General features: G+C 33.4%; 3 protein-coding genes across 4 annotated transcripts; 1 reads left to right on the plus strand and 2 right to left on the minus strand.

Moving 5' to 3' along the window:
• Window positions 1-9,424: 9,424 nt before the first annotated feature.
• LOC114732731 (uncharacterized) lies at window positions 9,425-10,557 on the minus strand. Its single transcript, XM_028920067.1, has 2 exons — window positions 10,480-10,557; window positions 9,425-10,355 (listed from the first exon to the last, which is right to left on the minus strand). Exons 1-2 carry the CDS (start codon window positions 10,555-10,557, stop codon window positions 9,441-9,443), a joined length of 993 nt encoding a protein of 330 aa, XP_028775900.1. The 3' UTR covers window positions 9,425-9,440.
• A 1,098-nt stretch (window positions 10,558-11,655) lies between these two features.
• On the plus strand, window positions 11,656-19,721 carry LOC114732732 (thylakoid membrane protein slr0575). Its single transcript, XM_028920068.1, has 9 exons — window positions 11,656-11,964; window positions 12,635-12,681; window positions 12,766-12,868; window positions 13,159-13,245; window positions 14,333-14,416; window positions 16,780-16,833; window positions 17,569-17,649; window positions 18,806-18,851; window positions 19,337-19,721. The coding sequence occupies exons 1-9, from the start codon at window positions 11,656-11,658 to the stop codon at window positions 19,414-19,416; spliced, it is 891 nt and encodes a 296-aa protein (XP_028775901.1). The 3' UTR covers window positions 19,417-19,721.
• A 1,028-nt stretch (window positions 19,722-20,749) lies between these two features.
• Window positions 20,750-24,080, minus strand: LOC114732740 (uncharacterized). 2 transcript variants are annotated; one of them, XM_028920075.1, is made up of 5 exons: window positions 23,636-24,080; window positions 23,483-23,527; window positions 22,957-23,241; window positions 22,429-22,595; window positions 20,750-21,175 (listed from the first exon to the last, which is right to left on the minus strand). In XM_028920075.1, exons 1-5 carry the CDS (start codon window positions 23,862-23,864, stop codon window positions 20,981-20,983), a joined length of 921 nt encoding a protein of 306 aa, XP_028775908.1. In that variant the 5' UTR covers window positions 23,865-24,080; the 3' UTR covers window positions 20,750-20,980. The 2 variants fall into 2 exon arrangements, with proteins under 2 accessions (XP_028775908.1, XP_028775909.1); XM_028920076.1 differs by having other exon boundaries at window positions 21,051-21,278.
• Between the last annotated feature and the right edge of the window lie 48,009 nt (window positions 24,081-72,089).

Here is a 72,089-nt window from a genome sequence, read left to right on the forward strand (position 1 = left end):
AAAAGTATTTCTAGCATTCAAATAGATCATAAATTTATAAATATCTTTCTAACATAACTTAACAAAATAAAGCATTGAAATCCTATAGTCATGATAAATAAAAATATAACATAACATGTACTTGAGAAGCACAAAGCCTTCATGGCTCATTCCATTAGCACCTTCCCTTCATTCCTACTAGATCCTTACCTAAAAATGTTAATATAAAGGATGTGATCTAACGTTTCAATAACTAATGAAATTCTAATCTATATAGACAAACTATATGACAAACGAGTTTATATTTGTATATCTATATTTGAATGCTTATGTATGAAAATCATAGATTTATATATTCAACTTAATTTCACTTTCAATTCAACAATATACTAATATCATTTTGCATATATCAAAAAATAATATGCAATATGCAGCCTCCCTTATATCACCATCTATCCTTATATCACTAACTAGAGCCATAAGCTAACACAAAGTCTAATAGAAATTAATCCATTTTACTGGATTATTCCAAACTCACCAAAATTGAAGATATATCCGACTAAAGATATAGAGCTCAAGTTTGGACTATGGCTTCCCTCTTTGCAAACAAAAATAAAGGGGTGTCATATGTCCCATAGCTCCAATAAATTCCCAATCAAAGAAGAATATGGAAGAAGGGGTCTTAACAAGTGCCATCCATATGCACCGAGTGATGACATACCAGGTGGTAATATTATATCCGTGTAAATTTTCTTCTATCCTTAACCCAACAATGCATATGCCATATGCAAATAATGTTACATTAGAAGTATGTCCTCAATATATTATAAATAAAATAGCAATAAAAGTTATGTTTCAATAACTATCAATATATTTAAATATTGAATATAATTAATAACAATAAATCTTAACAAAATAAAGTAATATATTAAAACATTTATTTGAAAACTTATAATATATACAATATTTCAGGATGATATAATAAAAACTAGTAAGTCCACAACATAATCATACACAATTCACATATACATGAAAGAACTTTCTAAGTTACCTGCGACTCTTTAGCTTACAAATAACTATACAATAATTACTCCAAAATTCTCAAGAATCTACAAAATTGTACATAAATATTTATTATATATAAATCAAAACTATTCTAAAATTCTAAGACTACCCTCTAAACTAAAAAACATAAACAAATAAACTCTCATAGATCGAACTATTTACAATAGATACAATATTATTTGGGAATAAAATTTTCATATAATACAATATTTAAATTTAATAACTTAAATAAATATATATATTTTTATTACCAAAATCTAAATATTTCACATTAAAATCTTAACTATTTAATCTATTTACTTAACCCAAACAACTCCTTTGGATTATAAATAAATTTTAAAATTATTTGAACAATATATCTTTAACCTATTTAACATTCAAACTAATAAAAACCTCAATAATATTTTAAATAACCCAAATAATTTATTTAAATTCAATTTAATCAATAAAAACATTCCATATGCCTTGAATAATAAATTTTTCAACTAAAATCTTAATTAACATTCTCAAAATAATCATAGAACAAATATAAAGCAATTAAAATGCATTAATAATGTATCTTTTAAATTTCTACAATCATATATCGTCAAAAGTCACTACTTACTCCATACCTAAATCACAAATTTTTTTCTAAATATTATAATAATATTATCAATATAAAGCTATAAATGTGTAGAAAATATTCATGAAGAAAATTTGATTAAAAAAATATATTTATGTACTTAAATAATCCTCAAAACCTACCACATATTCTGCAACTCAGCTAGCTTGTTCTCTCTTTTCCTCTCTACCTCACGTTCTCTGTTCTCTACTTTTCGCACAAAATGAAGGGAAAACAAAAATTGCACGTATTTAATATCCTCGTGTTAATTCTCTTCTTTGATTTTCTTATGCCTACATTACATCCTATTCCCTTCCTCAGCCACCCGTCCCTTTTTTTCTTTCTTCATTAATAACCCCCTCCCTTTTCTGCTGTCAGTGGAAAAAGGTTGGTGGGTTTTTTAAAAAAATATTATTTAATCAATAATTTTCAATTAACTAATAAATTTACATATATATGCGTGTGTGTGTGTGTTTCAAATAGTATGTTACACTTAGATTTTGCTAGAACTTGATTGAATCTATCAAGAATATAATGGGAAATCTCAAGTGAAGAGTTTATGATTAGACGTAGGCTTAAGTAGTGGATGACGTGCGAAATTGTTGCATGAGTTGGGAAATCTCACCGGGCAGAAGGCGTCAAAAAATGATAAATTTCACTTTTTAATTAATATAATTGTTAAATATGATAAGGTGATGTGAGTAGAGAGGAGGAAGATTGAAGTTAAAGTAAATGTTTGAATGTAGGCCTTTGAATATTGATTTGTCAAATTGTAAGATGCTACATCTTCTGGTACACCAAACTCTATTTACGTGTTTTGTCTTTGTGTGTTCTTGTTAGTGTTGTCCTTTTCTAGTTCTGGGCTTGTTTCTTTCCTGCTTTCTGATGTTCGTTTCTTTTTGGGACTGATGCCTTCTGATGTTAATGGGCTCCTGGAATGGGCTATGAGTTTAGTCCACTTTCTGAGCCTTTTTTTATATTTCTTTTCATTTTTGGATTATATAATTTAGCTTTATGTATAAAAATTGTACCAAAAAAAAAAAAGAAATACTTGCCATTGTCATGAACCATCATTCATGTCTAATTTGAAACGGTTTGATTTAACAATTTTTAACCTATAATTTTTCAGAACAAAAAAAACTACTTTCTTTTTGACAAGAATGACCATCTTTTTAAATGCTATATGCTTTGAGAAAACATCAATCGCTGTACACTTTGTTTTTTTTTATAAATAAAATATCAATTTATTACTCAAACAAAAATATTGTGCAAAGAGGCTAATCAATCACATTCGGTCGATTTGAACAAAGCCCAAATAAATCAAAGAAAAATGCTGGCCCATCAAGACAGAAATAAGAAAGTATAACAAACCTTCAAGTCAACAATACTAGCATGACGAGAACATAAAAGTGAAGGCAACAATACATAAATTAAAGCAGGCTCGGATATGAATGTAGTCCATGTCGTCCGGTTTTAGTAGGTGCACCCAAACTCATTCCAAGGTCGCCCAGGCCCCAGGCAGCGGAACAGGTTATGGAGAGAGAGTTGGGACTTATGGACTTCTGTAAGGAAACTGGTGAGGATGATCACCTTTGACTTGACTATGTTAATAAACAGGCTATAAGTTATTTTTATCCTCAAACTACTTGTAAAAGAGCTATGAGCATTCAAAAATTTTTTTGGCTCAATATTGTCTTAAAAGTATTCGGAAAAAAGCAATATCATCCTAATCGTTAAATTAATGTCAATATTCTCTTAAAAGAACTAATGGTTAGGATTACATTGTTCCATTTTTAAAAGTTTTGAGGCAATATAGAACAAAAATATTTTCGAACATCCACAACTTCTTTACAAATACTTTCAAGATAAAAATAACTCCTGACCTTGATAAATCAAAATTTACTCATAGTCAAAAATCAAAATTCACAGAGTCGCAAGGTTGAGGGATGGCTGGATGCGATAGTGACTTTTTAGAGAGCCCTTATTCCTTTCTATCCGAACCACCTTCCCGCACAGCTAGACCCACACACTATATTTATAAATCCAAATCCAAGATGAAACAATAGGCTTTCAAAAGAAATAGAGAGTCACTTTCAAAAGAATAGGGAATGCTTTGAAATTTCCTCTCACAATCATCTCCTCAAATTCAACATGAAACAATAGAGGGTCACTTTCAAAACAAACAACAAAGAGTCTTTCAAAAGAATAGTGAATGTTTTGTAGTTTCCCTCACAATCCTGTCCTCAAATTCAACACGACGAAGCAAGAGAGAGTCACTTTCAAAGCAAACAATAGAGAGTCACTTTCGAAAGAATAGCGAATGTTTTGTAGTTTCCTCTCCCAATCCTATCCTCAAATTCAAACACGAAGCAAGAGAGAGTCACTTTCAAAGCAAACAATAGAGAGTCACTTTCAAAGCAAACCGTGATGAGTCTTGGTGATTTACTCTCACAATCCTCTCCTCAAATTCAACATGAATCAATAGAGAGTCACTTTCAAAGCAAAATGTAGTGAGTCTTTGTGATTTACTCTCACAATCCTCTCCTCAAATTCAACATGAATCAATAGAGAGTCGCTTTCAAAACAAAGAGTCACCTTCAAAAGAATAGTGAGTGTTTCGTGATTTCCTTCCTTTGACCACCCCTCTTCATTCTTTAGGTTTCTCTCCTTATCTGTGCTACAAGTCTCTTCAAATCCAGGGAACTTTGCCTCAACGCCCATCATCCTCACCATTATCTTTACACCAATCTCAACATCTTCTCTTCTCTCTCTCTCTCTCTCTCTCTCTCACTTACCCTTCGCATTTTCCATCTGCCAATGGCTGATCCTGCGAGGTTAGTATACTCTCTCTCTCTCTCTCTGAATCCCATACTCTGTTTCTCTGTTTTTTTTTCCTTCATTTTTCATTTATTCACTCTTTAGATCTTTATATCTATACTTGCATCTTCAAGCTTCTTTGCTGTATGTAATATAAGTTCATAATAATAGTGAGTTTGCTGGTTTTCTGCAGTTCAAAGCCCTGGCATTCCATCTTTGTATTCTTGATTACAACGATAGCCATGGTTGTTCAAATGCACTTCCCCAACTCGTCCCCTGCAGATAAATACTCAGCAAACGTGTGGATTTTCATAGTATGCTTGTTCGTCTATGCATTTTCATCCGCCTACCACAAGTCTCATGCCTCCACCTCAAATAGTGATACCCCATATTTCAATCTCTCCTCTCACATAGCTGTAATCTCAGGAAGCATGGCTTGTGCTGTACTCATATCAGTGCTGGGTTCTAAGCCTGTTATAGCGCTCATCTCATCATCATTCTTCATTTGCCTCCTTGTATATTTTTCCCCCAACCCAGTGACGGAAATATGCAAGAAGATGGCTGCATATGTGCACCGCAAGTGCAAAGGAGCTGATCATGACGATGACCCAGCAGACAACATGGAACTTGGAAGGAAATAATAAAAAACAAAGGTTGGGCAATCATCAGACAGGTGTAGAGTATTCCGAAACTGCGCGTGTTATAATGCTGTTGTACTGTTGACTGTTGTTCTTCCCTTAGAAATACGTTTTTCAATATATTATATGGAAGGCTTTCTCAATTATATTTGGGGAATTTAATTTAATCATGATTACATATATCTGACTACTCAGTCACTTAGTTCTTTTAACAAAATGAAAGGCATCTGTTGTATACTTGTGTTGTTTTCATCGGGCCAGGGCACAGGACTTTTTAATAGTTTAAACCTGAAGTATACACTATATAGCTTCTTTTAGAAAATAGGAATGAACTGGCCATCAACATATAAAGGAAATCGACATGAACGAATATCATATTTAAAGCCAAAATATTCATGTTATGGAATTGAAAATTGAAAATGCAAGCTAATCATTAGAACCAAAAATATGTTATTCTTTTTGGTGTGACCTTCTAGCTCTCGGTCACTTAATGTTAGTATAATACTTGATAGAAGAGTTCATCCAAAACCGTTTAAATTGGATTATACATTAAGTCAAATCAAATGACAAATTGATAAAAAAAAAAAAAAAAAGGAACAAATTCGATTATAATTGAAGTTGGCTTTTGTAAGACGTAAAGTTTGTTACTACAACAGCAGGGCTTGCAGATCAAAATTTAAGTCAATGTCCAGTGGGAGTAAAGATCAATGATGAGATGAGATGGTAAACTCGAAGCTGAGTGCGGGTGATGTCTAGCTTACATGAACAGAGTCATAAAATGCTAAGGGTATTTTGGTCAGGATAAATTGCCTCCGAGGAAATTTTGGATTTTCCATGAGGCAGTTGTTAATATTTGGTCTCCCAAGAAAAGGGGTTGAGACCTCAGACAAACCAAAAGAAGGAAAATCCGACACCCCTCTTCATTTCTCCTTCCTATTTCAGTTTCCATTGCCAAACAGCTTGGAGAAGTTGTCCAAGAAACAGAAGGGGTAAAATTTGGAAGAATTCAAAGACGAAGTTTAGATGTCACCATCTGTTTACCTTTGAAACAGAAGTACACATTCTCGACAATCAAACAACCCTCGGTATTTCCCAGTTAGAGACAACAAAATCCAATGTCAAACGAGAGAGGCTAGGATGTTAAGTATGATTACAAATACTGGCGAGAAATTCAAAAGTCAGTGGGATCGCCAGCACCTAAAATGTAGCAGACTTCACTCTTTTAGATATATATGTTGTTCTTTACATGGTTCCGTATCCTCTAAATAGTCAATCTGAACAAAAATTCGTTATCACCCTGTTTGGAAGCACTAAGCTCGTTTCACATATGTTTCTCGTACTTCATAAGTTATGACCCGAAACCTACTTATAAGCCATCTCGTTTAGAATATTTTCTGCTATACACTGCATACCAAAATTACAGCATCTAAACCGTGGACAACAATCAAGTTCACGAAACAGCATGTAGATCAGAAGACTAGGATGTCACGCTTGACAACATACGTGAAATAGTTGTTTTTATTAAGATACAGAAGTACTTGTGTTCATATTTTAAATATTGATATTACAAACACCAACACAGGCAAAAATAGGCATAACACTGTAGGAAGGGGGAAAAACTTTTCTGACTACCGGAACTAATTTATCCCGCAAGTACAACTGGACACTGCATATCCCAAATCAGTATTTCAGTACTGAGGCTATTTACTGCTAAAGTTGCATGTAAATGCATATCAAGAGAGGGCAATAAGGTCAATAAGTTGCGGAATGAGTGGATGGCTACTCAATAGAAAAATATGCCACACTGACTCAACTAAGACACAATCACATCAATATCAAAGTAGACATCAACAATGTAGAGTAAAATTCATGGCGAAAGCAGACTAGCTCGTAAAGATCAGAATAAAACAGGAGAAAATCCTTTTTCACGCAAGGATAAGTGTAATTAACACAGAGCGAACCCAGTAAAATGAAAGATTAGAATGAACAAATAAACTGGAGATTTACTGAATCATATATGTCTGCAGCAAAACCAGAGCGAAGAACACTAAAAAGAAGAAACTCATCATAGGATACAAAGAAATCGCCATACTAAGATCATTGTATGTAGCATGGAATGATGGATAGGATCAGATGGATGCTCAATATTATGTTCAGTGAGATTCCTTAGGTAAGATGGACAGCTCTTGGGAAGGGAAGGAAAAAAAGAAGTCATATCAACGGAAAGGATTCCACACTAATGCAAGCTCTCTGAATTCATATTAATTAGTTAAATAACTGTGTGCACATCACACAAAACAAAGCATTTGAAGGCAGATAACCCTCACGAGGCTACACCATCTGGTGCATCGAGCTGAAAGGTGTCCACAATCAATTCTTCAAGTGATGTATGGTGCAGAAACATGGAGGTGACGAAAGATAAGGATAAACTATCAACAACTGAATTTTAGCTATTATAATTTTACAGTTGTCAAATAAATTTTGGTTCAAACATAGAACTCATACAAAGTAACATATTCAAGATAAGTTACTGCGTTATAGGAGCATTCAAATACCGAGAAGAAACAATTCGCATTTATTAAAGTCTCAATTAACAATTTATAATTGCAGGTTCTCTCTTTCAAAGTCCAGCTACAGTGGCAGCAAGATGAAAAACTATAAACATAAAGTAACTCAAGTAGCTTGGCTAAATAGAGATAAGGTTGTTGCATTTTAGTAAAAAAACGAGAAAGACAGAGAGCTCAGAACAGCACTTTCTAGTCTCAGATCAAGCAGGCGAGGCCAAAGCAATCGTTCCATTACCTCATTGCCCCCAAATGGTTTACAAGCTAGAATTACCTAACTCAGCAGGACAGCACTTTCTAATGTACTACCTAAAGACATTCACGTGAAGGAAGACAAGCATGAAGGTTACACTTAAATAGCAATGGCAAGAACTTCATTTCACTCCAAAAGGCACCAAAGTTGTGCACTGAAGGAGCATCACCAGATTTATCAAGTAGGAGAGGACCCCTAGAGGCAACTTGCCTCTGCACCCCAGGCGTGCCTTTTGGTACCTTAACTGCTTCAAACAAAATCACAAACACAGCATGTAGCACTTTGGTACTCAACTCATAGTTTGAGCTTAACTTCACATTCCTCTTAACAGTTTGAAAATTCGAATCAGCTGGAACTAAATTATAAAAGACATTGGCATATAGGGATGTATAATACAAAGAAGAAGGAGAATGCATAGGTATCCATCAACCAAGCCGGTTAAACTAAACATATAGGTACCTGCCAAACAGTTCAAGTAAAATTTCTAACTCCCTAACAAACAGAATTTACATTCCACTTCATTGATATTTCATGTACGAACTAATGAAATGCACTATTAAATTTAAAAAATAACAAAAATCTGATAGATACCAATGCCCTTTACTAGTTTATTCTCGGAAAAGGCGTGGCAGTCCCACTACAGATGAAGACTCAGTCTAGGATTAGATATTATAATAATTGTTTTATGTTTTACGTCTATATATGTCTACATGTGACCATGTTATGTGTCTCATCTTACCCATTATAAGTGTCTTGTGTCAGTTACTACATGTTGTCATCAGTTTCATGTATCTAAGGCATGGTAGTTACTCAGTTATTTTGTCACAAGATAAACCCCATATTATGTATTCTGCCAAGGACATGAATGAAATACCATTCAGAAAACTGTAGAGATTCTCCTACTTCTACTTCTAGGATTAGATTTTGCTTCTAGAAGACTCCCACACCTTCTACCCCTTATTCCATCTCTCTCTCTCTATCAAGTTTCTACCAAAATCTCAATAAAAATTATAAACGATTTTCTTCAACTATTACTGAGCAATCACAGATTCAGCCGAGATTGTTAGTACTCTGAGATTTTGAATAACAATATTAAAGAGAGAAAATAAAACGAAGATATTAAGAAGATCACCCCCTATAAACCGCACATCATGCTTGCTCCTACAGTACAATTTTCGATAAAACATCAGTAAATACAAATGATTTGCTTGTTCACCGATCACCGCATTATGACAACATAAATTATTTTGTCACAGTAATGGTATGAAAGAGAACAAAGGGGTTACTGACTGAAGCTTGACGAAAACAACAATGTGGTGGAATTAAGCAGCACCCGGACTGGAATATAATTCAAGAGACCAACGCGCAAAAGCATTCCACATTGCAATAAAGGATCATATCATGACTAGAAACGAACTATTAAGTTTCAAAATAATTTCGATGTTAGACAGATTAGCAAATGTACAATTACTGAACATGTAAATAACAAAATGGGGGAAGAAACGTATATACAACTGTGGGGATTAATTAATCTTCTTGTCCATTTTGGTCACAAGCTGGCGCATCTGAAACCTCCAAAACAAGAAATAAGCCAAGCCTAACCCAATCAAGATGAACATCCAAATATTATCGTCTTCATCCTCCTTCTTTGATCTCATTTCTTGTATACTAAAACTCTCCCTCCCTGAATTCTCCACTGCCCCCTCGTTCACATTTCCATATAACACATACACTCTATCCCTTTCCCCCACGGCAACCGACGTAGGAAACCTCTCCAAATCAAGATCAATCTTATCGTACACTACTCCCTCCGCCCAACTATCTTGGCTTTTCAAAAGCCATAGCTTATTCACGGGGGAGACAACAACAACGACGCCGTCACTCCGGATGGCTATGTCGTCCGCACCAGTCAAATCCTCGTTCAACAACACCAGCTTCACCCTCCCATCATCCTCACCTACCTTGAACATCTTGCCCGTACTGGATTGCACCACCAGCAGATACCCCTTGGAGACATAAGCAATCCCATTCAGCCCAACGGAACTATACGGTGTATCCCGGTCCACAGGATGAGCTGTGTACTGTGGCGCTCTCGAGAAGATCGAGGCCTCTCCTTTCTCGTTGACCTTCCAGATGTAGTTACCGGCGGAGTTGGTGACATAGGCATTACCCTTGTAATCCACCGCGACGTCGTTTGCAATTGGAGGGGTGGACTCATCGTCGTCGATGGCTGCGTTGAGAGTAGACAGGAAAAGACGTTGACGAGAACGGAGGTCGTAGGCGGCTAGGGCGTTGAAAGGTGGGAGAGGCTCCCGAGCATGGACGACAACTAGGAGGCGTTTCTTAAGGGAATCGACGGCGAGACCAGAAAAGGTAACATTTTCAGGGAATGAAGGGTCAGAGATAAAGGTTTCAAACAACGCCGGCGTCAGAGACGGCTGAGATGACCCGTTGATTGAGTGATCCAACGAGAAAGTGCTGACCCAATCGGTCCCAAGCTAGGCCTTCCGGGTAGAGATTCAGCGACCTGAAATTGATGCTGTGGGGTGATCCAGCGATAACTGAACTAGGCCTTGAGATGAGAAAGGTGATGGAGAACACGAAGAAGAACAAGGCGTGCTCGGACGAAACCATTGACATTGTGATGGCTCCTTCAGGAAAAATTGAGGGCAAGAAGGGAACCATAATTAGTATGGTACTCACCCCTCCAAGTGTTCTAAGAGAATTTGGCAAGTAATTTTGTATTTGTAATCACCTAAAATATCTATTGGGGGCCCACATATATCACTGTTTTCATCGTTATAATAAAATTTACATTATTCAAAATATACCGGTTTAGATTTAAAATTATTAATCTATAATTTTTAATAATAAATTTACTTCTTAAGAGGTGTAAATTATAATGGGACAATACCTAAGTTAAAGTTAAGTTCTTCCCATCAATTATGTCAAATTCTCCTATTAGATATATTCATGTACTCTATTTTTGAAATATTAACATTTAGTATTATTTAATTATAAGCTTATACATAAAAAAATAAAATACATGACCATATATACTTAAAAAAATTTGACACGAATATAAGTAACTTGACTTAGGTATTTTTTTATTATAATGTTATCCTTTTCTTAATTTTATATCTATTAAAATAACAAAACAGTTAAGATATAAAACTATTTAAATTGAATACGAACTATTTAATCAATCTGAATGTTACAAATTAAAATCACCATCCCAGGCTTATCTTTTTATGGCTATGGAATGTGCTAATGCTTATGCATGCTTTTTTTTAAAAGCATATGAACATCAGTTTACTTGTCTTTTTTTTTGACGTTTTTGAATAATTTTGTTGAAAAAGTACTATTTTTCTTTTAATAATAAGATCTTATTTATAATTTATAAATAAAATTTATAATTAGAATAGGAGAGTATGTACTAAAATAATCAAATTCTGATAACTTTTATTTTTAAATTAAGTACCTGACAATTCAATTGAACTTGCAATCTCCTCTAATGAATTGAATTCTAATATATTTTGACATATTATTGTATATTAAGCTTTGTTTTATCTTTAAAAAAGGAAGATAAATTCTGTTGAACCTAATGTCGACACGTAATCCCCCAAATTTGGCGGTAGAGAGCAACGAACAGTTTCTCTTCGAACCTCACCCACACTTCGTTCTCTTCCCTTGCTCAACGAAGCAAACGTCTTCTGGGAAGAAGCCACTACCCAACTAATGCTACTCAGGGCATCATTGTCACCGCCTGGCGGAGCCGTTGTTTGCTCCGGCGAACAATTCGGCTTCTGCCATCGTCATCGTTTTATCTCTCTGACTGATCCGGCTCGCGGTCATCTCAACAAAAGTAGGTCACGACCCACTAGCACCAGCATCAGCATTCAGCTTGAATCCAACGGCAGAATTTTCGAGAGGGGCCATAGCTCAAAGTTTGTGTTCACACCCAGGGCTGCTGATTCTACCCAATCTGCCTCCGTTGATGTTGGTAACAAGACCATTGTTCCGGATGAGGGATTCTCACTTTCTAAGGTCTGTTTGTTTTGCTTGTGTTGTGGTAGTTAGTATTGGGACCCAATTTAGTTATGTGAAAGGATTTGTAGGGTCTATTATTTAAAATCTATCAAACATAGGGAGGTTTTGTGAGAGAATGCGTGGCGACACTGCGAAGATTCCTTTTTCTTTGGAAAAGAAAAGTCTTTTTTTGATGTATTACCGGAGAAAGCGTTGGTATGATGTCAAGACTTCGGCGAATATGACACTATTCTACAATCAGAACTCTTTAGCATCCCGTACGATATGAGTTTAAAACGTTAGTAGGTCGATCTTTACTTATTTTTACCATAATCTTCAAGTTCAGTTTTACTCCGCGAAGAAAGAAACTTGATAGTGCTGGTTTTTAACATTCCCATAGTGAGAATGAATTTACTTTTGTTGGACCAACGAATTGCCACAAATTCAAATTATTTTGCTTCAAACTTTCAAGTCATAAACAAAATACCATAGTGAATGCATTGATTGTCTCTATTATTGTCCTGCTTTCTGGTGGAACTCGGCACTGCAAGTGTTATTTCGTGTTAACTGACTTGCTGATTCGGATGGTTTTTTTGTTTTTCCTGTTCCCCTCCCTATGAAATTTAATGACTAGTTTAGTATCATTTATTTATCGGACAGACTTTCAAAGGAATTTCGTTTATTGCAGATTTCATTTGGCGTTGTTGGTCTAGGAGTTGGGGTCTCACTTTTGGGGTGAGTTTTTCCCCTAAATTAAAGCCTAATAGCCATATAAAGTGCTTTTTTTATAACGATGGCTTTTTTGTTTGAAATATACAGGTATGGTTTTGGGGCATATTTTAATATCCTTCCCGGATCAGAATGGTCTGCTATAATGTTAACATATGGGTTCCCTCTTGCGATTATTGGAATGGCACTCAAGGTGAAAGAAGTGTTCATTAATTCAAAAGTAGTTATAGTATGGACTATGGAAATTTTGGCTAATCAATGTTGTTGATGTTATTGTAATTGAGTATTTCATGCCTATAATTTTTCTTACTGTTAAGAAAAGGGGGAAAAGTAAGGCCTTGCCAGCCGAAATTCTGTGCAAGGGATGGTCTTCAGGACATGCATCATTATCAAAATTTGACTTTTGGGCTCTAGGGGATGCTCATGCAGTTCACGAGCTTAGTTTGGTTTATATTTTGACAATTGGGCCATCTTTTTTTGCAGTATGCTGAACTGAGACCAGTTCCATGCCTGACCTATTCAGATGCTCAGAATTTAAGGGAAACATGCGCCACCCCAATTCTTAAACAGGTAATTTTATTTCGATTATGAATCACGGTGTCCTTTTAAGTGTTTTTCTGATGAGTTTTTCTTTTCCAGTTCTAGAATTTTAAAATATGTCTCATGTTTTTCATATGTCTCTAGTTGAGTGTTGTCTTCTCTGTTCTGTAAGTACATCAGCACTGTTCTATTTATTGATTTGGCCAATATAGTTGCTAACTTGGCACATTCATGCTATGTAGTGTGTTCATAAAGTTTGCCCCTTTTCCTTCAGGCTGGAGTTTTTACAGAAAATTTTAATCATAGCTTTAAGAGTTAAACATGCATTGAATAAAATGTGATTGATAAAAGAGGCAACCTTTCATCGCCAAACCAACTTGATATGTTCACAATATATTTTACTGCAGATAGTTAATGCTCATGCACCTGTTAACATGATTAATTTTCTTATGTAGGTAAAGTGAAATGTACATATTCTCTTTTTGCTTTCCTTAACTAATATCTGTTTAGAAGATTCTATTTTTCTCAAAGGTAGGAAAATGCGAACATTCATTTGTGGCAGAATATTTCTTATTTTCTTTGTTCTTGCTGCATGATTAATTCATATCTGCAGAATGATGTCTTCTTAGTGGCTGAGCGATTAATATTTCCATCAAAACTATAATTGTTTATGCTAGATGAGAAATGACAGCCAACAGAATTATGAAAGATGCATATCAATTATCAAAGTTACTGCTTTAAGATTTGTTTCTCCTGTGATTACCCTCTCTGTGATGACTTCAACTTGAATTTGTTCTTTCTGGGAATATCTAACGCACAAAGTGCAGAAAGTACAGCCTAGATACAAACTTCGTATTTCTGCTGAACACTGATCTCTCAAAAGTAATTACATTATTACTTAATGATATAATCATAATTGGATCTTCTCAAAGTGCTTCTTGGCGCTTCTAGATATACTATAAGAAAATAAAATCACGTAATGATTTTATATATCATGTATACATCTTTAGATTGAAATGTTTCATTCACTTCTATATCCTCATTGTGCATTCGATCATATCCCAATAAATATGGTTACAAAATGAATTTACTGTGTAAAATGTTCATGGCCTTGTAGGTCAAGAATGATGTCACTCGATTTCGGTATGGGGATGAGCAGCATTTGGATGAGGCTTTGAAACGGATATTCCAATATGGGCTAGTATGTTATTTGACTTTACCGCATTTCTTTTTGAAGCATAATAGCCTTGTATATTATTATTATTTTTTTCTTATCTCATATTTCAAGGGTAAAATCAACTTCTGTTTCTTTGTTTTACAACATGCACAAAAGCAAGTACAGTTTATTATCGAAGGGCTTTTAATGTGAGGTGAGATGAGTTGTTGGTGCACATTTTGACAACACGTACAGAAACTGATAGTTGTGGATAGCTTCTTCAGTGAGGGAGCATTTTCCTCTTCCAATGATGTTTTAAGTGCATGAGGGGCTTCTTTGTAAGGTCTGCATTACCAAATTGGACAATATTTTCAAGAACAAAATTGTAATAAAAGCTTGATTTGTTGGAGGAAGCCTGTGAATTTTCCCTCTTCCCCTCTCATGAAACCCCTTAGGGTAGAGCTTGAATTGTGACAAAACTTAGACCTGCCATTCCTGGTTTAAAAGTTTGATTTAATTTATTAGAAAGAATTCATGGGGCACAGTGTTTCTTCATGAAGGCTACAGGAAAACCTTCATCCAAAAGTTTAAGCATTTAGACCCTTCATCCAAAAGTTTAAGCATTTAGTGGAAGGCCCTTGAATGGTTTTTATATTTATCATCTGAAATGGTTGAATCCTAGTGAAAATCTGGAATCCTTTAAAGTACTAACAGATGCTGCACAGAGCATATGGTTGGAGGAAATTTTGAATATTGAGCAACATGATGACACCTGTTCACATTGATGGATTACAAACAAATGAATTGCATAATGGAACTGATCTCTTTATAGGGAAGAATGAACTCGGCACTCAAGACAGAATAGCAAATTGGGGGTGCAATGGTTACATTTTTGGCGGTTGGCATATGCAGTTATCTCTTTTCTGATAACAGACATGATTATAAGGATGTAGTTCCACTCAGTTTTCATTATGGTAGAGTGTCAAGTTGCCAAATGTGTGATGTTTTTTGAGTCGTAGGTTACTTCTTTGCGGTTCATTAAGCTTTTTGTTTTTTTTTTTGGCATACCTACAGGACACCAGCTTTTATAGAAGGATCAAGGCAGAGTATCGGACAGCAAAATCCATAAGTATAGAAACTAAATAACTAACGTGATAGATAAATTTGAAATAGAATTCGAATATATCTAATTCTTTCCCTGACCATGGGGATAAAGATATAAGGAGTTGAGAAATATAAAAAACATGGAAAAAGCTTAAGCTGCTTCCACATCCCCTCAAGCTGGTTGGGAAATGTTTTTCATGGACGACTCTCTTGTTAAGATATTCAGGATCTTCTTGGTCAGTCCTTTAGTTAGCATGTCTGCCAACTGGTCATTTCTGGGGACACAGGGAATGCAAATATGTCCTCTTTCTTTTTGTTCTTAACTAAATTACTTTTATAGTTCTAAATGTATGGTTTGACATGACTCTGTGAAGGACTGGATTAGTGGCAATCGAGATAATTGATTTCCTGTCACAATAGATTTTCGAAGTTGTGGGGCTGTGGATGCTTAGTTCCTTAGCTACCCTTTCAATCCACAATGCCCCACAAACTCATGGGCTTATAATTTAAATTTGACATTTCGCTTCTTACTCCTTATTAGTAGATTTCCACAGACAGAAGTGCAATTATTAGAAGTGTAGCTTCAGTCACTTGTATTTCCATCGATATATGCACCAACATAGACTTCTGCCTGCGGTACCCCTTGCTTTTCTAAAGCATTCCTCTCCCTAGTGACCCTTTAGGGTACTTCAGGATCCAATATACTGCCTCAAAAAATTCTGTTATGTGCGACTGCATAAAACAAGTCACCGCATTAAATACAAAAGCTATGTCTGGACATCTATAGGCAGATGAGCCTCTCAACTATCTTTTATTTCTTTTGATCAGTATGTCTTTTCCTTGTTTGATTGGAGCTTTATGTTGGCAATCAACTATGTGCTTTCATTGGTTAATGGAAATGTCTACTTTTGATCCAGCATAATCAATTTCCAGGATGGATTTCAATGGGCCAAGATCTTTAATTTCAAATATAATAGATGATTTTTCTTCTAGTTAACGGTTCTGCATCATCACCACCTATCTAGATAACGTCATCCACAAAGACAATTGCAACAGGAATTTCACCATCTGAATGATTAAAAGACAGGGTGGAGAGCCTAATTCTATTTATATGCCTTAATTGTTACCTGATGGGGTTTGACAATCGTAAAAGCTATGGTGTGAAGTTCATTTCTTTTTTGTCTGAATAATCAATATTTGTGAACTGAATTGTGATACTTACATGATTTATCTAACGTGAAAGTGTTAGTATATATTTTTAATCTTGGCTCATGAAATTAATTTAGCTGCTTTAAAATTCCCAGGGAGGAGGAATACCAAGGAGGAGTGCACCTGTTCTAAAAATGATTCGTGAAGAAGTATGATTTTCCTGTTTTGGTTAATTTACTTATCTTTTCTATATCTGATGTTTCTTTGATGCTTTTTTAATATTGATCTGATTCTATAGGCAACCGTTAAGGAAAATATTGGCAGTTCTTCATTTTCTAGAAAAGATGATAATAGTTTGCGGGAAATTATTGTACTAGTTCATGTGTTTCCCTTTCTTACAATAAGATCATGTTTTTTGGAAAAACACTTTCCCCTCATCCTTTTACTATCTATATATAATTTTAAGTAGTTATTTGTTATGACAGCTTTTTAATTTCTTTGATTCTGTTTTCAACTATTATGTGTGTGACATTTTAGTCAGTCTTGATGTGATATCATTTTTTTTTCCCCTTTTAATTCTAATCTTTATTGTAAGCCTACGCATTACAGGTTTTCCTTTTAATCGATGTGGACAATTGGCACGCTATAATATTCAGCATTTATTCTTTGGCTTATGTTTAGATCCCTTGTATATTGTCGTCTCAATTATGTGGGACTGACCTTATAGCCATTTTGGTAACTCAAGCTCATGTCAACTTCATTTATGGAAAAAGATGTTTGATCTACGTATGCAAGGTCCCAAAATTTGCGTGATTGCTTGCTAGGTTTCCTCATGCCATAATCTGTGTTTAACTGAGATGCTATCCTGAGAATGATTTGATAGAGAATCTCTTACTTGATTAAACTCTATGGTCATTGCTTAATTGATTCTGCCTCATGATTAGGTCACACCACTTGGTAAATACTGTTTGGTCCTGGTTTTTGAGGCTAAGGCTCTGCAGTTATCAGATTTTGAACAGAGACAGGTAAGCAACTTTCCTATACTGTAGTGTTTACTATTAAAATGCTCACGAAATGAAAGAGGCCAACGAAATATTCTATATTCATGTCTTACAAATACCCCAAAAACAGTTCTTTCTCTCATAAAAGGTTCCAGTTGTTTGCTCAAAAGGGGGGGGGGGGATTCCAGTTGCAAATATCATTGGATGACCACGTATGCATTTGACTTCAATGGAATGAGGAAATGCCCTCGTATTTATACCTAAAAACCAATTCAATATGCAAAAATAACACAGTATTTGAGGGGACCTCCTTTTAGTGAAAAGTTTAGAGATCTTGATACAAAGTTGAAAGTTGCCAAACTATATGTACTAGGGCATGATATTTGGCCCTGAACTGTAAACCAAAAAGGGGGAACCCAATTGTCTTGATCAGTTTAGCTTCGGCAGTTGGTCAACCTTGACAATTTCAGTCGAAAGATTCTTGGATGATCCAAATCGATCCATGATCTATTTTCCGGATGCATGTTCATCCATTTGTAGATCATTTATTTGGACCGATATCTAATCCATCCAATCTGCAAATTACTTAAATGTTACACTAAAACTTTTTTTTTGGCCGAAATGTTAAAATGCATAGTTTAATAATAATTTATTCTGTAAAGTTATGGTTGATGTATTTTAAAGCAGCAACTTTAATATTCTGCTCAAAATTTAGAATGGTAAAAAAAAAAAAACAAACAAACAAAAAAAAGAAGAAAGGATTGCATGTGCTTATATACATGTGCATGTGTGCATACCTACACACATGTATATATAGTAGGCGACGTGCATGTGTAGGTAGCATTTATATGCGCGTGGTATATACACATTCTTGGATTTAAAGGGCAGGTCGAATAGATCAAAAGTGAATTTGTCCATTGGAAATTCATGATATATTGGGTTGGTTCCGATGTATTTTTATCCATAACTTTAATCTTAATATACGGATTGAACAGACTTGTAGATGACGTCTCAGTCACTTTATTTATTTATTTTTTTTAAGACAACATATTTTGAAAGCTTTTACCATTTGTGTTGATTGCTTTTGCTGTTCCACAATATTCCATTTAATTGAAGTATGAGATCCTCAGGCGTGTTAATATCCCGGTATAAATGTCAACTTCTTCAATTATGTGTGTAGGCAAAATTTGCGTCGTTCTTTGGCCCCGGAATTACAGCGGAAGTCGGTAAGTCTTTATAATTGTAGATTGTTCTGGTTCTCAGCAAACAAGTATGGATTAAAAGGAGCTTTTCACTTCCTCTCCTCTTCCCCTTCTCATTATTGGATCAAAATTTCAATTGTTAAGATTTAATATTTTATAAAACTTTTATCATTATATTACTATTAAAAAAAACTAAATTGTTAAAAGTCGATCGAGATAGTTCACAATTGTAGCTTGCTATTAAAATATTTTATAAAATAAATTTTTCCTGCATCTTTTCATTGCAGCTCTAAACTGTACTGGCTAAATTTTAACGGTTTAAACTTATTTATTTATTTTTATTGTGTAATATTATAATAGTTTTATAAAATATCAGATCTTAACTATTGAAATTTTAACCTAAGGATGAGAAGATGAGAGGAAGGGAAGAAGAAATAATCCTCTCATATGAATTAAAAGCCACAAATTTTAAATAATGGATGCATTCTGATGTATTAATCTGGGTGCAGCGAAGGGTGAGAACGATCTATACGAGGTTCGGCTTATATCTGATGCAGATGCCAATGTATCTCCTTCTTCAAGTGCATGACAACTTAGTCTCCACTGTCATCCTGCTGTTTTATTGAATCACATGAGTTGGGTCCCTTGAATTTCATGGAAATAGTAGATTGTAAAGGCAACAAATTGTAAATTTTGAAATTCACTGAAAGGAAAAGGAGAAGCAGTTGGAAAGAAAAGGCCAATACTTGTGGGGAGCACATTATTTTACTCTTGATGTACAGGAAGAAATTAGTTTCATATCTGCTGAAATTTTCTAGCCGCTGGTTATTTGTGTTTGATAGAGACTTGGGGTTGCTCTATTGGTTTTGAGATGCTTCTACCAAGAAGCTCATATGAATTGCAGGGCATTGGCAGGTCATTGACATATAATACTGCTCTTATTAGAGGTAAAACATATGGAGACAAGTGAAAAGAGTGACAGGTTAAAGAAAATGGTTTATTTGACTTCACATCTCTCTAATTAGGAATCCACAAGAGCTTTTTTCCCCTCGGATCATTGCACTAATATTTTGAGAACGACTTTTTTGGAGGCAAGTGGAATGTCTGCTCATTACTCCCTCGTCTCTTATTATAAGAAACAACTATCAAAATGACTTCAAAATGCTAGTCAAATTTAACTAAAAACAATAAATAAATGTGCAAGACATATACTTATTTTTACAATTATAATGAGTGAAGAGGCAATGAGAATATATAAGAGGTAATGAGTGAAAATGTATTGCAATAAGTAACATATATTTAATAGGGTAAAAGCAAGAATACTAATTTAAAATTTCAAATATCACTAGTTTGCTATGAGAGAGATTATTCTTTTGAAAAGGGACAGAGGGAGTAACAATATAGAGCTGCTGGTATCGGCTCCCTAGTGTTTTTAATCTTAATTGGAGGAAATTACTGAACAAGTAACAGAACTTACCGATGGAGTTCATCAAAGAAGAAAGAGAAATAAGTATATTGGAGAGATTAAAGGAAAAGGTAAATATTACTCCCTCGGTCCTAAATGTAGGATTTTTTTTTTTAATATAATTTATACTACAAAATGGATCTTAAATTATACTAGAAAAGGGGTATAAAAGGGGTTTATATTTAGAACCAAAAGAGTATTAATCATCAAAAGATTGTTAGAGGCGTAAGTCTGTAGTTTTTGGCTCTACTAACTAAAGCAAATATACCATGTTTGATCCAAATGATAACACTCTAACTCCTGACACTTGAACAATTTTACATTCTAACTCTTTCCCGCGAACTTAGGGTGCCCCTAATAATTGTGTGGAATGCAGCTTCCTTGAAAAAGTTCTGCTGAAAATTGGATTTCACAATTGTGTTGAGCTTGTTATGCAGTGTTTTACTGAAGCCAATACTTAGGAAAGAACTCTTTTGTACAGGTTCCTTAGTTTAAAAATAAATAATAATTGTTCATGTCAATTATGAGAATGAGTGGCACAAGCCAATTTTCACCACACAAAGGACAAATCATAAGATCATGATCACTTTATCCTTTTAGTAACCCTTCTTATTATTTTATCTTCCGTTTCTTTCCAAGAAGCACAAGCTCAACCAGCAACATTGCTGAAAATGTATGCCTTTCTTTATCATGTTACAGACTCTTTTCCTTGACATCTAGCGATGAAGATGCTGATCTTTATATGCCTTCCCTTCTCTTTATCTTTAAGCCTTTTCTTCTTCTTGATCCATGGAAAGCACCCACTTTGCCTGTAAAGTTGATCCACTTGCGTCCCCAACGCATGATTCTTTTCCATTTCTTTGTCTTTATCCTTCTCTTCTACCTGTATATCCATTTGTTCTCTCACATCAATGTCACATCATGGCAGACAGATCTCTATGAGAGAAAAGGACGTGGACCTCAAATAAGATGAACTTAAGTGGATTCTGCTTAAGTCAATCATGAATAGATATTAGAACAACTAATAAGTAAATTTGATTTATTTAAACATTCTTTTATGAAGTTATATCAAATATCTTTTTCATGAAATGTTCCTTTAAGTTATTTGTCAAGAATTATTAAATAATAAATATAAAAATGTGATAGATATGATTTAGAAATGGTGTAAATGAGTTTTTCGGCCTACCCTTTTCAGCAGACAGACTCTTGGTGTCAAACACAATTATTCCAACCAATGCAGAATCAGATAAAGATGACAAATTTGAAGTTTCAATCAAGGGACATGAATTATTGAAGGTTCTGCTTTATTAAAAATGACAGCATCTCTGTTCCTGATTGCACGAATAAATGCCCTTCCAAAATGTTGCAAAACAAGTACTCAATTATTAGATATTTTTCTCACTTAGAAGTTCTAAATGGCCAAAAAGTCACGAGCAATAGAAGCACACATAAGAGTTGGCCAGAAAATGAAGAGCACTACCATACAAAACTCATTCAATAAGGTGGTTTATGGAATCCCTCATCATCTTGTTTTGCAGTTCAAGAGAAAAAGAATAATGTCTTCAGAAAAAATGGTGTTCTATGCAGGTTATAGAATTTAATGGTTCAAATTTAGTTTCTGTATGTGGGATCTTTGGGTAGTGGAAGCCTGCATGTTTGTACACAAGGGTTTCATATGATAACAGATTGGTGAACAGAAAAGTTCCCAAGGACAGAGACAAGTTCAACTGTATAATTCTTAAAAAGCAGAGAGCTTGGGAAAAGAAAGTATGAAGGGACCAACACTAATCGAAGCTGCAACACCAGAAACATAGGAGGGACCAACGTATGTATCACTACCCTACTTTGAAAGGGTACTATCTAATTATTCAGCCTTCAGATTCCATTTTCCTTCTTGGAAATCACAACCAGTGGACTAGGGTCCCCCCCCCCAAAAAAAAAAAAGGAAAAGAAAAGGAAAGAAAAATATCCCCTGAACTTTTGAATGATAAGTTTGAAAGTGTTGAGAAAGTGTACGTATTTTATTGACTTAATGATTTGTTGCACATACCATAATTTGGAGAAAAATCCCAGTTAAATCGTGTAAAAGATTTTAAAACGATTATTTCGAGAAAGAAGTGAAGGAGGAGTAAGAACCTCTTGGTCTGGTTTGGATCTTGCATTTGAAAAAGGTGAATCTGGAATTTCCTTTACATTTCTGTCTGTGATGGATGGAGTTGAAGCAGGGCTGGGGCTGCTTGAACTGAGATAAGGAAGAGTACTTTGAATCCCCACATCTCTTGTCTTTCCCTCTTTCTTCTTTTCTGTACCAAAAAAAAAAAAAAAGTGATTCAATTAGTAATACGTTATACATAAAGAAAAAATTCCAGGATCTTGAGAAAGGGGTTTATATTATTATTTATTGTGTTTTGAAATAGAGAAAAATGGATGCAATTCAGTACAATATACTTCAAATACGAGGGGGGGGGGGTGAACGTACAGGGTTATCTCAGACTGGTGCGAGGAAAAAAAAAATAGAAAATAACAGAATATATACTGAAAAAATTCGTCCAGTTCTATATCACCTCCACTAAGGAACATTAAGTCATTAAGAAAATAAGTGGGATCTATCTCAAAGAAGTGCATGACAAAAATTAAATAATCTGAATAAGTGAATATTAGAACCTGAAACTGAAAACCGAAGAACCCCATCTTCTTCTTCATGTGTGTCAGTTGATGATGTCTTTGTCTGAGGATTTCTTGAAGAATAAGCTGTAGGATTATCAAACATGGTAATAGCTCTGTTTGTTGATTTACGAAATGATCTTCCACTGCTGATCAGAGCTTTTGAAGATAAACATTCTAATGGTACTTCCCCAGAAAGGGGATTACATATATACTTCTCTGCTTCATTCCACTTTGAATTCAAAGCTAACCCATCTGGAGATAAGCATGACCTTGCCTGTAATGCTGCATCATTACTCCAAATCAGTCAAATCACAAAAGTTTGCTTTGTGTCAATCTCATCCTTTTAACACCAAATTCATATCCTATATATTCTATAGGCGCTAATCTAGAACCCTACATGCTTTTTAACCTAGTACATGGACAATAATGGAATGAGTGTTCAAAGTATATATTAATGGGTTATAGTCTGTATATGAACTTTTTGACTAATTATGAGTTTGATTCTGTATTTATTTTCTGTTACCTCTGATAGCGGTATTGAAGGAGTAGGTGGAAGGATCTATTCCATCTGCGACCCCAAAAAAAAAAACAAGAAGAAGAAGAAGTTGTGAGAAGAAAAACTCATGAACTCCCATGAATGAAAAAGAAGGAAAGATAGAAAGGGAAGAAATAATACCTTTAAAGGTGTATGCAGGTGAAGAAGCAGCACTGGAGAAAGTGATGTTTGATGATCTAAAAGACCTAGTTTCATCATTAAAGCTTCTGATATATGATGCAGAGTACCTTCTGGACTTAGTTCTCACTCCATTTCTTTGTGCCTTCAATTCCCATTCTCTCAAGCTGAACTCTGAACTTTCACTTGTCTTTGAGCTGTAATTAGGAGATGCTTCCATGGCTGAGGCCATCACTGATATTGAAGGCCTGTCTATATATCTACTGTACTGAAATTTGCAGAGATTTGACTGTAAATGGAAGCAGAGACATAACCAGAACGAGGGTTTAAAGGATGAAGAAGAAGCTATTGGCGGAAACTGGAAACTGGGTTTTTCTTTCAGTGCAAAGACTGGGCGTTATGCCAAACTTCTCTCTGTGTTTGAGTCTGTGTCTCGAAGTTTGCTCTTGCCTTTTCAACCTTTTAGGTGCATAGGCATGGTTCGTTTCCTTTGACTTATATATAGTCCTAATTAATTGACTTTTTTTAAGGAAGTTAAATTTATAATAAATAAGTGTTGTCATTCTGTATATTTATCATTATTAGAAGGATTATCTTGGTGCATCTGTTGTCTTATAATTAGGACCCAAATATTTTATCACCTGCATCTAGTATCCCATATTTTGGTGCATTCAACACACATGCATGTAGTATTTTCTAGGTGTGTCTAGGACCCAGAAGTTTTTTTTTCTTTGTTTTTATTTGGTGCCAAATGCATCAAAAAATATTTTTAAGTGCTAGACGCATCTAAAAAAATGTTTTAAGATATTAGATGCATCAAAAAATACTTCACAATATTGAACATACCTTAGGGGTGTTGGATGTACTATAAAATACTTAAGGATACTGTATGCATATGAGAAAATATTTTAGGGTGAAGCATCTTAACCCTATTTTTTCTTTAATCATTTTATGATTTTTTCTTTAACCCTATTTTTTCTTTCAACTTTACAAATTAGGAAGGATATCTTTCAATTATTTTAGAATAATTCACGTTCTAGAATTTCAAATAAATAATAAAAAAGGTTACTGCATAATAATGATGATGCTAAAAATATAATAAATACTTCACAAAAAGGTCTCTATTTTTTGTGATCGTGTGAAATGTGTTTTAAAAATTTATTTCTCATTTTAATAAAGAAATAAGAAGATTATGTTTAAATCTTACAGGTCAGAGTTGAAGGTAGCTTTGTTTTTTATTTTAAAATTGAGCAACTATTTGTAAATAAAATAAAAATGCATTAGGCTAAATTTTGCTTAACTTGTTACCGAAAAAAATTGCTTCACTATAATGAAGTGATCATTTCGCAGTAGAAAATACTTTTGGGCATTAAATCAAATTACAATTAAAATATATTAAATTATTCATATAAAACTCTTTTTTTTTAATTTGATAACTAAAAATTTAGGTGACTTGGATCGCGAGGGTCACCAAGACTAGAGTATGCTTTCAGGCTCAAAGAGTTCTTACAAAAGTACTTTCAACTAGAACTTTTGAGTTATGAGTTAACTTCTTACCAACTGGATTAACTCTTACTGGTATTCATATAAAACTCTTTAGGACTTTTTGTCCACAATACTTGACCGAACCGACTAAAAGACTTATTAATATAATTTTTCAACTTGAGTTTTAATACGACGTGGAAGAGCTTTTTTAATTGGACTTTAGATTGATCGTAAATTAAGGAATCTAGTAATAAATTTATGCCATGCGAGCCTCAGACGATTATGGATCATTAAAAAAAAAATTAGATTGGCAAGATTTTGCTGCCAAGTTTGTCAGGGGACAATAGAGAAACATACTTTTATTTATATAGGAAAAGGGGATGGAGTGGTTGATTGAAGAAAGAAAAGGCCAAATTTTGTTAAACTTTGTTTGATTCGAGTTTTATTAATTAGATACATTGCATAGGCATTTACTTGGACAGTTCCATTTATTTAATATTGTCACCACATTTTGGAATTATTTGGCTCTATTTTTAAGACAAAATCTTCCACAAAGTCTAAACAAATCCAATGTGCTCAATTTCATACAATTCAAATTGTATTTTTGCAGGTTTTCAATTATATTAAATATCTCGCATCAAAGATAATGTCTCACTTTTGGCCAAACAAAAATGTGTCTAATTTTTTTTCACCTCGAAAAGGTCAGACTTTTCTTTAATATTTTCATTTGAAATTTGATAGATGAATCAAGTACTACTTAATTTGATACTGACAAATTCGTTTTTGATATATCACTAGTCAATTAGATTTTTGCCCCGAACTAGTCAATGAGATGGTAATACAACATATTGTGACTATTAAATGGTAAAATTGAAAAGAAAATTTAAATTAAGTCTCTCTCACATGCACATATAACTAAAAATTGTGCAGGCTTGTTAGATTTTACCCCCATAAATTTTGGGTGATAGAAAACATCTAACCTTTATTGAATATCCCTCAACTTTCAAATTTGTGTAAATAATTTTTTGGTTCTTACTTAATCTATTAACTGTTAATACTGAATTGGTTTTAATTTTTAATTTATATGCAAATAACTCCTTGTTTATAACACTCTATCATCGAAGGAACAGATTAACTAAAAAGATAGTGGGTTATTATATATACATAAATTTAAAAATTTAAAAGAGTTCAATATTAAATTTTAATTATGTAATCAAGGGTTTATCGGAATTTATATGTAATTTATTGGTGTAGTGTTTTCTTTTGGGCCAAAGCGTCGTGTATTTGTTGATTCCTTGCATAATGCATACAATTACTAATAGGTATTAAAAACTACAGTCGTAATCTAGAGAAAAAAGTATCAATAAATTATAATTAATAAATGAGATGTGGTAAGCGATATGGGTCAAAGAAGAAAGGTGAAGGAGAAATCCAAAATTCAACTAATGAAAACTACAATCTAACCTACTCAGAGAAAAAAATGTGATTTTGGCTTTCATTATTAGGGTTTCTTTTGATTCCAAGGAAAGGGACCATAAGTTATTGGGTCGCCACCACTGTGTTTCGGAATTTGTGGCTATCCATTATGGAGAGAGAGACACTGATTAGTCACTGTCTGTGTAGTTTTGCACAGAAAGGAAAATTGGGACATTGCTTTTCTTTTCCTTTTATTTTCAAAAACAAATTAATATTCAATATCACTATCATCAATTATTTAGATTTAAACATTATAAAACCCAAATAAATTATAGTTTTTTCAATTTGATTTTTTTTTTAATTTATGATACTTAGAACCATTGATCTTATTTAGAGGAGGGTAACATCCAACACCTAGATGTTTTTTTTCAGGTATATCAAGCACCCTAATGTTAATTTTCTCTTACTTATAGCATCATGATCTTATTCATCACGCACCCAACACCCTAAGTTAATAAAATTATTGAGTAAATTTAACTATAAAATATCATTGGGATGATGAATGTACTAAGAAAAATAACATTATAGTATTTGATACACTCTAAATAAGGTTAGAGTACTAAATACTCCCCCGGTCATTAATATAGAACTTAACTGTTGAGTTGGTTTTGGTCCTAAATATAAGACCTATTTCACATATTTATCAATTTTCTCTAAATTACCCCTATAGATACTCCTTCAACCATAATTAGGTAGAAGAGGGAGAGGGGGTATTAAGAAAAATGATTATGGTATTTTAGAAAAAACGTCTCATATTCCTTATAATTAACTAACTTATCTAACTTCCTTAATCTAATTAAATTAGTTAAATGGATATTATATTAAGGATTAGAAGAGTATATAAAAAAATAGTATCGGGATATTGAATGATACTTTAGCTTTGATAAAATATCACGTCCCTTTCATTCGACCCAACTAATATTGATACGTCCGTCTCCCTTCATGATTGCCTCATGTTCACAATGATGTTTCCTCATCATCCCCACCAAGTGAGGGGTTTCTCTTTCAAAGATCAAATAGCTAATTCACTAATACTTATCTCTCCCTCCTCCAATCACATGCACTCCCATCTTTGTCAAACTCAATTATTTCTCTCTCAGGGATGATTCCCACTACCTCAGCCATGAATTCATCATCCTCCTTCAAAATTATATATTTGTTCTTTGTATCTTAGCAAAAAGTTGTATAGTAGTGACATCATTTACAGAACCAAGGATCATTGTTGCCCTTTTTATATTTTATTTTGATTAAAGTTGTGTTAGATCTTTAAATGAGAATATGCTTTCTTAATATGAATTTTTATTCATTAAAATTGAACTTGAAACATTATTCTTTTAATTCCCTTCCAGTGTCCTTAGTCGATCTTAATTAAGTTTGACACTTAATGTTATAGAATTGCTTGGGTGAGGCAATAAATAAGTTAGTATACTAAGCAAACAAAAGGTAAGTACAAGGCAATTGTATATTTGATATATATATATATATAAATACACAGTCTTTCGTAACATAATGAATTAATATTCAAATTCCTATTGAAGATGTATGCAAATTTGATGTCTTGAATTTTTGATTAGGCCTCCAATAAGGGGACATATATGCTTACTTAAAAAAAACTTAGTTCATCAAGTAAAAAAGATGTTTTTTTTAACTAAAAAAATACAATATTATTATTCTTTATGAAAAGTGAGAAATAAGAAGGTAGAGAAAGTGGGGCATGGAAACAAGCAAAAAAAGGCCTATGAGGAAGGAATGGATGAGATAAAAGGCAAGTTTAGTATCGTTGAGTTGTTGTTATTTCTTTTTTCCTCTTGAGGTATAGATATCTTTTTATCATGTACAATCGTATTCAAAAGACAATTAAATATTAAATGTGGACGCTATGAGGTGGAGAGTTGATATTGCGGGGAGAATATAATCATATGCATGTGAGCTTCACATTATCCAACTGTTCAATGGCCCATCACGTTAGCCCTCAATTTTGTCCCTACTTCATGCAACGTTTGCATCAACCTCCACTCCCACAGATTCCCTCATTTTTAAAGTTGAAATTAGAGCCCTCCAATCATACAATTATGAATTATCTGCGCTGTGGCCAAAACAAAGGGACATCGAGAAGATAAAAAAAATGGAAAAATCACTGAGGTCTCAATATGAAAAAAAGAAAGAAAGTATAATCACCAAAACGTATCAATAATAAATGAATAATATGAATCTTGTTACTCCCCTAATCCTTAATATAGAACTTAATTATTAAGTTGATTTTGGTTCTAAATATAAGACATATTTCTCATATTTATTATTTTTTTCTAAATTACCTCTATAGATACTCCCTAAACCATAATCAAGTAGAAGAGGGAGGGAGAATATTAAGAAAGATGATTATGGTATTTTAGAAAAAATATATCATATTTCTTATAATTAACTAACTTACCTAACTTCTTTAATCTAATTAAACTAGTCAAATATGTCTTATATTTAGAACTGAAGGAGTATCATTTTTTTTATAATGAAACTTATCATTTACTTGTTATAGAATTTTTTTCAAAAGAATTTTATTTTTTTAGACTTCACAGTAATTTTTTTCATAAAAAGAGTTGTAAATTTCCTTATGCAAACTTTTTTTAGATGATACTTTAATTCCGCCCATTAAAGAAACAGAGTTGTATGGCAGATATGGCGACAATGATACGACGTCGTCAAGTAAGCCTCCTTTATAACGATTACTGTATTTACTACCAAAAAACAATATTTTGTGAATTTTGCCATGCGAAAACATCGGAGATATTAATTATTAAACGACCCCATGAAAAATTGGGGTTGGGGGATGGAGAAAGGTTGAGAAAAATCACGTGGAACCTTGTCATGCTTTTTTTTTTTTTACAAGGTTGATTTTTTTTTTGTACAAAAAAATCTAGATGAGTTAAATTTCGAGAGCTTACCAAGACTAGAACAAGTCTCAATACATAAAGAACATTTACAAAAATACTTACAAATCGCCTTAATAAGTTTTTCACATCTGCAGGAAGATTCCAACTCATAAATTTATGAGTTATGAGTTGAATTCTTACTACTTGTTGGTATAAGGTTGATGATACATTGAGCCAGTTTTGGGGAATTGTGGGCCAACTTATGGACTTTGGGCCTTTCTTCGTAACGTTTCTCCTACCAATGGAGCCCAGAAGACAGAAAAAGTTACTACCCCACAAATATAGGGCCACATCTTTTCTTTTATTTTCTTTTCTTTTAACTAAAATATACTTTTTGAGTTCATATAATATTTTAATTTAATCCCTCAACTTTAAAACATATACATTTAGTTCTTTAAACTTAAAAAGTATATATTAAATTTGTACATTAGGAGTTAGAAGTATATTGATCTTCACATGGAGGAAACAGCTGATAGATTCAATATGCATGATAATAATCTTTTCATAGGAATCTTAACATGCGCCATCAAGTCTTGGTCTGGTTTACAACTAGTAGTCCTATATATATATATATATATATATATATATATTTGTGTGTGTCTATATATGTATATATATATTCCATTATTTGTACCCAAATGCTTACCAGAACAAATTTTCATTTGGTGATTCAACAATGACACTTCTAATTAATTTGATTGTTGCGCAGTTCAGCCTTTTGGTATGAACGGTTGAACAGTGACCTATTAAATAATTCAACAAGCTATTTAACTGGTAGGCAATTTTATTTTGTAAGTAATGGAACACAAGTTTATATCTTGAAAAGCATATTTATTAAGAAAACTTTAATTTTAAGCACTCTCAGAGATTAGTCTCAGGGGAAAAAAAAAAGGTATCAAACCCAATAACTCAATGTCAACATGACAATTATAAATGGATACGCGTATAATATTAAATTTGGAAAAATTTTATTTTAGGATCACTGTGGCTAATTAATATCATCAACCCTAAAACATTTTAAAATTTCAATCAACCCTCTAGGACCAAAATAAAATTACAATAACACCCCCCTTTTTCTAAAATAAATAAATATTAATTATCATCAGAGGTTCGGTCTCTAACGCTCAATGGCTAGCACCGGAGGTCAAAGCTTTGGGGCCTGAAGATTTTTTCTTTCTAAAATAAGGTGGCTAATGGAGGGCCTAAATATATAACCCTTTGACATACCAAAAGTAATGTGACCATTAAGTCAACCAAACCAGTTAATCATATGATGCGAAGATATATATATATATATATAAACAAATGTAAGTATCCAAATGTAAATGAACAAGTAAAATTCAGTAATTTACAACAAAAATTTGACTATTTACAAGTAGCATAATGGAATTCATAACCCTAAATGTAATTATTTAGATGTAAATGAGCAAGTAAAATTCGAAAATTTATAACAAAAATTTATGAATTTACAACCCAAATTCAACAATTCACAAGAAATATGAAGGAATTTACAATCCCAAATGTAAGTGTTTAATTGTGAATAAACAAGTGAAGTTCATTGATTTATAACAAAAATTCAATGATTTACAACCCAAATTTGATGATTTACGAGTTTTTTTTTTTTGTTGTCGCCGGAAAATATTGTCTAAAGTCTTTTTTTTAGTAGTGTATCCACACTCTTTATGCCAAAAATGAATAAAATAATCGATCATCTCTTGATTTTTAATATGAATCCTCACTTAATCCTACCTCTAATAAGGACTCTTCCTCCAAGGATATCTAAGTTATTTTGAATATTTTTGAATTTGTGCTTTTGTTTTGACATTTTGATCATCTATTCAGTGATTTAGTTTTATTTGTTGTTTTGTGTATATATGTAATACTATCTCTGATTCTTAATATAAAAATTCATTTGACTTTTATTTTAATCCTAAATATAAGATCGTAATCCATTTTATCCATCATATTTATCTATTTTTTTTAAAGGTAGTCCTCACAATAATGATAGTTCTAGCTAATACACTTGATTAGTCAACTAATTTTCTTAAATAATTTTAGGAAAGACACTACATATTTATTACAAATAACTAACTTAACTAATTTTTTTAATCTACTCAAATTAGTTAATTAGTTCTTATACTAAGGATGGGAAGTAGTATATGAGGACAGCCTGAAAAGTATCCCCTAATTTAAAAAGACGATGCATCATTACTTGAAGGTTATTAAGTCTAACGGTAAAGTATTTAATATCATACCCTTACTTGATGGTTATTATAAACAACCATCAACTAGAAATTCCAAACAAAAAACTGTCAAATATTTTAAGCTAATATTTTTCTTACAATTATTTAAAAACAACTCTCAAACTGGATTATAATCCTTTTGGTCCTTATTATAAGATTTTTCTATCTAATTCTCACATCCTAAGGATTGGGAGTTAAAACATTAAATTAGTCCTAAATTAATAATTTTTCCCAAGTTTACCCTAATAGAGAAGCACCAATTCTGAGGACGTTATTTTAAAAAAAATACTAAACATTACTTCCTCCGTTCCTTATTATAAGAGACATTTGATGTTTATGGCATGTTTCTATATATAAGAGACACTTAAAAGTTGTCTCTGCTTTTTTGTATTCATTTCCTATTTTACCTATATTTATTCTCTCCAACTCACACTCTCTCTCCTTTCCACTTCTCTTTCTTTTAATAATTTACCATTGTTCTCTCTCATGCTCTCTCTCCTTATTAATGAGGGTATTTTTAAAAAAAAAATTGTACTTTTTACACATTGATTGTTCTTAACTAATTTTAACTGTTTTTTTATCAACGTAATTCGGTTATTCGTTTCTTATAATAAGAAACGGAAGGAGTAGTAATTAATGATGGGGCAAAACGCAAAAAAAAAGTCATTAATGAATTAGTTACTTACTTGTATTTGGAACAATAAAAGCTTCCAGAATATGCCTTATAATATGAAACAGATAGAGTATTTATTGGCTGTCTTGAAAGTGGGACCTACACGCTCCATTCTGCAATCGCCCGCACCCACAGAGATGCACCAAATCACACTTGAAATCAATAACTGTGTGACTAAATCGAGAGGGTCCAGCTTTGGAATCCGTTATACGGACTGACATAGCTACCACTATAATGAAAGAACCTCGTCCAAATCTCTGTCATACGCATACGCTGGATTCACAGGCTCCTTAGCCGAAATATGTGGAACAAACTAACAGCAAAGAAGGAGGAAATTAACGGCATTGATGATTCTCATCACAAGCTAGCTGGCACCACTCAACCACGCGGCCGAATATTGAAAAATTTACTCAGGGAGATATGGATGCTGCAATGAATAATTTTGCGGATTGTGCGATGTATACAAGTTGCTGCATTTATTACAGCATCCAACCACCCTTGATTTGGCATTTTTAGGCTACCATTTTTGCCTCGCTCCTCCATTCTCATTGTACTACCGTACAAAAGTCTTATTGTATTCCTTCACTTTCACTTATTTGAGCTTCTTCGGCATTATGTCATCATGTGCTGAAGAACTGGCCATGAAAAGTTATTTTGGGCTAACATGCTGTATTTGGAATGGCTTCTAAGAAAATGAGCTTTTGAATTAAAAGTCAAGTTGAAGTCGAAGAATTTTTGCATGGTTTTGGCTTCTTTTTTTTTTTTTTTTGGATTTGAATACTCTGAAGCTAACTTTTTAACATATCACTCAACAAAGATTCTCTCAAACTAGTTTTGAAATAAAACTTATTCAAATATAAATCACATTATACTAATTGAGAAAAACCAAACCCTCTTCAATGATCTTTATGTCCTGAGAAGATTAGTCTCTAACTATTAGCAAAAGGATATCGTCATTTGTAACAAAAAAAAAACACTTAATTTGTGAACCCTACAAAAGTAGCGTGGGGCTACAAGGCGAAGGCCTTGACATCTGGGTTGGGCTCGACCGGCTTGAGGAGAAGTTCCCGCGGAAGGTCCTTAATTACACTGAGGGAGAAAGCTTGACTTGGCCGGTGACCCCGTCGAAGATGTTGGAGCCACTGGTGACGGCAAGGCACTTCTTGTCCTCGTGTGTCAGATTATAGCCACTCATGGAAATGAGACGGGACCCAGTCCCAGCCTGAAAAACATGACAGGACGTGATTTTTGTCACGTGTTTCGTCTCATCTTAGTGTCGTCCCAGAGATGAGAACAGGACCAGGACGTCTTATTATTGTTTTAAAAAAAAAATCTATAAAAGAACCTATTTATGTCAGCTCATTTTAATTTAGGTGTAAATTTTTTTTAAAAATTTTCACTTAAGAGTTTTAGATATTCAAAAGTTTTGTTGGAAGCAACATTTACCCCCAAAAATTTAAAATTATAACAATATTGTCTCTATCATTAAAAATATTAATGGTTAATATCAATTATTTTAATAATTAATATTAGTTTTTTTACTATAAGAGTAATATTGTTATGATTTTAAATTTTCAAGATAAATTTGTTTTCAAAAAAATTTTCCAAATAGCTAGAGCTCCTCAATGAAAATTTCGTTAACCTTTCTAATATTAATCACCATCTGAGCAATTGGGATTTTCGTTAAAAGAGAATGACACTTCAAATTTTTTAAGAAAACCGGAAATAGAGCTTACAAAAGAACTTCGAAGCACAGTATCTCAACAATGGAAGCATTCATCAAATTATCATCACGCAAAGCACATGCATTAGGCTTAGAAATAAGAATTATAGTTAGACCCTTGAAATGATACTCTATCAGCAAGGTTCAGTTTCACTTTTCTCATACCAAGAATAACAAATAGATGTGTAGAAGGAATCAACGAGTTTCAAGAGAGAAGGGTGAAAGAGAAGAAATGGGGAAGGTAGAGAGGGAAGGACGAAGTAAACGCACCTGAGTGGGGAGAAATGCATGATGATTACAAGCGCCGAACAGGAAGAGAACATTGACTGGGAGCGCCGACCATCGAGAAGGGAGAGAAGAACGCCGATTGGGAGTAGTGCCGAGCATGGAGGGAACACCATTTGCAAACACCAGGCAGGGAGGGAACGTTAAAGAAGTGGGACGGAGTGGGGACGATGACGGGAGAGCGATGACGACAAACGACAATAGACAAGCAATAGCCAGCGACCGTGAGACTCAAGGGGATAAAAAAAAGTCTTAGTTTCAGCGGTGACTTTTTGGTGTCGCCGCCGAAAGTGAACTTTCAGCGGTGACTTTTTTTGTCGCCACCGAAAGTCGTCGCCTAAAGTCTGTTTTTTTGTAGTGGGGTGAGTATTCGTTTTTTCGGTTCGGTTATCCATAATAACCGAATTAACCGAATAGCCGAATAGGGTAAATTTTAAATACCGAATCAAAACCGATTAATTGAACTAACCGAAAATTTCGGTTTGGTTAACCGATTAACCGAAATATATAAATATAGAAAATGATTTTAAATTAAAAATAATAATAAAACACAATTACAACTATTAATTAATAAATATTTTATCATTCAATGTAATTTATTATAATAATATTCATTATAACCATATTTATTGAATATAAATATATTTAAAAAGTTCATATATACCCACGTATATATTTATTATAATAATATTTATTAAATATAAATATATAATATATTTATTTTGGTTATTCGGTTATAACCGAAATTTTTTTCTACTAATCTAACCGAATACTGAAACCAAATTGTTTAAAAAATAAAAACCGAATATATAACCGAAAACTGAAATAACCGAACTGAAAAACCGAAATTAAATTCGGTTCGGTTCGGTTTTCAGTTACAGTTCGGTTTTGCTCACCCTAATTTTAGGTACCGGGATGGGACGTCCGAGGGTCATCTCTAGATTCGTCCCGTCCTGATGACTTTGTTGTCTGGATCCTAGTATTGACTATCCTGTCCCGGAAAGACTTGAACGGGGACAGCCATGAGCTTCCCTAGCTCGGGTATGGTCCTCGAACGGCAATGTGGCCATAGTCTCCAAAGCAGAAGCGGTAGATATGTGGCCTCGTATCTGTCGCCTCTCTTCTCATCTCAGGCTTTTGCTCGATCAGAATGCAGATCCCTGAATTGCATGGACGAAACAGCGGGGAAAAAAAAAGAAAGAAAGAAAATACCTTTAAAGGGGTATGCCGGTGAGGAAGCAGTACTGGAGAAAGTCATGTTTGATGATCAATAAAAGACCCAGTTTCATCATTAAAGCTTCTGATATATGATGTAGAGAACCTTCTGGACTTAGTCCTCTCTCCATTTCTTTGTGCCTTCAATTCCCATTCTCTGAAACTGAACTCTGAACCTTCACTTGTCTTTGAGCTGTAATTAGGAGCTGCTTCGATGGCTGAGGCCATCGCTGATATTTAAGGCCTGTCTATGTATCTACTTTAATGAAATTTGCAGAGATTTGGCTGTAAATGGAAGGCATAACCAGAATGAGGGTTTTTAAAGGATCAGGAAGAAGAAGCTATTGGTGGAAACTGGAAAGTGGGTTTCTTTCAGTACAAACTAAAGATGGGCCGTTATGCCTAACTTCTCTCAGTATTTGAGTCTCTGTCATTTGTGAAGTTTGGTCTTCAGCCTTTTCAATGTGTAAGGCTTAGTCATGGCCTTTTTTTCTTTTTCTGACTCACAGAGTACAATTTTTAATTAGAAAAATAAATTAATTTAATATTTTTTAGTTAATCATTTTATCATAGTTTTACTTAATTATGAGTTAGATATTAACAGGCCTTTCAATTTTAGAAATTATTTCAATTATTTTATAATAATTCACGTGCTAGTATTTAGAAAAAGAGTTACTACATAATAATGATGATAGAAATATAATAAATACCTCGCAAAAAGATCTTACTTTCTGTGATCGGGTTAATTAAATGTGTTTTGGAAATTTATTTATCATGTTAATAAAGAAATAAGAAGGTTATACTTAAGTTGGCAAAAAAGAAGGTTATACTTAAAACCCCACAAGATCAGAGTTGAAGGAAAATTATTTATTTTCAAATTGAAAAACTATTTATAAATAAAATAAAAATGTATAGGCTAACTTTTGTACGTATCTAGAAAAATGTAATTCAGAGTAGCTCTTTTCAATTTGGATCCGACGAAAATTTGAGATTGACTATAAATTAAGGAATGTAAAAATAAAGTTGTGATATGAAAATAGCTGCTGGCAGACGATCATATATGCATCATTAAAAAATTAGAGGGAGTATAGATTTTGATGCCAAGTTGGTATTGGGACAATATAGAAGCGTAATTTTATCTATATAGGAAAAGGAATGGAGTGGTTGAAGAAGGAAAACGCCAGGTTTTGTTATTCAAACTCTGTTGATTTTAGTAATTAGGTACAACGCATAGGCATTTGCTTGAACGGTTCTATGATTCTATCCATTAGGGACTAAGGCGATTAGAGCCATGCGTAAAAACCGAACACCCGAGATACCCCGATCCGGCTTGATGACTCAACCGGGTCTGGTCCAGTCAATAAAAAGGTCAAAAAGAAAAAAACGATATTATGGCGGGTTGGACTATGGTCACCTAAACTGGACGATATTATGGCGGGTTAACTTGCATGACTAGGTGGTCCAGTCCAGCCTAGTGAGGGACGCCCTAAGTCACATTTTAATGCAAGTACCAAGAGTCAAAAAACATTTTACTCTGGAAAGTTTGAAAACATTCCCTCACATTCTCAGTTTTGTACTCCTAAAAGAACCAACGTCTCAGAATATATACTGCTAGTCTTAGAAGAGGAAACCCAAGTTTTATAAGGTAAACAAAAAAAATTCATTCAGCTTTGTGAAGAAATAAGTACTCTACGAAATAAAAAGCCATATTGATGGCCCTGTTGTTTGAGCCAAATTACTATATATATGTATACATAAATATAGCAAGCACCCGAGCTGATCTAAACTAGGTCTCTATTGACATCAACTATAGCTTATGCAGTCTATTCAAGTCATTATTAACTGGCGTCGGCTAATGAATCCCTCAAACAATGACTAGAAAATAGCATGCCAACCATAGAACAATTCACGAACTCAAGTGTAAAAATCAATAATCACTTTCCAGAGCTATATGTCTTACAGATTTCCTAGTGCGACTTGGACAATTTCTAACATAAAACTCAGCCCAAAATTTCTGTTCCAATGTATTGATATATCATTGAATATTTGGTGACCTTGTTGATAAGATAGAGCAATTTAATTGTAAATAATAGGCAAGGCATATACCAACCGATCTATCAATATAAGCGAAATAGGAGCACAAGGCAAACAACCATCCCAACCTGAAAAATATATATATATATATATATATATTACTACCTCTATTCCTTAATATAAAATCTACTTTGTAGTGCAATGAAGTTTAACTGCCCTTAATTGTCGCTTTGGGGTTACTCTAAAAATTAACCGAATTAATGCAATATAGTGCACAACTCGGGTCGTTTCACTTTGAGGAGCCGAAAACGAAATTAAACCCTAGTAAATGAATGCAAGTAACCTAAACTATAAAAAGAGATTTTTGATTTTGAAAAGCTGTTAATTAAATACTATGAATCAAATTGAAATTAAAATACCTTTTTTTTTGTTTTTATATAAAAGTGATTAAAATGAATGGAGATTAAAGAAATGAAAATGAGACACACAAATAACACTGATAAAAATCAATCCTCCAATTCAACAACGCAGGCAATCATCACTCTAAAAGATGTGGGAGTTAAAAACAATGAATTAAGAATTATAATTGAGCTTTTGATCCAACAACCGAGCCACCTCGAATTGCCACAAAATATTTTCCTAAAATCTCAACTTACTAACTGCAACCAGAATAGTAAAATGGGATTAAGGATGCTAAAAACCAATGCTTAATTAGAACTCTTAAATCCAAAATAACAGAATTAAAGCTAGCAAGAGACTATATGATCCAAAATTCTAAGCCACCTTAGAAAATCACAATATATTAATTCCAAAATCAATACAAATGTCATAACCACAACATTATAATTGAGATCAAAACTATAAACATCCCAATGTCAAATACTAAGCAATAATTCAGTTACAATAATCCCCAAATATAATCAGATTAAGCAATACAATTATCCCAACAATCAGAAAAACTATCCTAAGACCTAGGAATTGTTAAACAATTGTTGAGTAAGAAATTAAAGCAACTAGAACTCCCCCTTGTGATCCGAGCTCCTGCCATTATTGTTGAATTAGAGAATTATGGGATTAGCCACGGTTTGCCATCAAATTCGCTGCCACCAGCAATCCACCGAATCCAGCCATGAAGAACAAGGATGAAACTGTTGGAGGAATCAAAGAGACGCAGGCCTGATTTCGCTATCTCGCGCCTCCCCTGTTCTGTTTCGTGCTTTCTTTTTATTCCCTCTCTGCCGCCGCTCAGCTCTGTCTCTTCCAGCTCCCTTTGCGTCTCCCGTGTTCAGCTCGTTCCGCGTCCAAAGCTTCTTCCGTTGTTGTTTTGTTCCCGCGCCGTCCAGCTCGCTTCAGCGTCGTGTGTGTGCGTTTCCCTTCGGCCTCCCCTGTTTTGTGTGTGCGCGTTTCGCATCGGCCGCCTTGCGTCTTCTAGCTGATGATGATTAGTATTAGGAATATTAGGTTGGGTGCTCCCTCTTTTTATTATATTATATATTTATTTTTTTGAATTATATTTTTTTTCTTTTTTTATTTATTTATTTTTTTTCTTTTATTTATTTATTTATTTATTTTTATTTTTAAATCTTCTAAAAACCCTGAAACAAAATTCAAAATAAGGTAGCATTAATTGTCCTCAAAAATCAATTAATCACAATTAAACCAAAATATGACAATTTTGCCCCTATAAAATAATAATTCAAAATAAAATAAATTAAATCAATTAAGGCAAAAAGGGACCAATTAAGCTGACAAAACTCATATAAAAGATATCAAAATATATAAAAATAATTGAGTTTGTCATGCAAGAATCTTATATTAATAAAGACGAAAGGTAGTATCATGCATCAATGTCATTTTGATTACTGAACTCCCTAGAAATTCCTGGATCAGACACAGAAATAAAGAGTCGGAACAAAGTGGAAAGATTAGTCTGGTGGGCGCATATCAATCTAAACGTTTATTGTGGTAGAAACTTGTATACAAGCAAATAACTTAGCCACACAAAAGAGGAAGAGAGAAGTCTAATCTTAATATTACATTAAAAAGACCTAAAGGGTTATACACGGATGATGACTTTAATGCTGATGGTTTAATTTCTGATGTGGGAACTAAGCTGCGCCAGTACCAGTGTTTCTCCCACACTATAAAAAGAGTCCAAAGGGATTCCTTTGGTCTCAGGCAAGAAAAATATACTCAAGATGGTCATTACTAATTAAGATCCAACCCCGTAGAATAAGAAAACTCCGAATTTGGAGTTGATGGCAATATTGCTTATGGTCATTTCTAAAATACATTACACATCAGAAGAAGAATCCAAAGCCACAAGTTAATCTCAAAGGACGGTGTTCTGTGTCACACTGATGCATGAGTCTGCAATCTCTCTCTCTCCTCTGTGCTTCACGTCACTTTCTTTCTTATCTTCTTCTCTAGACATATGATGGGTACCAACATAATACAGTATAAAACAAGTTTCTAATTGTAAATATTAAAGCTAGTGATAAATATACAAAAAGGGTTTGTATAAAATTTTACTGTCTAAATTTAACATATATAGGTTGTTCAAATTTGCTAATGGGAGGTACAATAGTACTGTGCTCTATTTCACAGCGATGTAGAAACCAAGTCTAGACCCGGATGCATGAGACACCTATTTTTTCACGTGGCAAGATTACATAGACTTATTAAAACCTCAGGTGGGTTGATTTCTTTCTGTTAAATCAAATCTAACCTAATCAGACAAAAACTACCATTTTTATTAGTTTTAATTGAAAGAGGGCAAGTTTTCTTTTTAATGGGAAACATGTTGGCATTTGCTGCTGAGATTCCAAGTCTCGATGTGGGCCCTTGGAGGGAATTTCGCCTACATTGATCCCTGTCAGCTGGTCCCCCATTGTTAGAAAAAGCAAACCGAAAGGATAATAAGAAATTAAGAAGTGAACAGGACAGGACTTACAGAACCTTCCCCACTTTCAGTTCATTTACATGGCAAGTGGTGGAGCTAAAGCTTATGACGTGGATCCCACTGAATATAGACTTTATATTGCTATAAATTTCCATGATTCTTCCCAGAATAAGTATTCCCTGACGTGATATCGAATGTGACATTTACATGAGAAATGGATATCACTTTCAATTTATTTACATGAGAATTGATCATTCCCAATTCAGGGGCCATCCGTCATGATCGTAATTTATTATCTTAGCACCATGTCTAAACACAGTTTATTCTTGGGTATAAGCTCTCTTCTTATATAGTGAAATGCCTAATATTTGAAGTCTACTTGTGTCTATCACTAATTAACTAAAGTGGAGAAGAGTCACGTTAGGGCAAGAACGTGGGGTATTTTCAAGAGGGAAGAGCAACTATTTGAGCGAGAAAAAGAGAGATGAATTCACATGTACGTACATAGAGTAGTTTTGGTAAAACCACATTCTTGGGTTAGTTAACCATTGGATTTTGGTCAATAGGTTTGGAACATCTGTCTTGTCATTTTCAATTTATGGGTATTTTCTAGCTTTTTTATTTTCTATCGTAAGCTTAGAGTAGTTTTGGTTGTTTGACTTTTGTTTGGCCGGCTGTTTGACTGGTTATTGGAACTTGTTTGTAATTCTAATGGAGAATCTTGTACCTTGTTTTGATTATATTCCTCTGGTCCTAAATATAAGACCTATTTTATAGTGCAATTTACACTACAAAATGAGTCTTGTATTTAGGACTGGAAGAGTAGTAGAAGTGATTTTCATTGGTCTGGATAACTTGTGGTTTTACCCTGCTCTAGAGTTTTCTACATTAATAATTTTGATGTCTGTTATTGTTACTGTACAATTTAATTGCTGTCATATGGTTGTTTAATTGCTCTTCAAGGATTTTTGCCGGTAATGAGAATTTATTTTCATGGCGTGTAAGTCGTCGATTTGAGTTATGCGTCTTTCTCATCACTTATTAACCACCAAAACAAGTTTAGTTTAATGAAGGATTAAATAAGTCATTACAACATAAGATGACAGACAAGGAGTAAAAGGAGATCCCAAGTGGCAAACAAGAATGGTCCCCAAATGCACATGCATGCAACCGTTAGTCCTCCACGTTGCTTTCTCGTTGATTAATCTCGCATTTCCTGTCCTAATAAACACCAATCTTATGTGAACAATAGCCAGAAATATAATGAAATCCTACGCAAGACGTACGTTGACCGTATCTTATGTTAACATGCTTCACTTTGCGTACTTAGACTAAAATCTTGGAATGTGATACGTCCTCTTTTCCACACCTTTTAACAACTTGGCTTAAATGGCCACATAATAACTTAGGCTTGTTTTTAGTTCCAAAGGATCTTCAAGTGTGAACATATAGGAGAGGAATGCTTGGTCTTATTCCAGGGGATCCTTGTTTATATATGCATTTTATACCCAACGTTACTTCCTCATCATCACTCTTTCCTGATTTCTCTGGTCCTCTAAACCTAGAAATTACAAACCCTTTTTGTCTAAAAGCTTCAAGTTCCTCATGGCTACTACTTCACTCCCGTAAGTATTCAGATTTCCTTTTGCTTTAATTTCATATAATCATTTATGTGTTGTTGTCCGAGATTTCATTGGAATTTTCACAATCTTTCATTTGATCTTCATGCTAACATTCCTCATCAAAATTGAAACTTTTTGTTTCCTAATGCTCGGCCTTTTAAGAAAAAATTAAACTACTACCCAAATATCAAATCATTAAACATGTTGTTAAAATGGTTTAATTCAATAAATAGTTCCCAAATAAAAATTCTCTTTCATATGTCCTCATTTAATAATTGATTATAAAATACATCTTCTTAACGAAGATTTAAAAACATGAAATGAATGCTCCAAATAATAGGTTGTTATTTCTTATACTTCATCTGATTATTAATATAAGAGCTACTTAACTAATTTTTAGATTAATAAAATTGGTTAAGTTAAGTATTTGTAATAAATATGAGTTATTTTTTAAAATACTTTTTTTAATCATGACTACTATTAGATGACAACCTCTTGACATGTGAATTAATAGGGATACTTTTGATAATAAATTATAAATTTGAAAGATAAAGTGGATTGAGATATTATATTTAAGACTAAATTTGATCTCCAACTAGCTCTTATATTAAGGATAGAAGGTAATAAATATATAGGACCAATGGAACCATCCAAAGTCTTCTTGTAAAGACCAGGGGGAATAGTTCTTATTTGCTTTTTGCACAGTGGTCTATGCTAATATATCAGAAAGTCTTTCAAAGTGAAAATTTATAAAATTAGTCAGAAAAAGATATTAAAAGTTAATTTATAAATTTATTATAAATTGAAATTAAGAAATTGAAGCAATAAGAAATATTCTCAAATGATAAATTCATATTATTAAATAAGGATAAAAATATAATTTTTTCCTCACTGATTTGTTTAAGAATTAAATTTATATAAAACTCAAATTGAATACTACCTCCGATTCTAATTATAAGACTTCATTTGTAATTTATAAATAAGATCTTATAATTAAGATCGGAGGCAATATGAAAATATCAGTTGTTTTTGGTTGGAGGTGGGGGAGGGGGAACTAGTAGTATGTCTCCAGGTCTCATCTGTTTTTTTTTTTGGGTGAAGCCAGCTCTTATCCTTTTAGCTTCAATGGTACTTGCGAGTTCATTGGGAAGTGACAAGGCCTGATCGGGACACGAGAGGGTTTAATATCGTATTAACTTATCGAGTTTAAACCGAGAACGCTTGTATGTCTATTTCATGTTTTGGACAACTTTTGATTTTTCGCAATTCCAGTTGGTCTTTTGTCAAATATTTATATTTGACATATATATTAATCGCCTTTTGTCAAATATTATATTAAAAATATTAATTTAGTCAAGAAGCATATTAGATAAATTAAAGGCATAAAGTCTTGCGTAGCATATTTATTAATTCATCCATAATTTAATTCTCATTATGACTTGTTTTTTTTTTATGAATTTCTATTACTACCTCTTATCCTTAACATAATAGTTAGTGTGATTTTTAATGTGGTCCTAAATATAAGATTCTAATCCACTTTGTCTTTCATATTAGCCTTTTTTTTTAAAAGTAATCCTTATAGTATAAAGATTGATAGTTAATATGTTTAATATAAAGATAATCATCTCAAAAAAATTTTAGTATTCTATTTTAACAGACTTAATATACAACATGACCCTTGATTTTTAAATTTTTTTCAATGTCTTTATTAATTATCTGCGGTCTTTATTTGATGATGTTGATCATTTATGACGCTTCTAATTAGTTTATTGATGGTTGTGCAGGTCAACCCCCTGGCATGCTATATTTGCATTTCAAATTCCAGGGATAGGGATGATTGTCCAAATGCACTTTCCCAATTCATCACCTTTAGATGAACACCCTGCAAACATTTGGATTTTTATTATAAGCTCACTTTTGTATTGCATTGCACTTGGATACAATATAAAATGTCAGATTTACACCCCAACTAATACGACTTCTTTAAACTGCTCTGTTAAGATGGCTTTTGTCTCCGGAAGTTTGGCTTACACTGCTCAAATATCAATGTTGGTTCAAGACTCTCTCCAACCACTTGTCTTCGTTGTTTGGTTAGTGTCGCTATTCATATACTTTAACCACCAGCAAATAGAGGAAATTGGTGAAAGTATAGCTTCATATTTGTATGATATGTGGAGGAGAACTAAAAGCAGAGCTTCTGATTTGTATGACCAATGGAGGAGAAGTGAAAGCGACAATGTCCCAGCAATTAGGCGACCACCAGTTTAGATTTTCACAAGTCTCACAACTTACTATGGCTTATAAGTTGCAAGACAGTGAATAATGTTTCTGCTGCACAGAATATTTACGATATGATGATATTGTGGGATAGGGTTTGCAACTCCTAACTTTCTATATACTAATAGGATCATTTTAACGTTTGTGAATTACTAACGCCATGTTTTCGACTTGGGAAAAGATAAGGAATTTTTTTTTCCTTCAACATTAGAATCTGTCGATCAAATATTTCAAACCTTTAGAATAGCTGACAAGTGATCCATAATCAACCCTGCTTTCAACTTAATCTATTATCACCTAGAATGATTTCATACTGTGCAATCTCACATTATTATGTTAAAAATATAGTAACTATCTTGGTTAACAGTACATACCTACATCCAGCAATGCTCTCCTCCTTATAAAGGATACGAAATAATATTTACATAAAACAAATAAAGTTACTTGCCCATATAACATATACAATAGTACAAATATTAACTTATCAAAATATTCCACTTCATAAGTACAGAATATAGCAGGCATCTCTGCTCTTCAACTAGCTCACTTTCTTCTTAAACAACCTCCTTATCCTTCGAGCTACTAGCCTTCACTATTCATCATGAATGGGAGGGTGAGATTCTAAAGAATTCTTGTAGTAGTAATTTCCATCAAATAAATGTGCAGATTACACAAAACATGCAAAACAAGCCAAAGTGGAACTTAACCTTGCCAGCTAATATTGCAGTTAAGCATTTATGGGTAATGACAGATAGACAAGCTGAATAAATAATGCACAAATAATTGGTAGATACTGCCCTATGTCTATCAGCTATACGTGATCACGGTTAAATAATCCATGCAAGGAAATAAGGATTACATGTTCTCATGTTTTAAATAGCAATATGGTACAAACAAACATGCAGTAATCATACATAAATGCAAGGTAGGAAAGATGGTCAGCTTCCCTCCAAACCAAACCTTACAAAATTTCTTCTTCTTTTGTTTCCTTGGTGAGCTTGAGCAAATATCAAAACTTATCATATTCGTAAGGGTAGATCAAATAGATCCAATTGTAATTCATAAATTAAATAATTATCTTTAAATCCCAAATCTTCTTTACTTTTTACCCTTATATAATAGCTAGTCATCCCGGACAATTTTTCTTATTTAAACTATTCTCTTTGGAATGCTTCATTCTTTATCTCAACCCATAGTGTTACTTTATTTAGTAACTGGCTATCGAAATAAATCCTAAATTCAATCATTTAATCTCCAAGCTTCCCATAGCCTTAGTAACATTCTCAATAACTTTATTAACACCTAAATTCCTAGCTATCATTAACTCTCAATAACGCTCAATTACTTTCTCAATCTAGAGCTTCCAGCTTTCTATATATCTCCAATCAACACACGCATGTAACAAACATATATAAATATATCAATTATGTTTTAATCACCCCTTCCATTAAACCTCGTGGCCTAACCTCCTCCTGGAAAACAATTTCAGATTCAATATTTTCCATCCCCAACTTCCACGGTCAGCACACACAACAATCAAATTTATATATATTCACTTATATAACCCCCAAAATTCTCACTTCAAACAGCCACAAATAAACTATTAAGACCACATTTAGACATTCATTAAGTCATTATCTATTGCTTCAAACCTTTGTACCCCTTTATTTCACGTCTGGAAATTTTCCAGATTTACTATAACTACATGTTCTAATTCAAAGTCCAATTCCCCATGTTCTTAGCTACCTTTATAATTCGCACATTTAACTAAATTTAGACCTTGTAATTCCTTATTAACTCCAAGAAATTTAACACCATCATTGACTTAAGGCATTCAAATTTAATTCAGTGATCTAAAATCATTACTCAGCATCTAGAACATTAAAGAATGTTCTCTCCATAACACATTGCCCTGCATATGCTTGTATCCCTTAAACTTCCAAGTTACCCAATTTCTTTCAATTTCATGAGCATCCCACGGTATCTACACACATACATATATACATATATAATAAATTTATTGAGACAAATCTGCGACTATATATATGTTTACATATTATATCTCATTTATTCCATTGGATTACTTCAACTCCACAAGAACCAATATAAACTCCATTAGCTTTCGACCAAACACAGAACAACAATACTAGAGAGCATTAGAACTCCAATCTCTAAGTCAAAATCGTGGTGTAACGTGTATCCCCCTGTTCCGGTCGTGGAATAGATGAAATAAATCAAAAAATGGTAACCTCATCTATATGCGTGTATGCCTTCAACTTCCTCTAATGTCCCAAATTCAACCCCCTTAATCCAATGGCAAGCTATCTGTTTTGATAGTCATAAAACAGAGACAGAGAACTCATACACATTCCCCCAAAATTTGGAAAATATTTCCAGATTTTAAAAGCATTTTCTACCATCTTTACAAGCTCTTAAGAAAATTAACCACTTTAATTTCCTCCAAACTCAATTAACCGAAACACTCTCCCAAGTATACACACATATTAGACTCTTAGCTTCACCTTTCTCCCATATTAATTAATATTTACTGCAGCAACTTTTTCTGCTTAAATCACTAAACCAATCGGACACTCACACACACACACACACACACTCTTGCATTTACTACTAAACCCCACCCTATTTCCAATGTACCTCACGGCCTTCATTCCATGACAATCGTTTCAAGCCTAGCATCATAATAATAATACTCCATCAAGCAGAAAACGACACCTATGAACTGGGTAACTAACATATATAACTATATATATAACCCAAATTCAACTCCATTCTTTTGATTCATTGGACTCCCGATTCGGTCAACGCAAAACTAAAATATAATATCACATGCACTTCCAGAAATCCAACTGTTGAAGTTCAAACTGAGAAATTTCCAAGCCTTATATTAGATTGCTTGTCCCCTGTTTCGGAAATTATGAACAAGAGCAGAGAACTCACATGCAAAGTAATATATATGAATTTCGGACTCCCCTCTCTCATAGCACCATGTAACCCGATGCACATGAACCAAAGTCACACCCCCTGTTTCACATTCTCACGGTAGAGAGGGAAAAAGAAACATGCAAACCCAAAAACCACCATTACACCATCCATTGTCATCCTTCAACACGACATCATAGCTTAGCTTCTCCCTTCCCACACTTTCTCTCACTATAACCAACATTCTCTCTCTGGAATCACACCCAAAGAACAGCACCCAATAAAGAAAATGAAACCAGGAAGGGACTCATGAGGCTCACCTCGGTCAAAAACCAAGATTGCATGCAAGGTTCAGGCTTCTGATCGGTACTTTCTTCTTCTCTGCCTCTCCACCGTTCTCTCGTCTCTCTCCCTATTTTTCCTCTGGTTTTCGATGCAGAATGAAGAAGAAAGAAGAAGCCGCCAGGTTAATCAGATGGGGAGAATTGAAATGACCATTATACCCTTCAGCAAACTTTTGTCTTCACTCATCCTTTTTTTTCCCCTGTAATTGTAAAATAAACCCAAAAATTAATCCACAATTTTATATGCATTTTCCTTATCCGATAGGTTCCTTGACTCCTAAAATAATTCCCATAAATATTTTGGGTCAAAAATCAATTTTCAACTATTTTTCCTGAATTTTCCAAGAAAATAGCCCTTAATTCCAGATATTAATTCCTAATTCATTTTAAGGATTTTATGCCTCCAATACCTCCTTTTCTATCTCAAATGATTATTTTAAATTTTCAGATTAAATATAAATCTCTAAGTATTTTTCCCATAATTTTCTGAAAAAATAAACCATTTTTCTCTTAGAATTATCTATTAAAATTATTTAAGCTATTTTTGGGAAAATAAATTTTCCAAAATATCTGTAAACCCTGAAAATAAATATTTCATAATTTTTTTAATTTTATTTGGTCACTAAATAATTTTAATGAATTTTTTTTCTGCCCATCCTGAGTTAGAAAATTAAGGGTGTTACAGGGTTAAGGTGTAAATTTATTCAGCAAGTTTTTATTCAAAAATTCTCAGCACCTGAAATTTGTTTTCTAATGCAAATTTGTCTTAAAAATTTAAAATCATTGTAATTTTTTTTCTTACCATTAAAAATATTAACAATCGATATTACTATTTTAGCAATCAATGCTAGTTTTTTTAACAATATAGGGTAAAATTGTTACAATTTTAAACTTTCAAGGCAAATGTACACACAAAAAAACTCTTGGATGTCCAGTACTTTTGAGACAAATTTACACCTTAAATCCTTTGGAATAGTATGTGATGTGTGTTTTTTTTTTTGTATATTGTACTTGCGTTGTTGTCTTGTTCGTTTGTCATTTATTAATATTCCAAATATGTTTCTTCCATGAATTGATAAACTGACGTTTATGGCAAACATCTTCCGATCGTACGTGTTACGCGCGCGCGCGCGCGCGCGCGCTTGTATAAAGCATAAGCAAGTTTTCACTTTTTAATTTGAGTGTAAGTTGGACGCTAATATTATTTGAATGCATCGGACGTTAATATTCAGAGATCTAAGATGCCTGACTTGAGAGACACGCTGGCTTTTCAAACAATTGATATGGAATGGACAATACAATAATTAAAGAAATAGAAAAGTTCGGGCGAGTTAAATTCTGTGAGGGCTAGGGTATACTTATAGACAGCTCAAAAAAAAAAAAATACAACTAGTAAAGTCCTCACACCAAATTAAGATTTTAATTTATAATCTTGTGAATTACTCCTTTGGTCCTATTTATAGGATAGAGAGAGAAGATATTTTTTGATCCTATTTATAGGGCACTAAGAGAAATTTTTGTATAGATGTACAATTTTACCTTTTATTTATTATTGTGTTGACTTTGTTTACATAGGTATAATGTATATTGAATAGGGATAAAGTTAAAAACTTGTTGAATTTTAAATGAGAGTTAATAAAGTTTAAGATTTTTCCTGACCTATGTAAAATATATTAGGAGTGACTTATAAATTGGACTAGAGGAGCATGAGTTAATTCCTTAAAAACTGGCGTAACATTTGTTGGTGCATAAGGTAACTTTGTTGATTCAAAAAAAAAAATCAAAACCCTATAAACAGTAAAAGATTTTACCTAAATCCTATACTGTGGAAATTATTTACCAAAATGTTACATTGAAAGAATAACTTTAATTTTAGAAAGAAATGTTCCTACCAAGAATGTTTTTGCTTTCATTTTAATCTCTTTTCCCGTCGTATCATTCTATCACTTTGACAATTATATTTTTTTAATAAAAAAAGTAAAATCATTTATGTCAAGAATGATTTCATTTTTTTTTACTTTCCCAATTTGATATCTGTAGTGAATAGTACAAGAATTGTTTACAAATTAGTTTTTAGCTCCTGTGTTAAGGACTAGAGATATTAACATTTTTCTATCATTTTTGCAAGACTAAATTGAATTGAATTACTATCAGAAAATTTCAAACAATGCGTAGTTAACAAAGAACATTTTTTGTACAAAACAATTTTAAGATTAATTAAGGTTAATACAATTTTTGGTTTTTCAAATTTAAATTTGCTCTCATTTTGATTTTGGTCTCTTAAGTTTCACATTATAGGTTTTGGTCCTTCAAGAGGAAAAATAGTCTAGGTTTTTATTAAATTATAAGGACCAATGTTTTAGATGGAAAGAAATATGAGGGATCAAAAATTATGATTTAAAACTTAAAGGACGAAGCCTAAAATTAGGGCAAATTTGAGGGACTAAAAAATATATTAACCTATTAATTTATACTACCTCTGATCTTAATATAAAACTAGTTAACTAATTTGAGAAAATTAAAGAGATTAAAAAATTTACTTAATTATAATATATGTTACATGATCTCTTTAAAATACTCACGTATCACATTGGATTACATATCAGTTTATAAGCTGGCAAACGGTCAAAATTGAGCATATTACATTATTTAATAGGATTAGAGCCAAATTATTTCTCCGCCCATTTACAATATGGTGTAGTTATGCTTTATTATAATTATCATTTTTCATTGCCTTTCCCTCCCCCCCCCCTCTCTCTATATATAACAGAATTTTTTTTTTTGACCAGCACATATATATAACAGAATTGCTACTATCATTTATGCAAGATCAAATTGAATTACGAGACAAATTACGCGCAACGTATAGTTAATAAGAATTGAATATGCGTTCGTCGAAGACCGGAGGGAGAAGAAGAAAAACAATTTGATTCCTGTGCTATTTACTGAAGATGCCAGGCGGGAGAAGTAAGAGAAAAAGTGAAATTATTCTTGTCATGAATTATTTCACTTTTCTTATTAAAAAATAAAATTGAAGCAAAATCGTTCTAGCATGAATGATTTTTTTTATAAAATTTGGAATATTTTTTTGTAAAATTAAAATCATTCTTGCATGAACGATTTTTTGTGTAGCATTTTGATAAATAATTTCCTCTGTATAGGATTTAGGTAAAATCTTTTACTGTTTATAGGTTTTTGATAAAAATGCCAAACCCAGTTTATAAACTAGAATGATTCTCTCCAAGTACTGAATCTGTGCGCCATGTTAGACTTGATTTGGACGATAGGGCGGGCCTACGAACGACAAAGACCATAATTAAAAGGGAACAATTTGTCAAAAGGACCAAATGGCTCGATTCCTCAAATTGTTGGGGAAAACGACGAAATTCAGCATCTGTAATTAATTTTTCTTTTATATTCTGCAAGTTAAATCCCTTTTCCCAAAATTTTGAGTCATTTGGTCCTTTTAAACTTATTTTCCCAATTGAAAACAAATAAGGTAGGGAGTCTGAAATGTCCTGGTAGTAGATTTGGATTTCTTCTCCATTTTGAGTGATGGGATTTACCATCTTTTCATCATGAAGTAAATTTTTTTAATACTTGATAATACTTGATAACGATATTATGGAGATGCGCAAACTTCGCAACTTCCCCTTTTATTTTCTTTGGTTCTGTTTGTATTCTGATATTTGATTTTATTTTTAAAAGTATACGTATTATATATTCATAAAATTTTATATAAAAGACAATGTTGGTAGCATGAAAAATCCTAGGTTGAAAAATAGAAGTTCATTATCGAATTATCTATATTAACAATTTTATTTAAAAGGAAAAAATTCATTTAAGTACCACTAATAAATATTAATGGTGGCCGGAGGTCGGAGGTCTAGCTGGTGGCCCTCAGGTGGCCAGCACTGAACGTCGAAGCTCCATTGGTTAGCCATAGGAGTCTAGAGGATTTTTTTTTTTTTAAATAAGGTGACCAGGAAGGGTTTGAACCCATGACCTCTTGACAAACTAAAAGTAATATGACCATAGAGCCAACCAAGCTTGAGTGCTGGCTGCCGAGCCTCCAACCTCTGGTAGCTGGAGCCCTGATGACCATTAATATTTATTTTTAAAAAAAATAAAAAGGAGCAATAGTATTGTAATTTATCCTTAAATTTTAATTTTATTTTGATTCAAACGGGTTGATTAAAGTTTTAATATGTTTTGGGGTTGACATTAATTGGCTACAGTGGTCCTTAAATGAAATTTTTTGTATTTGAAATTTGCTTTTCTTTGATCAATTGATTAGTTACAAAAAGATATAGACTCATCGATGTTTAAAGTTCAAGACCTCCTTAATTACTTCTAAAATATAAACTGCGCTTCTCCTATAATTTGAATGTCAGTTTTCAACTTTAATTTTTTTCATATAGATCTTTTATTTGATATGTGTGTTAGTCAATACTACTATAAATTTAGTTCTCTTGACTATTCTATTTAAATTAGATCGGAAAGTAATTACAAATATTTACAGCTGGTGCAAATTTGTTTAAAAAGGGGGGGGGAGAAATCAGCTAACTGATGCATATCTTTTTTAATGCCAGCAGTAGCGTTTATTCTTGGGCCAGAAAATACAGTCCATTTTGTTAATCACCAACCAAAAATATTAATATAATCACCACTAGCCAAAGCCAACACAGAAAAAACACACAACCTTATTATCCTATACAATGCAAGCAAACTAGGGGAAAAAAAAAAACTCAGATAAACCTACATACAATCAATTCTAAAAAACGAAAACAAACAAGCATATATCAGAAAAACAAAACCATAATCCATATCAGAAAAACAGCAATAATGAATCAGTACAAAAATACATCAAGTCCAACCATTAAGCAAACATGTTTAGCTTGCCAGAATTCCCTCACTGCTTTACCAGCCATCCTTATAATTTTACCTGGATCAGGATCACATTCTTCAAACACCCTCCCTATTTCTTTCCCTCCATATTAACCACATCATCCATACCAGGTAAGCTTCCTGGAAATCATTTAGCCTTTTTTCATCAATCACTAAATTTGTAAACCATGTGCCAATATTAGTCAAACTATCACGTTCAAACCTGAAAGTTAATTCACATCTAAACCAAGCAGTTCTAGTCCTTGGACACAGAAAAATAGCATGCTCAATTATTGTTTCAACTGATCCCTTACAAACTGGACACAACTAAAATATGGCTTCGGATCTGTATGACCTGTGGACGATAACTAAAAACAAATTAAAGCATGAAATTTGTGTGACCGATGGAGAACTGAAAGCGGGAATGTCGTCCCAGCAATTAACCGGCCACCAGTTTAGATCTTCATCAAGTCTTAGAAAATATACTATGATGTACGCTCGGCCCTTAATATAAGAGTTTGAAAACTAGTTTGGAGATATTAATTAAGAAAATTAGCTAAGCTGGTTATAGGTTACACATATGTGTTAGTTTCACCAAACTATTCTCTTCAATCATTAGCATTGAGTAATTAAAATTATCTTTTGATAGGGACCCTTTACAATCAATAAAAATATTTTGAAAAAAGATGATAGACAAAGTAAATTAAGATTTTATATTCAGGATAAATCCTACTCTTTAACTAGTTCTTATATTAAGGATTGAAGGTAGTAATATTTTGTATCATGAAGTTGCAGACAACGAATTGTGTTTATGCTGCAACTTATGTTTGTGATGGATAATGTGGGATAATGCGATGTTGTTTTATTACACTTGTCATGTATAAATAAACTGAGGGAAAATAAAAGCATCTCTAAACCTATTAAAATAACTAACATCTGCTAAAAAGAAGCAAAAGAACTTAAACTAATATCTTCATTTAACAAAACGTGGCATATGATAACTGTTGGCTATTATATGGACTTTGGTGTAATGAGCCACATCCTAATAAACCATTTTAATTTGTGAAGAAATCATTCAAAGGCGTACGAGTATAACCGTTGGTTTATAACAAAGATGTGATGGCGTCTTCCCTGTCGCCGGCTGCTTCCACGCAATTCCATGTCCCTATGGATTAGCATCACAACATTGGTAATTAATGCCGTCTTTTAATTTGTCGCTTTCACTCAATTAAATTTCCTAATTTTTCTCAAAAGACAAGGATACATATATCTATTCTATTTTCAACGTTTAGGCATGCCAACTTTCTTCAAAAAAAAATTGTAGGAGAGTTATCATATTACTTAGACTATAAGCCCATTAGCAAGTTCATATAACTTTTCAAAAGAGACTTAATCATGGGTATTACTCTTTTTTGTAAAGAAAATGTAATGTTGATTTTTAAAATAGAAAGAAAGTCTGTGAGATCTTAGTAGAATGTAAAATTTTTGGATTAATTTTAAGAATAAAAAGTTGTATAATTTTAACTAAAGTTAAAATGATTTGAATAATTTTTTTATTCATATATTATACTATCTCTAGTCTTCAATATAAGAGCTTATTTGACTCTTGTTCTGATTCTAAATATAAGATTCTCATCCACTTCATCTCTCATATTTATCAATAGTAATTTTAGCCAATACACTTGATTAGTAAGGATATTTTAGAAAAGAAAAAACATATTTATGACAAATAACTAACTTACTTAGTTTTCTTAATTTATTCAAATTAATAAACTAACTCTTATATAAGAACGGGAGGTAGTATAAATGAACTCACTATCACATAGGCTTTTTTTCAAAATAAATGGTCCTAACAAACACCAATTAAAAAAAGTCCTGAGAGTCACCAGTTAAACTCCGAATGGACTAGTTAATGGGCTTTAGCTCACATGAAATTCGGCCCATTCCAAACCCACAAATTTTTCAGCCCCCCGTTTTGGCAATACGCTATTCAAATGTCTAAACCTATTTCGTTAGAACTTAAACCCATCGACGGTTCGACCATGTGTGCCCAACTAGCAAGTCACTAGGCTTGAGAAGAGAAATTTTGTAGGCTGCATTGTGCATGAACATGATTTCTTAGTGTTAGAGCAGGAAAATGAGCCGAGTCATCAGGCCGACTTGTTTAAGCCACTCAAGTCAATGGTCAGACTTATACTTTCTAGGGTGCATGAAAAAACTGGGTATTTGGTCTTAGTTTCGGTTTTTGGTAAAAACTGAAAAAACACGTAGGATTCTGCCAATCATGCCATGGAGCCCAATCTCATGATGCATTTATGCAGCACTGTGGAATTGTTGGCCATCTTATGGACTTTGGGCCCATATTTGCAACATCTCCCCTGCTCATTCAACACAATAAAAGAATAACCAATATGGATTGGGTTTAACGGAAGAGACTCCCATAACGTGATGAACCAAGATTTGAATCTCCGTTAGAAGAGATGCCCACATTTAGTGCCTGACAGTGCCTCGAATAGGATTATCTCCAATAGAAGGATACTTATATTTTAGCCAAAAAAAAAAACAATACAAGAATACTTGGATGTTAAAAAAAATTAATGATAGTTAAGTGAACGACAAAATTTTCTAGAAAAATCAGCTGCAAACATCAATCCATTCAATTGCAAATAGAAATATTAGTTGCAACCTAAGAATTACATTTTAAACTTAAATGAATTATTTATACTTAAAAACCCTAAATTTATAATTTCTTTTTAAAGAATACTTTCAGGTAGAGCTGGGAATGCGGGCTGGCGGTGCGGATACGGGCCAGCCCGCAGCGGTGCGGGCCGAAAGCGGTGCGGGCTGAAGTAGCCCGCACTTTGGCGGGCTGGCATTTTGCCAGCCCGAGCCCGCCAAGGCGGGCTGGCGGGCTAGCCCGCCGGCCCGCCTAAGTTTTTTTTTTAAAAAAAATATTATTATTTATATAAGTTTGAGCTTAGTTTGTAATGTTAAAATTGGACTTGGAGTTTTAAACTTGAGTAATGAGTTATAATAAAATAATGTGAGGATTAATTTATAATTTGAGAATATATTTTAGAAAAACTAACACATATTTTTTTTCTAAATAATTAATTTGACTATTTTTCTTATCCAAATTAATTAAGTAGATCTTTTATGTATGTATTACATATGCAATTACATGGATGAGAAGATGTAAATATGAAATTTGGGGGTTAAAATCCTCCAATTATGTTGTATAATATATTAGAAATTATATAAAATTAAAAATTAAAAAAAAAAAAAAAAAGCGGGCTAGCCCGCCAACCGGCGGGCTAGCCCGTGGCGGAGCGGGCTGAAAGCGGTGCGGGCTGGAGTAGCCCGCACCTTGGCGGGTTGGCATTTTGCCAACCCGAGCCCGCCATTTTTGGCGGGCTGGCGGGCTGGGCCCGCGGGCCTAGCCCGTATTACCAGCTCTACTTTCAGGAACCTAATTAGAACCTATCCTTTCTCCCTTTTTTGCCCTTCTTCAGCCGCTCTGAGTGGAACTTTGTCATTGATTACAAGAAGCAAGTCATAACTTTTACAGTTCACAGTCATACTAATTTGGACGAACCCTTTTAAAATTAATGTGGGATTGCAAATTCACTAAAACAGACTGTTTTTTCTTATGATACTTTTTTTTCCTCCTCCCTCCAGTTGTTCACTGAGTTCTGCGTAGTTATTATGCCAAGCATAGCAGTTTCAGCCAAGCTTTCACAATACTGCTTCCAATCTCAAATGTGGATTATTGAAAGGCTTTTTGGGCAGAAAATACAATTCATTTTTAAAATTTCCTAAGTCACTAAATCTCTCTGTTTTTTTAAGATAGTTTAATTAATATTTGAGATTGAAAGATGGCAAAAAATATTTGAGACTAAAAGATTATGAAAGAGAAATTGGAGAAGATATCAAGAATAATTCAATTTACAGGGAGGTAAATCATTTAATTGGAGACAAATATGACAAATAATTGTCCTCTAATAAAAACTTAATTGACCAAACCATCTTTAATTAATTTTATTAATATATATAAGAGAGATGTATTCATAATTTACATCTAAGATTGAATATTATCACTAGCGTCGAATTTGACGCCCAAATCTAATGATGTTCATATATTAAGGTTCCGTATCAAGGGAGAACAAAATTTCAATGAGCTCAATTTAAAAAATTTAAAAAGCGGGGTCAAAAGTTTTTAATTAATTTTTATTAATTTTTTATGTTACATCTTTTCCTTATTAAAATTATAAAATCTCATTTCTCCTAATTTTTTAAATTGAGCTTATTAAAATTTTTCCTCCATTCTTCTCATTTCCGTCATACTGAATACAGGGTAAGAATTAAACGTCATTATGAAAATAATAAAACTTTGGACCCAGTGTTATTTATTCAACTAGGTGTGGCGTTTAATTCTGTTTTCATTTCTTCAATTTTTCCTGCACATTTGATCAATGCTTAAATAATGCTATGAAATTAACATCATTCCAGAAACTTTTGCGTCATTATTCATCCCAGCACCACAAGAACGCTGCGCAAATTTATACACATTCCTGTTGCTTTTAGGTTAAGATCTAAAATATTTTTTTTTTCAAATATATTCGGCACTCTAAAATATTTTATGGTAGATCTATCATTTTAAAATATTTTTTTCAAGTACGCTGAATATTCTAAATTATATTTTGGTGCGTTAACACCCTGAAGTATTTTTCTCAAATACATCCAACACTACTTAAAAATGTTCATTTTCATCTATTCTAAAGACCTTTTTTCGTCTGTTCGTGAGGAGATGTTAATAAAAAAGACATAGATAGTAAGTATTTACTTGTTTGTTCCTAATAGACAAAAAAAGGACACTATTTTCGTCTGTTCAGAGTGAATAGAAGAAAATAGTGTCCCTTTTTTGTGTATTCTAGCCAAAATAGAAGAAAATAGCACACTACTTTTGTCTATTTTGTTTCAGCTGGAACAGAAGAAAATAATGCCCCATTTTCGTCTGTTATGCATTTCACCCACAATTTATTCCTTGTTTTTAATTATATCACCTGAAGAATTCAATTCTGTCTACAATATAGCATATAATCACACAGTAAATAGCAACTTCCTTTTCCTTGATCAGTATTATATCATACTACCTCTGGTACTTAATTAATAAAAGAGCTAGTTGACTAATTTGAGTAGATTAAGATAATTGGTTAAGTTAGTTATTTTATAATAAATAGGTATTGTTTTTCCTAAGATACCCTCACTAATCAAGGGTCATTTGATGAAATATTTAACATGTACAACCATCTTAAAAAAATAGATAAATATGAGGGACAAAATGGATTAGTTTTTTATATTTAGGACCAAATTATAAGTTAAACTAACTCTTATATTAAGGATGGAGGTAATATATAGTATACCTACGTCAGAGTGGAGCCCAATTATACTCTATTGGCGTCGAGGAAGTTACAAAAAGAAATAAATAAATAAACCCCAGCTAGAAGACATATACAATTATTAATATTAAAGAGTTATTACCAATTATGTCATTCTGAAAATTTGTTCTGGAAGTATCATAAAGCTCAAGTCTTGTTAATAATCATGCAGGCACTGAACCAACACGGATATCTGGAAAAACAATTGAGGTTTTCATAGACTCAGAACTAAGGGCCACAAGATTTTGGCATCCTATGTCAGTATGTGTCTTCACATTTTTTGCTTTTGAGTGATTAAGCATCAGGTTGAACAGTGACAATTACAGATGGTACAAATTGGAATTTAGAATGGGCTTAGCAACTAATAGTATGAGTTGCATGAAATAACAGCAATTTGTTAATTGGATAAAAACTATATATATGTATATATAAAATATGTTAACAGCATATAGTCAAATAAGTTAGATTTTAAGCAGTTTATAGGTTAGGATCCTAAAAGAAAGAAATTCCCTCAAATTTGCCAGTGAATATAGCAAATGATAACATGATGATGGTGGCGAACAAATAACCTAACTATCTAAGTACTATCCCTTGTCCTAATTATTAGATCTTGTTTGTAGACTACAAATAACGTTTTATAATTAGGACTGGAGGTAGTATTTCATAAATCAACCTGTTCAATGTAAAACAAGATAACCTATACAGCTATTACTATCTTATAGTACCCATCAGAGACATAAATAGACCTACTAAAATTTAACCAACACTTGCAAGCTCCTTGTCAAAGCAATGAAAATTAGAGACACGACTATGATTAACACCCAAGCAATTCACAGGATACAATCAAACCGAGTTGTAATATTTGCCACCACACAAATTAAAGTACTAAGAAGCATAATAAGCAATTACCCAATATTTTAGCTAGACTCCTTCAAAATGACATCAGTTTATTTCACAGAAGGTTGAAGATTTACCAATAACAAGCCTTCTCTTTCATCATCAGCGTGCAGGTCTGTACTTCTAAACATGAATTCATTTCTTTGCTCACTGTTCTTAGCACCTTGTGTAATTGCCTTGTACATCAGAATGTCAGAAGTCAGATGTTTTGCCGACTATGCTGCATATGACAATGAATGTTTGGTATTCATGGTATAATCGGAATTTATTGGACATTCAAATATAATCACAATTTTTATATACAAGTATTCATGGATCAACCCGGTAAGATAGATAATGGCTAAAAACATAGCAGAATTCACTACGTTTAGTTTTATGCAGTTAATGACATCTCTCAAATAGAAGGCTTCTTTGAAGTCAAAGCAAGCTTGCAAAACAAAAACAGCATAAGATTGGAAAATATAGAAGCATCCCAAATTGTACTTCCTAACTTCCTATAGGAAAGAGAAAACAAACAGAAAAGACAAAAAAAAAAAGTAAATAACAATGATACGAAGTTATTTGCATATACATCAAATTAAAAATTTCAATTGATTGCATATTCTGGTAACTAAACTATTAAAGCTTTTACCCAATGCTGTCTAGATCAGACATTATTCAAAGTCCAAAAATTGGTGGTGGTATATTCTGGTGCAACGTTAGTACAACCACCTACCGTACGACCCATTATTCTCAAGTGGTGATACATGAAGAATCCAACTATCGTTAGGGTACAGTACAATAAAGGTTACTCCATCCAGTTCAAAATATAAGCTAAACTTTATCCATTTAAGTTTATTAAGAAACTAGATAAAATCAGTTTAAAACAATAAATATGTAAGACATATTTTTTTCCAAATATGCCCTTATTAATAAAGAGAATAAGTAAAAGATGCAATAAATGAATCAAAAAAGAAAGAGACTAAATAGGGGTAAAATTGGAAAAAACTCATTAAATGCTTAGACAAAAATAAACGTTATCCTATAAAATAAAAAAAACTAAGCCCCTCTAACAAAGTTTAACTTATATTTTGAACCGGAGGGAGTAATGAAAAATAAACTTTGAAGATCCTAAAACTGAGCCACCGAATATGTGATTTGGAAGAAAACAGAATCAATAACATCCCAACAAGGTAAAGTTTCATGACCCGATCTTTATCTTCCCTCAGTGGCAAGAATAACGTAAGTAATCACACCAACATGTAAAATCATAATAGAGCAAACACGCCTTATAATAGGCTGTTTACACTTAAAAATCTAAAACAATAGTAAAAAGAAGAGAATCATTATCATTTCCACCAAAACTAAGTCCGAGTTCAAACTAGTATTCCCTATTGGATCAGTTTCTCAAATTTTATGAACCAATAGAGAAAAAAATTAAAGCACATAAAAAGAAAGCTCCATATATATATAATTGACAATTTGATTCCTTCATTTTTTTTTGCCCCCTGTCAATATAATACTAATTACCTTAGGAGGTCCCGCACAGAGCATGTAGAAACAATGATATTCCTCTTTGGATCTGACACCGGGCAAACACGTAATTGTTCCAGAAGATAAGTTCTTATTGCAACTCCTAAAATTCTCCCCATTTGATCAAACTAAATCTCCACGAATTTACCGAAGCAAATGCCCAAAAAAAGTAAAAATGTAACACAAATAATAACATCCCAACAGATTAAAGTTTCATTACCAAACAACGAGCATGGTAAAACAACAGAATTACACCTTTACCAACGGTGAGCAATAGGCCAGGCACAAGCTTGGAGAAATGAAGAACACAACGTCACGAGCTTGTTGAGCCTGGAGTAGAGAAGACGAGGAAGCAGTTGGGTCGCCGAGAACAGGAAGAGAAAAGAATGTTTCGTCGAGAACCCGGAGAAGAGAGCGCTCGCGACAAGAAGAGAAAGAGAAAGAAAAGATCTGTCATGCCACAAGAAGAGGAGGAAGAAGCTACGGCAAGCGATTGATCTGCAGAAATTAAAAAAAAAAAAAGAAATAACGCGCAGTTCGTCTCTTATATAAGAACAGACGAGTCTAATAGCTTCAAAACAGATGAGTGTAATTGCTTTATATTTGTTTGTTTTATAGACCAGACGAATATATTTAGTTTTTTTCTTCTGTTTCTTGAAAACAAACGAGTATTTGGGACGTAAATAATATAATTTGTAGTAATGCAACACCTTGAGTTACAACTCAAACCCCTTCGGTAAAATAAGAACAGCCGCCACATTCAAAGTCCCTTTTTTACCATTAGCAAGAACTTGATTCCCTTAGACATTATAAGGAATTTGCACCACTGCTTCAAATACAATCTTTCCTTCTTCTTCTTTTTTCATCCCTTTCCAAACTGGGTGCAAACCTTAAATTTTTCGCACGTTTGCTCATTGTTACTATAATTGGCGCAAAGAGGGGTAGAGACAATTTTGATCCTGAAAAAAAGTTAATAGTTCCAAAAGTGATCAGAACTAGTTACAATATAGCAGCACAGGGAGCGATCAGAGCTTATGCATGCTAGTATGGTATCACTGGAGAGCATATTATCAGCCCTACATTTGTTTTTTTTTTTTTCTGTGTGCATCCTCCATTATATTGCAACAAAAAAGATGGAACGAAAAATAGCTGTGGAATGAGCTATTTAGGGGTCAGAACGCCATGGCGACAGTTTGAAGGAATAAACAGTGATGATATGCTAATATATCTAGCAGATAACACTTGAAACTTTGATTTATCTTAGGAAAAAATAAGAAGTAGAGCAAAAAGCTAAGGGCAGAGAAAGAATACATAGAGGTAACATTCAATCTTCTTGCCTTCAAATTCCCCCAGCTTAATTTCCACTGACGATAATAGCTAGATTTGCGTAATGTCATTCGTGTTCATGGTACATAAACGTATTTACAGAGTCCATCGCCGCTGAGTAATCAAAATAGATACTTTCTGACATGCTGAAGCGGGAAGAAAAAGCTCGCGACTATTGGAATTAGGAGCATTCCATAATGAAGGATTGAATTGAGCTGAAAAACAAGTGATTCAGCAGAAACTGCTAGAGCCACAGGAAGCACAGAAGGGTATTATGATGTTTCAACTACATTCAGGAATTTCTAATTAGCCGCTTGACTTGATCACAAGTTTATAAGTGTAGGCTTGAATTTGGATTTTGGTATTTCAACTGAATTTTATTGGAATTTTCCTATCTTTTCAGTAAATATTTACAATCGTTGTATTTAAGTATGACATTTAGATAAATGATCAATATATGCGTGTACCTGCATTAATAAGTGTGACAATAAACATCAAAGCTTCCTATAATATAGATCCTTTGTATCATAAAGATAGACGCGAGGAAAATTATTAACGCTTTCTCTTGTTAATAGCAATTATGTCTGACCTTTAAATTTATTTCAAGGTTACTATTTATTTGGGAAACCTTTTATTGTTAATAAACTTTGAAAAATTATAACGAACTTTTGAAAATTCAAAATGGACTGACTCAAGCCTATATTTAAAGCTTTTAACATCTATAAGGCTAGGATATATAAGTGGCCTGAATATGGAGAGGGAGGAATGGAAGAAGAGTTCCTAGCCATTTTATCAAAAGGGAGTATTAAAATGGTAATATTGAGGGTAGTGCATATGAAATTCTATTAAATGGAGATAACAGTGGGATAAAAGCATATCATCTCTCCTATTCTCTCTTTTGCATGACCGGAACCCAAAAAATAAAAAACAGAGAGAGTGGCGAAGGTGAGGAGAAAAGGGAAGAAAGAAAAGAGGAGAGGAAAAGGAGGAAAACCAAAGGATTACGGGTAAGATTATTATGATATAACTTGATCATCATCTTTAGTCTTCTTACGTACCTAAAGTTACCCATGGATCCTAAATCTCTCTTGTCATTGTGCATTCAGCGAGGAAAAGACTTGGGGATTATGGTTTCAAGAGAACAAGCTTCAAGAAAAATCAAGCTAAAGCTTAGGTAAGTGATTATTTTGGATGTTATTGATGATGTTATTGATATTATTGCTGTTGAATTGGATTTTGTTGAGATTAATTCTTGACAAGCAAGAATATAAGGGGAGGTAAGGAGGAGTGGAATTTTGTCCATTTTGATGCTTCCAGTGAGTCCAAATTAAAATAAAAAGTTGGTTTGAAAGCATTAGACATAAAATAGAATTTTTGTGCAATAACACCCTATGACACAGATTTTGGTAACTAAAGGGGAAGGAGGCTTCTTTTAATCCATTTAAACTTAAATTATGGAGGACAAGAATGTTAGATTAATGTTTGATCCTATGCAATTAAAGGTGCAAAAATGAAGGATTAATGCCGTAAGTAAGCGAAAGTTAGTTTCTTAATGCCATAACGCATGTCATGTGGATAGTTTGTAATATGCTTTGCATTATATTGATATGCAGGTTTTGACTTTTGTCCGAGAGTCCAATTTTCAAGTAATTAAGGAAAAAGCTAAATGAAAAGTAAGATCAGGTAGCAAAGTTAGGCTCTGTTTGGATAGCACCCCAAACCATGGTTTGGGGCCCAAACCATGGTTTGGGGAAAAATGCTACCCAAACAACCTCTCCAAAAACCAAAACCATGGTTTTGGGTCAAAACCATGGTTTTGACTCCAAAACCATGGTTTTGGAAAAAAAAGCAAAAATTTTTTGCTTTTGGAGAGAAAAAAGGGAGAGTGTGAGGGCCTATATGATATGTATCTTGTTATTTTTTTTATAAACATATTTTTTTATAAATATATTTAATCTTATATTTTATAAATATATATAGACATTAATTATTTATTAATTATATTATCTTATGTATTATTAATTATGTTGGTAAAAAACATATTATTAACAATTTTATTTCTTCAAATTAAAATATATCATAAAATCTATTTTTTCTGTAATTATCATATTAACTTATGTCTTTTTTTTAGTAATTTGTATATATAAAAAGTGCTTCTGATAACAACTATCCAAACACTCTCACTTCTCAGAATCACTTTTTTACAAAATCTATTCTTCACAGAATCTATTTTTTCCAGAATCTATTCTCTAGAATCACTTTTCCAAACCACAGTTTGGTTTCATCCAAACACACCCTTAGTAGCTCTGACATTAATGTTGTGGTGATTGTCATTTGTGATTGTTTGAGATTACAGTTGCCCTTTTCGAAACTCCCTACAAGTTTGGTCCTCATCAGAGGGTTCCTATCTTTTAAGTCCAATTTTCAACTTGATTTTAAACCCCTAGTTAACACATACATGGTTACACTTTTAACATGCTTGACCATAATTAGCATTCTCAGATGTTCATCCACACATCAATAAAACATGAGTAAGTCACACACGGCCTTCCCACATTAATAAGCACACAACTTTTCAAGATAAAAGCAAAATAACATAAAAGCTTTCATTCTGCCACCTCTTTGCCTTTGTTCTTGGATGAGCTTGCTCTTAGGTTTGTATAAAGTAAAAGAGGGATTTTCAAAGAAATCCCCAGCAGCAAAATCACCAACAATAATATTAACAACATGCATGATCATTAAATTTCAACAAAATGAATTAAAATGCCATGAAACGGGAACATATCTCACAAAACACTAATTCAAACATGCATAGGGCTAAGGCAAATACATATTGCAAGTATTTACATGTTCAGCCATAAACTTGAGCTCAAATAGTCATATCAGTCAAACATGTATAACAACCAACATAATATTAACATGATATTTGGTTAACTTACTGCCTTTTTCACTTGTTTCCCTTAAACTTTTCCTCTCTGGATCCTCGAGTCCTTGTAGGTCCCTTAAAACTATCAAAGCCTACAAATAAACATAGCACAAAGAACATCACAAGCCATCCACATTACAAGCAGTAGGGCATTGTGAAATTAGGGTGTGTTTGGGTGACACCCCAAACCATGGTTTGGGGAATAAATCACCCAAACACCCCCCAAAAACCAAAACCATGGTTTTGGAAAAAGCAAAAATTTTTTGCTTTTGGAGAAAAAAGGGAGAGTGTGAGAGCCTATATGATATGTATCTTGTTATTTTTTTATAAACATATTTTTTTATAAACATATTTAATCTTATATTTTATAAATATATACTCCCCCGGTCCTAATTATAAGACCCAATTGACTTATTTGAGGAGATTAAGGAAGTAAGTAAGTAAGTTAGTTATTTATAATAAATAAGTGTTGTCATTCCTAAAATATCCTTGCTAATTAAGTATATTGGCTAAAACTATCATTATTAAAAGGATTACCTTGGAAAAAAAATGCATAAATATAAGAGACAAAATAGATTAGGTCTTATAATTAGGACCAAATAAAAAGTCAAATTGGGTCTTATAATAAGGACCGGAGGAGTATATACATTAATTATTTATTAATTATATTATCTTATGTATTATTAATTATATTGGTAAAAAAAAATATTAAACAATTTTATTCCTTCAAATTAAAATATATCATAAAATCTATTTTTTCTTTAATTATCATATTAACTTATGTCTTTTTTTTAGTAATTTGTATATATAAAAAGTGCTTCTGATAACAACTATCCAAACACCTTCACTTTTCAGAATCACTTTTTTACAAAATCTATTCTTCACAGAATCTTTTCTCCCCAGAATCTATTCTCCAGAATCACTTTTCCAAACCACGGTTTGGTTTCATCTAAACACACCCTTAACCTCCCTTACTTTAATTCCTTAAATGCTAATTTTTGGACTACTAATCTACTTGCTTTCAAATTACTTTCACATACTTTTCCTTCATAATTTTGCATTTAGTATCCACTTTCAAACGCAAATTGAGCAAAATAAAACTCCTTTCGCCCCACTTAACCAAGCCAAGGGTAGGACATATAAATGAGGGGGAAATTTCATTTTGACTTTTAGTGCTTCTGTGTTTACTTTCTAACATTAACCAAGCGCTTTTAAATTTTAAACTCATTAGAAGTATCAACATTTACAAAATCCATCTCTAGGAGAAACCCCTCAAGGTTTGACATCCATTCAGGAAGAATATAATGTGATTTTTACAACTTCCATTCCATCTTACTTGAGCTCCTATTTGGAAGGTTGCAACTTCTTAACTGCTGTAATCTCTACTCCTGCTAATAGTTCAGCAAACTCTTTGTTGTTACTATCGGGTCCTAAAACACAAGGAGATTTTACCCATTACCCTACCCCTAGGGGAAGTCGAATCCCCGTTGCCTCCTTGAAAGAGAGATGTCTTGAGCCACTAGATGATGGGAGCATACTTGCTTGGTCAGCCAGTGAGACGATGGGGGATAAGCTTCATCGTCGAGAGGAAAACAGCCCGGATCACCAGCAAAGGCCCCTAAATGACCGCTTAGTGGAGGTGGAAAATTTGTCCCCTGGGTTTTATCAGTTTGCAAATTCTTCCCTCCATATTTTTCAGAAATTTTGATAGCATTTCTCCTTATTTTTCATGCTTGCCAAAATTACAAAACGGTGAAAAGTAATTCCACCAACCACTAACAGCATCAACATACAACAACAATGATTATCACTTACCCTCGTTCAAGTTTGCTTACTTGATGGGTCCTCCTCTTGAAATCCTTAAGCTACCAACTTTCTCTCTTGCTAAACACAATACAAAGAGAGATTTAGAGACCATCATAAGAAGTTTTAAACTCAAGTTCTGAGGCTAGACATGAAGTTTGATCGCAAACCCACCTGGGTTTGGTTGTTCATCCTCCTCCTCTCTCTTCTTCTTCCTCCTCTCTCTCTCGCGTCTTTACCTGACCGAAAATTATGAGCAAATGGGAGGACATAGGGGCTTAAATGGTCTTGCTTTTTTTTTTTTGGTCAACGGTCTTACTTTCATCCATACACTCAATTTAATAATTTTTCAAATCCACCTCCAAAAAAAAAAATATTATAATGCTCCCATAACTAACATGCAGTGAAAATCTCTTCCTTCTCCTTTCATCTATCCTCCCGTACATTTAAGAGATATCTGGGGGAAGATAAAGTCATTTACCAACCTAGTAATTATGGCTCCTAACGTTAATTTCGCATAAAAATCTATATTAACGCTCTAAAACACTTAAGTTTCTTGTCCATACAAGCCATGCGATACCATCAAAAAATTCAAATTTATTGTGAAGCAATTTCTCAGATTTTCCCAAGCCAAAGCTCGGTATCTACTTGTTGGAAAAGCAATCAATCGCATGCCCTTTAATTTTTCGCAAAATATATTAAAATTTAGTTTAGGCCACTGGAGTTAATTTTTTGGAAATGTGAATGGGTCTTTTTATCAAAAAATTATCGTCAAATCGATTTTTTTATGGCCTTCAGATGTCACATTCAAATTTTTTGCGGATTTAACTTCCCTGCATATCATAAATTTTTATGCTAGCTGTTTCTTCATCTTCTTCCTTTTAATTTCTCTCTCTTATTTCATCTGTGTGCATCAACACTAAAGGTTTCGCATGCTTCAGTCCACTTTCATTTTCAATTCTGTCTCAGTTGTCACAATCAGAAAAGTCAAAAGAAAAAGCAAATGGAAAAATATCCAAAAGAATTCGTATTTCATCGCGCTGCCAACTAGTATATGTTTCCAAACTACTTAGTTCGTTTATCACCAATACACATTATTCTACAACTTATGTTTAATATCCTTGCATTTTTTTCCACTGGACTGCCTAGTCTCATGCAGGAACATAAATTATAGTAAGATAAGAATAATTAATTTCATATAAACTTTCATTAAATAGGGCAGAGGACAAAATGTATAGAAGGGTTGCTGGATCTTGAGAGCTTTTCTGTGATCCCAATCCCAAGCATAAAACTTGAAACTTGAAACTGCAATTTGGCTCGGAAAGTTTGATACCTCTCAAAGTGAACCATCTTATAATTGGAGTCTGTAATCATTCCATCGGCCTTTATTCGATCTTTTATAGTCGTTTGATGTTACAAGCACTCTCGGCATTTAATTTTACAAATAAAACGTTTTCATTTTTTTCCCTTTTCTTTTGGTATGGCTTTTATTATCAAGTGGTCTACATTTTCGTAGCTCTAAAGTTTCTGTCATTTTTTCACCCAAAAAAAGGAAAGTTTGTAATGTTAATGTGTTATGCTGTATTTAGGTTGAACAAACATTACATTCTTACTATCTTTTCCTTCTTTAAAATTTGGTGCTCATTTCTCACTTTTTCATATCACTCTTATTCTAGGGGTGAACTACACGACCTAGTCCAAAACCTCAGTACCAATGATTTCTTAAGCAAAAGAGATCATTGTAAGAGCTTGTCAAGATGGGAATTTCTACTGAAAGCCAAGGAATTTTCTCCCTGGGCATGCCGTAGTAAACTAAATTTCCATTAGACCCTATATGACAGTAAGATAAACACATAACAATTTAGCGGTAGGTAAGGAGGAGAGGAAATTAAAAGGGTTAAAAAGTTTTAAGTTAAACAAGCACCGAACTATTTTAGGGGCCTATCTTTCTTTATACCCAACATTGTAACCCAATGATGCATAGGGAACTTCAACCTTCGAGTGGTTGTAATTTGGCTTTACCCTTTTTCTTCATACCAAAGATAAGAGTTATCTTCTTACTTTACAACTTGGTGGGAGTTTTGAAGGAAGTGGAGTGAGGTGTGGATAATGGGATGAGAGAGGGACTGGTGTGGAGAACCCTTTTTTGGGGGGGGGGGGACCTAAACCCTCGTTGATTTGAAGTTTAAAAAAAAATTATGGCATTTCAATCATCACTACAACTTTTTTTAGGCCAATAGTCAATCATCACTAGGTAAAATAAGCAATTAGAGCTCCAGGATAAGATCAGAGTGGTGGAAAGGATGGATATGGTGCTTTATTTATGTAATACTAATAATGCTTGGAATGACTAAGACTTGCAATACTACCCGTTGTCCATGATATAAAAGTTAATTGTGATTATATTTGTTTCCTAATATAAGACCTAATTCACTGTCTTCCAAATTTATAATTCATTTTCTAAACTTAAACATCCCTCTTAACTACACATTTTAAGGGGTTCCATCTGAGGGTAATCATTGTTAAAGGATGCTTTAGAGAGTTCAATTCATATTTATTACAAATAACTAACTTAATAAATCTTTTTAATCTACTCAAATTAGTTAAGGAGCTCTTATATTAAAGACTTGAGGTAGTACTAATATCCCTCAAGTGAAGTTCCTTTCTGAAATCAAGCAAAACCAATAACAACAACAACAACAACAACAAAGAATCACTATAAGATCCAATAAAAAAATTTGATTACCAAAAATCTCAATAACAAGTGAGTAGTTAAAAACATGTTATCATTTCCTTCATTAGAACTTATTATTATATGCTCCTCAATTGTCATCGAGGTCTCAGATGATTAAATCCTTTCCTTAGGACCTTGTTCTAAATTTTCCTAAGGATAAAAATTACAAACTTTATCGAAAGGAAAATATGATTTTGAGGGATACTCACCCTTTAGCTAATAATAACCCATAACCAACGCAACAACAAAAACTTGCAGAAAGATAAACTTTATCAAGCTTTTAACGTAGAAGTCCAGCACAAGTTAAAAAAAAAGCAGCCCCCAACAACAAGTTTAGTTACTTCACTCTAAAGAATTAATCGAATAGTCCAGTCCAAATAAAATGTTAAAAGCCGAAAATTAAGTGGATAAAACTATGAAAACAATTAGAAATAATCGAAAAAAAACTAGTATTAAACTGGGTAACCCTGGTTCAGTGGGTTACCCAGTTTATTTTTTTTCCCGCCAGACATCTCAAAACGACACTGTTTTGTTTTTAAAAAAACAAAACTGCTTTCTCTTTTCTTTTCCTCCGGTCGAGTTCCCTCATTTCCCTTCCTTCCCCTGATTCCTCTTGACTTGCGCAGCGCCGGCTCTTCCCTCCCTCAAACCCAAGCCAAAATCGCCTCCACCAAGATCTCTGCTCCCTGGCGTTGTTGATGGCAGAGCTCCTTGTTCAGCCCTTCCCCAACATCGCAGTCAGATTCGCCTTTGCCTTCACCTCATCCTGCTTCGCCTTCACCACTCGTATTTGCAAAAGGCAGAACCAAAAGTCAAGTCACAGGCCTCCACCTCGCAATCGCATCCTATGTTTGACACTCTAAGCTTGCAAGTCTTCCTCGCTCACCACGTCCTGCTTGGCTTTCACTACTACTGGCATTCACAGAAGGCAAAATGAAAACTCGAAAGTTGCAGGTCTCCCTCAAATCCCAATCAGTGTTGTCCCTTCGGTGCATTGAGTTGTGGGTAAGCTCAAAAATTTTTTCAGCTGATTCTGGATTAGAGAGCTGTCTTTGTTCTTCTTTCTCTCTGGTTGTCGAAAGGTTTGGGAGGAAGGAGGGATGAAAATTTTCTATTTGATTTCTGAGCACTTGAAGTAGGAGAGGAACGTAGTTGATGAATTTTTTCTGCTGAAATAATATAGATTTTGTTTCCTTTAGACATTGGATGAAGTTGATTCTGGATATGTAAAGTATAAACACTTAGCTTGAAACCGAAGAACATACAAATCTTTTGGTAATCAATATGATTAGTAATCTTCTGGTAATCAATATGATATTTTTAATATTGTGAATTAAATTATATTATTTTAATATGACCGGTCTGACCCTGGTCTGACCACGGTCCAACCAGCAACCCTTGACCCACTATCTTGAGCGGTTTAATGCCCGGTCTGGTTTTTTTTCCTTGGCTGAGAGAGAATATGAACGAAATTCAGCCTTGGTGCTGTGCCACTCCACGGTTCCTGCCTTATAACCACTCTAACCACTCTTTAACCGTGCAAATGTGTCTAAGTAACGATTTAGAGCTTCTTGCGGGATGTCTCTTATTCCTGCAAAAATAGATAGAAAGTTTACTTTGTTGGTTGGAAAGTTTGTTCCTTCTACTTAATACACAATATTGATGAAATTGCTTTCTCTTAACCATAGCTTGATTTCTAGTTTTCTTATTCTGCTATTTCCATCGTATCCTTCTCCAGTTTTCACTGGTTGGAAAGCCTCTCCCATATGAGCTTTCACTCAGTGCACTGACCAATAATTCTGAATCGCTCCATTTGTTCCTGATCAATTCTTGAAAGGCATCATTTTATAATATTTTGTAGACATCAATATGGCTAAGTTCTTTATAATGTCCCGCTTACACTGCATCATTTTGAATTGCAAGTGACTCTGCTTTTAGATTCTTTGCTTTCTTGATGGTGTTGTAGCCTGGGGATTGATTTTGACCGTTGCAGCCTCCACAGCCCCTGCCTTTACCCAGCATTTCAATTAGCCACACCACCTCATGTTTATTCTTCATTCGTCACAGTTTTTGTTTTTTCTGTTTCTAAATAAATCTTTCGGCCACTTGGTATCCAGCAATTTTCTAGATCCTATTACTAATTTTTAAATAAGTGACTAATCATGATTGAGGTTTTGTGATCAAAATGCCTCTCCTTAGAAGTCTTGTTTTTAACAAGGTGGGATTCGGAATGCAATTCCCCCACTTTATGATCTAAGCTGGTACGCTGCCAGATAAGTAGCCTGGGGTATTCTTCAAAGGTCACTTTTAAAAACAACAAGTGAAAAGCACGGAGACACTTCCAACAAGAAACAAAACTTACACCACTTCACCGTATACTCAGTGTAAGCAAATTCACTCATGGTATGCAATCTGACATCCAATGAATAACGAAAACATGCTGAGAATGTCAAAACGAAAACTTTAAAAGAAACAGAAAAATATAGGGCTTATTTGGTTTCTTGTTTTAAAAAAAAACAGTTTTTTGTTTAAAAAATAGAAAAACACAAACACTTGTTTGGTAATTTGTTTTTAGTTGATTGTTTTAAAAACAAAGAAACGTTAACATGTTTCTCAAAACTAAAAATTCAAAACAACTTTTACATGTTTTCTTGTTTTTGTTTTTGTTTTTCATTTTTTTGTTTTGAAAAATTTTGAGAAATCTTTTTCTTTTTTCTTATCTACTATCCACCACCTATCACTATCAGTGACAATTATCATCCGTCAAGTGTGATTTTTTATATTTTTT

The sequence above is a fragment of the Neltuma alba genome, unplaced genomic scaffold (genome assembly GCF_004799145.2).
Source record: "Neltuma alba isolate B1F8T4 unplaced genomic scaffold, ASM479914v2 tig00012932_pilon, whole genome shotgun sequence".
NCBI classification, from domain to species: Eukaryota; Viridiplantae; Streptophyta; class Magnoliopsida; order Fabales; family Fabaceae; genus Neltuma; species Neltuma alba.

Bases quoted from the DNA above. Each gene is read 5' to 3' on its own strand.
- LOC114732731 (XM_028920067.1), bottom strand. From the start codon at position 10,557: ATGTCAATGGTTTCGTCCGAGCACGCCTTGTTCTTCTTCGTGTTCTCC. The intron at 10,356-10,479 runs GTTATCGCTGGA...GGGTCATCTCAG, and splicing joins TCATCTCAAGGCCTAGTTCA to CCGTCTCTGACGCCGGCGTT.
- LOC114732732 (XM_028920068.1), top strand. From the start codon at position 11,656: ATGCTACTCAGGGCATCATTGTCACCGCCTGGCGGAGCCGTTGTTTGC. The intron at 11,965-12,634 runs GTCTGTTTGTTT...CGTTTATTGCAG, and splicing joins AGGGATTCTCACTTTCTAAG to ATTTCATTTGGCGTTGTTGG. The intron at 18,852-19,336 runs GTAAGTCTTTAT...ATCTGGGTGCAG, and splicing joins CGGAATTACAGCGGAAGTCG to CGAAGGGTGAGAACGATCTA.
- LOC114732740 (XM_028920075.1), bottom strand. From the start codon at position 23,864: ATGGCCTCAGCCATGGAAGCATCTCCTAATTACAGCTCAAAGACAAGT. The intron at 23,528-23,635 runs GTATTATTTCTT...TTGGGGTCGCAG, and splicing joins ACCTGCATACACCTTTAAAG to ATGGAATAGATCCTTCCACC. The intron at 21,176-22,428 runs GTTCTTACTCCT...ATGGATATACAG, and splicing joins GATCCAAACCAGACCAAGAG to GTAGAAGAGAAGGATAAAGA.